At 41.3% G+C, this 72,089-nt stretch overlaps 2 protein-coding genes across 3 annotated transcripts; both read left to right on the top strand.

The window, feature by feature from the left end:
• The first annotated feature begins 973 nt into the window (after window positions 1–973).
• Window positions 974–9,069, top strand: LOC141801667 (uncharacterized). Of its 2 annotated transcripts, none has more exons than XM_074684805.1 (2): window positions 974–1,281; window positions 3,834–9,068. In XM_074684805.1, exons 1-2 carry the CDS (start codon window positions 1,113–1,115, stop codon window positions 7,139–7,141), a joined length of 3,477 nt encoding a protein of 1,158 aa, XP_074540906.1. In that variant the 5' UTR covers window positions 974–1,112; the 3' UTR covers window positions 7,142–9,068. The 2 variants fall into 2 exon arrangements, with proteins under 2 accessions (XP_074540906.1, XP_074540907.1); XM_074684806.1 differs by lacking the exon at window positions 974–1,281 and adding an exon at window positions 3,589–3,651 and having other exon boundaries at window positions 3,834–9,069.
• Window positions 9,070–23,411: 14,342 nt separating this feature from the next.
• On the top strand, window positions 23,412–61,261 carry LOC141801673 (potassium channel subfamily K member 10-like). The gene is made up of 7 exons (XM_074684811.1): window positions 23,412–23,831; window positions 28,629–29,014; window positions 47,214–47,331; window positions 50,219–50,379; window positions 54,902–55,094; window positions 55,421–55,563; window positions 58,758–61,261. Exons 1-7 carry the CDS (start codon window positions 23,777–23,779, stop codon window positions 59,418–59,420), a joined length of 1,719 nt encoding a protein of 572 aa, XP_074540912.1. The 5' UTR covers window positions 23,412–23,776; the 3' UTR covers window positions 59,421–61,261.
• The last annotated feature ends 10,828 nt before the right edge of the window (window positions 61,262–72,089 follow it).

The raw sequence follows: 72,089 nt of genomic DNA, 5'->3' as shown, positions 1-72,089 counted from the left end.
TACTCACTGTGCAGGGTCTAACCCGCTTGTCATTATATTTACCTGGTTCACCGGGGAATGCTAAGGCCCCGGTAACTGTTAGCCCAATGAGCTTTAGCATTTGAGATAGCTGTTAGCTCAACTAGCATTAGCATAGCCCAGTGTTTCTCAATCCTGGTCCTGGGGACCCCCTGCCCTGCATGTTTTAGATGTTACCTCACTCCAGCACACCTGATTCAAATGAATGGCTCGTTATCAGGCTCGAGCAGAGCTTGATGACGAGCTGATCATTTGAATCAGGTGTGTTGGAGTTGATAACATCTAAAACATGCAGGGCAGGGGGTCCCCAGGACCAGATTTGAGAAACACTGGCATAGCCTATGATTCACAGAACAAAACAAACAAAAACAAGTTACACCACATACACAACGTCAACAGCTGATGGTGCTTGGTGGAAACAACACGTGTAAAAAACAACATCAATAAGTTACATTTATACATTGCTGCCAGAGGATGAAATGAGTGCGTTAAGTGTCCACAGCTGCATACTCAAAATCCGGGCCGATTTGAGTACATCATCCTGGTACTTTTGCATACTCATTTCTCGCATACTATGCATACTGTTTTTCATTTTGACGCAGTATACTCAAAATTTTGAGTATTTGAGTATGGAAGTATGCGATTTGGGACGCACTAATCGTTCAGGACATTGTGAGTGTTCTGCTGATAGTAGCAAGTATAGTGTTGAGAGGAGAGAAATGTTTAAAACAGCTTCAGATTTGGGACTAAATTCATTCTCTGTTCAATTTTATTCGGCCTCCATGACAAGCACCAGCAGATCATGGCAGCAACTTAACAGTTCCTGCGAAACACATGACTGTATATGAGAATTTGAGATCAGAATGTGACACCTAGTCCGTCCGGTGGGTGGCAGTAATACGCCTAGTAGCGTGGAAACTGCCGTAAATCTGAGAAGAAGAAGAAGGAAGGAAGGAAGAGGAGGCGGAGAAGGGGTAGGAGGAAGCGGCATATGCACAGCTTGCCTGTCCCGTCCTCGTCAGCTTACACAAGAATTTCTGACACGACACCAGCGTTAAGCTATCTCTTTTTCGTTGGCTATTGGATTTGAGGAGATGTCCAGGTTTCAGGATCTTAAAGATTTGTTCGAGCGTCGGCTGCTCGCTGCGGTTAGCAGAGACATGGATGGACAAAGAACACCGTCTGGATACGAAGAGGAGCTGCAGCTCCAGAGAGAACTACTGGATGTGATTTTAATACCTGAGATAAAGCTGCACAGAGCAGGTTGGTGTCTGAAAGTCAGAAAATAAGAGATGGATTATTGACAGGCACGATTTTCATATAATCAGGTCACAGTACCTGGAAGCTACTGAGCTAAAATGCTAAAATTTACAGGACTAAAATGATGCAATACACGTGGAGTCAATCACTCATCTTGCCTGTTCTAAAAACCGGATACTGTTACTCATACCCCGTTGCCTTTTTTTACCTTTAAGTGTGACAAAGGGGCACATTTGAAATGCAATCATATACACTGTATACACTGGTATGAAGACGCATTCTTTAGACCTCAAACATGAATACGGCTGAATATAATCCTTTTGTGTTTACTGTTGAAGGAAAATTACTATCCCTTATTTTATCTCATATTGCCTGTATCAATCATATACTGATACCCCCTCTTGGTAGCAGTACTTTTAATGTTACTATAGATCAGGGACCGTTTTTGCTATGGGGAAATGTGGCACTGCTAAGTAGGGCTGAACAATTTATCAAATTTAGACTGTCATCGCAATGCAATAGATACAATTTTTAAATTGCAAAGGCTGCAATTAAAAAAATCTTTTAAAGTGCATTTTAAAAGTGCAATCTAAAAGTTTACATATTTCAGTAGTTGCCATTGATGATGGCTTTTTATGGTGCACACGCTTAACTCCAGGTGAAACTACTCTTAGTTTTCTATCTCAAAGTAGATTAACTCATGGTGCAGAATTACACTCAGAGTTTATTAAAACTGCTTTGTGAAACGGACCCCAGGACAATCACCGCGTGTCACCTTGTCTTGATAGAAACTCTTCATTTCAATTTAATGTTTTATTACAGTTTTCTTGAGAAAATCAGTGACTTTATTACAACTACAACTTTTGTTCTGTACTTTACAAACATTTGACCTCCAGTAGAGTAGATAAGTCACAGACTAAATGTCCTCAGCATCTTCTAAACTGAGCTGACAGCACAGACAGCAACAGACACGTTTCAGCTCTAGGGAAGACTTCTCGCCAACACACGTCTGCTGCTTGGCTGTATGCATGTGCATGAAACTGTGCCCACATAAAAAATTAGGGGTGTAATGATCCATCAATATAGATCGATACATCGATTGGTTAAGCAATGATCCAATCACATCGATGGAAAGTCGAAACATCGATCAACAATGTGATCTTTAATCTACGCTTTTATTCTGAAATCCCGACCAGACACTCATGTCGCACTCAGCGTATGAGACACACATTTGAACCTTTTCACTCTCTGACACGCCACGCCTGATATTTCTCCTGCTGTAAAATGTGCTGTTTAGCGCCCACAGAGTCACACCGCTGTAGGTGAACGTGTAGCAAGACGCTGTTAGCATCACAAAGCTTAAAGGAGCCAGACATATCGGCCAATCATAAAATAGCTCTCCTGTATCCGGGTAAGATACGGTTGACCTGACTGCAGAGGATGCATGCTGCACACACGACAGGAGTGCATCATCACACGACTGCAGTGAGCTATCTCATAATTTGATTATGTAGCCACTGATTCATGAAAATTTATAAAATTAAAAAGTAAAACGGCAAGAGCTTAGTGTCATTTCTCCTCGACATCAACTATTACACAGTGAAACAAAGTCTAATCACACTGACATACAAACTGTGGTTATCAGGCATCACAGTAAAAAAAAAAAAAAAAGTTAAGTTAGTTAAGTTGATAGTTCTAATTTTGAACAATAGAAATGTTTGGGTTTAATTAAAATCAAAGCTTCACATTTTTGTTTTGATAGAAAATGGTCAAATGTTGGAGGTCAATAATAAAGTTTGTGTAATCAGTAATTTTTAATTATAGTGTTGCATCATTACTTGATATTATAATCAAACATTACAGTATAACAGTGAGACCCATAAGGTAATTGTGGGGGCAAAAAAGCACCTTACCTGAATTTAACTAGTTTTAATTTTAAAACATAATTAGATCATACAGATGGCTATAGTCCTCTACAAACTATCATACCCAAAGGTCAGCACATCGTTCCACATTTCAGTAATAAAACTATCAAAATTGTTTTGTTTTTCTTTCTTGCCTCAGGTGAAATGTTGCTGATTGTGTTCAGTGAGGACATAATATCGTCTTAAATCGATCGAAGGCACCTGAATCATACCGTATCGTGACAGACTTTGTGATATCGGCAAACATCATATCGTTGTCCAAAGAATCGATATCGTATCATATCGTCATGAAACTGGTGATTTACATCCCATTAAAATTTTAAGAGACATTTTCGTAACGACTTTTCTACTTTCCTGTAACTCTTTAGGTGGTCAAACATCCGAATAGAGTCAAGTTTTCCTGTGGGCTCCTTTGTTTCACCCTTAAAACATCAAAACACAGACAGAGGTATTCAAAATGTGCTTCCAGCGCCATTTTAGTTTCTCAAATTCAGTTGTGACATCTAAGGGTCAAACTTGAACTTGGGCAACTAAAAGTAATAATATCTTGTTTAACTATTTCAAAAGAATGTTTTGCATTATTTTGCTGCTGCTCTTGATATATCTTCGTGTTTGTCGTTGTCCCCGCAGATGTCCAGCAACTGTGGGTTTATAAAGAAGAGATTTCCCCTGAGCAGCAGAAGAAGAGCCTCAGAATGGACCAGGAGGACACAGAGTACCCACACATTGAAGAGAAACTGTGGAATGGTAAGGGACCTGGGGAAGCTAACACCACAAAGCTCCTGTTCACTTCTCTCCCTGTAAAGAGTGATGATGATGAAGAGAAACCACAGTCATCACAGAGTTGTAAAGGACAAACTGAACAGATAAAAACAGAAAATGATGAAGAGAACTGTACAGGGCCAGAACCACACAGGGGATTAGATGCTGAGAAGACTATGCAACCAGACAGTAAAGCAACATCCCGAGACTGCTCTGAACCCGACACTGATGACAGTGAAGACTGGAAGGAGACCGGAGGACATCATTCAGGTTCAATATCTGAGATAAACGTTACAGATGATAAACCATACGGCTGTTCTGATTGTGGTAAATCATTTAAATTCAGAAGAAATCTGAAGGGGCACATGAGAATTCACACTGGAGAGAAACCGTACAGATGTCGAACATGTGGGAAAACATTTTCATGGCATAATCAGTTAAATAGACACAAATGTGATGATGTTGACCCTTTGATACTCCTTCACTACCAACCTGCAGAAAAAATAGAGACAGAATCCAGGACCAATGAAGAAGACTGTGGAGGAGTAGAATTAGTCAAGACTATAGGTCTAGAAAGACATTCACTACAAATGACTGGGGTCAAGACTGAAGACCCTGATTTAGAGAAGACAACTGAAAATCAGTCCGATTTAAACTCTATAGAAAACTGCAAGAATAAGAGTTCAAATAGATTACATAAATGCACTTTTTGTGGTAAGACTTTTGAATTCAAAAGGTATCTTACCCAGCATATGAAAGGTCACATCAGAGGGAGGCCCTTCCTCTGCTCAGTGTGTGGTAAATCGTTTGGACAAAAAAGTTATCTGATCAAGCACATGAGCGAGCACTCTGGAGAGAAACCCTTTAGTTGCTCTGAGTGTGGTAAAAGATTCACAAGAAACTCTGGCTTAATCTGTCACATGGCGCTTCACAGAGGGGAGAAACCATACAGCTGCTCTGTGTGTGGGAAAAGATTTACCCAGAAAGGTCATGTTATCTCACACATGTTGATTCATTCAGGAAAGAAACCCTTTGGCTGCTCTGAGTGTAGTAAAAGTTTCACCCATAAGTACTACTTGAACCTTCATATGGCACGACACAAAGGAGAGAAACCTCTCATCTGCTGTGTTTGTGACCAGAGGTTCTCTTGGCATTCACAGATACAAGGTCACAAGTGTTCAGGTGGTGAGACTTTAGAGTTTAATCAGAACCAAAATATGAAGACAAAAAAGGCAGAGGGCCAGGACTGCTCCAAACCTGACAGGGAAGACTGGAAAAAGACTAAAGAACATAATTCAGGTACAAATTATGGGATTAATATTACAGATCAGAAACCAGAAACAGATCTGAAACCATACAGCTGTTTTGATTGTGGTAAATTATTTAAATTCAAAAGAAATCTGAAGGGGCACATGAGAATTCACACTGGAGAGAAACCGTACAGATGTCTAACATGTGGTAAAACATTTTCATGGCATAATCAGTTAAATAGACACAAATGTGATGATGTTGACCCTTTGGCACTCCTTCACTACCAACCTGCAGAAAAAATAGAGACAGAATCCAGGACCGATGTAGAAGACTGTGGAGGAGTAGAATTAGTCAAGACTATTGGTCTAGAAAGACATTCACTACCAAAGACTGGGGTCAAGACTGAAGACCCTGATTTAGAGAAGACAACTGAAAATCAGTCAGACTTAAACTTTAAAGAAAACTGTGAAAGGAGTTCAAATAGATTACATGAATGCACTTTTTGTGGTAAGACTTTTGAATTCAAACAGTATCTTACCCAGCATATGAAAAATCACACGGGAGAGAAGCCCTTCATCTGCTCAGAGTGTGGTAAATCATTTAGACAAAAACATCATCTGATCCAGCACATGAGCGTTCACACTGGAGAGAAACTCTTTAGTTGTTTTGAGTGTGGTCAAAGATTCACAAGAAAATCAGGTTTGACATGTCACATGTTGATTCACAAAGGGGAGAAACCACACAGCTGCTCTGTGTGTGGGAAAAGATTTTCTCAAAGGAGTCATTTAGTCTCACATATGTTGGTTCATTCAGGGAAAAGACCATTTGGCTGCTCTGAGTGTAGTCAAAGATTTACCACTGAGCACAATCTGACACTCCACATGGCATGGCACAAAACAGAGAAACCCCTCAGCTGCCCTGTATGTGACCGTAGATTCTCTTGGCATTTGGAGTTACAAAGTCACAGGTGTTTAAGTGATAAGTCTTTAGAGTTAAATCAAAATCAAACCAAGGAGACAAGAGGGGCAAAGAGCCAAGACTCTTCTGAACCTGAGTGTGATGAAGAGAACCCACTGTTATCACAGAGTTCTGAAAAACAAATAAAACAGATAAAGACAGAAGATGATGAAGAGAACTGTGAAGGGCCAGAACCAGACAGGAGATCAGATGCTCGGGAAACTATACCACACACTAAAGCAACGACCAAAGACTGCTCCGAACCCGACACTGATGACAGTGAAGACTGGAATAGAGAAATAGAATTAGTCAAGACTATAGGTCCAGAAAGACATTCACTACAAAAGACTGGGGTCAAGACTGAAGACCCTGATTTAGAGAAGACAACTGAAAATCAGTCAGACTTAAACTCTATAGAAAACTGCAAGAATAAGAGTTCAAATAGATTACATAAATGCACTTTTTGTGGTAAGACTTTTGAATTCAAAAGGTATCTTACCCAGCATATGAAAGGTCACATCAGAGGGAGGCCCTTCCTCTGCTCAGTGTGTGGTAAATCGTTTGGACAAAAAAGTTATCTGATCAAGCACATGAGCGAGCACTCTGGAGAGAAACCCTTTAGTTGCTCTGAGTGTGGTAAAAGATTCACAAGAAACTCTGGCTTAATCTGTCACATGGCGCTTCACAGAGGGGAGAAACCATACAGCTGCTCTGTGTGTGGGAAAAGATTTACCCAGAAAGGTCATGTTATCTCACACATGTTGATTCATTCAGGAAAGAAACCCTTTGGCTGCTCTGAGTGTAGTAAAAGTTTCACCCATAAGTACTACTTGAACCTTCATATGGCACGACACAAAGGAGAGAAACCTCTCATCTGCTGTGTTTGTGACCAGAGATTCTCTTGGCATTCACAGATGCAAGGTCACAAGTGTTCAGGTGGTGACACTTTAAAGTTTAATCAGATCTAAACCAAGGAGACAAGAATGCCTTCATCTGCTCTGAGTGTGGTAAAACATTGAGACAAGAACATCATCTGATCCAGCACAGGAGAGAAACTTCAGCTATCCTGGGTGTGGTCAAAGATTTACAAGACCAGGGAGTAGACTCATCTTTGAAAAGTCTTCAAAAGTCTGAAATTTATGTATCCAAAATCAAGGCCTCAAAATGTCTTAAATTCATTAAAAATGTCATATGTTGATCTTAAAAACAGTTGTCAGAGGTATTAGATTTTTTGGAAAAGGACAAGTTAATATTTAAAAAAAAAAATCTATGTAGGCTGTAGTCGGACCTGTCATCTGTTATGTGAAGTCCTGTCTGTGTTCGGGGGACCAGAAAATAACAACAACATCCACAACATGACAGAATTTACAAAGCACTGCACCATGCAACAGCTAGTTAACAACACAATTCTTACATGGCACATTAGCTTAACAAGCTAGCGCTAGTTTTCCTATTTACTTTTAATGACTGAGGAGGCCAAAGCTATAAACACAGAACTGCACAACTAACGTCTAAATGTTAAAAAAGCCTTGATCGAAATATACCTCTGTACAATGAATACATTATTTGTCATAAGATCTTTAATGTATGCCCTGGGAATTCACAAGGAATCCAGCTACAGTTCAGTAAAAAGGGTTAGCTTCAACTGTAGCAATAACAAAATAAGGAACACAATAATGTCATTTAAATATGTTTAAAGTTAATAGTCTGGAAAAGGTGTGTCTGTATTGTATCTACGTCAGGCTGCTTAAGATCAAGAACAGAGGAGGCTTCCACTTTATTCATTAGTATAAAAAACAGTTCCTCATTTATCATAATCTCAAAATGCCTTTTTACGTTTTATCATTTATTGTTTTCAAAGAAAAAATCAGCCAACTGTTTTATTTTATTATCTGTTCTGTTATTTTATGTTATGTTATTGATTATGTCACCATCTGCGTTACTGTCTATTGGGTGTGGGAAGAGTTGGTGTTACTTTGGGGTTTTCGCTATACGCTGTATAATATCCCCCAGGTTGCCCTTATATTGTTTTTTTTTTATTTAACAGATCACTGTTATATTCTTTTTTAAAGTATTTTTATTATGGTTACTGGTTTATTGTTGTATTTGTATCTGTTTTCTGCTTATTGGGTTCTTAGTTTTCAGAAACATCTATATAAATATTTTTTCTTCTTACATGCGTTTTGAAGTCCTTTTGTTATCCCTGGTTTGTCAATGGTATTCTTCTTTGTCAAAGTCTTTGCATAACAGTTTTTTTTTTTCATAAAATCTTCTCAATAACTTTGTAAAAGAATCATATGCGATGTTGACATCACTTGTTAACACTTAATTCCAGTTTTGTTGTTTCAGGTCTGTCTTCAGCTCCTCCAAGGCCTTTTGTGATTTATCTCTAAAGTATTTCTGTTGCGATTTGCATTTTATTACTTTGAAGATTTTTATAAACTGTAAAGACTGGTGAATATTCAGTAGTATAAGTCGTCATGCTCCCTCTGACTTCAATTCCCTCTGATACATTTGTGAAGCAATTGTCAATACCTGTTGGGCTCCATGCTATGATTCTTGTTGGTTTAGTTATCATGGAAACCATACTTAAACTATACACCGATTAAGGAATTCATTTAATGTCTTGTTTCGCAGATCAATATTGAAGTCTCCACATATGAACGTGCTCTAATTATTGATTTTATCAAACAACTCTGGAATTTTGTGGGTGAATGACCCCACACACAAACCTGGTGTTCCACACACACAGCTGATTACAATGTTTTTGACATTTTCACACATTATTTCAACTGTAATGATTTCTGGAATGTCATTTACATCAGTTTACATTAGCAACAATATTACATTTCCTCCACCTTTCTTGTTCTTTTTTTCTGCTTAAAGGGGCTGTGAGGAGTTTAAAAGTGATCTTAAAACACTCTCCCTTCTAGATATATGCCTGATTGTAATCCACACTTTAAAATAAGATTATCAGCGCCAATAAAGCTTTGCTTTTTGCCACAGACTGAGCGTGAGACACAGGACCACATGGTGGCAAGGCAGTCCAATCAAAACAGATACTCCTCATGGCATCTTTAAGAGACACAAAAGTTTTTTTCTTATGTGTTTCAAATAATCTTTTATTTTACCTAAATTGCAGTTCTACAACCAGACTGAGAGTTTAACCCGTCAGGTCTTAATGCAACTGAGTTAACCTTTGTATCCCACTAACGCCTCTTGATTCATATTCTGCATGTACGACGGATCGTATCAAATGCACTATGGCTCAATATATTGGTCAGAGGGAGAACCTCTTATATCTTTATATATCATATAACTTAGTTATAACTATTGTGTATAGGGGAGACTGGGTATGGTTGCAACACTTTTTGCTTCAACACCCCCAACTTATTTTTTGAGTCAGAGTTCTCAAAATTTAAGGCAGAGATCCCGCATTTGTTCTCTACAAATGGCACCAACTCAAACCTCTGTAAGAGTATCACAGAGCTCACCAGGTGATGTCAAATACATGGTGGTCCTTTGTTACAAGCATCCTCGCTACAGGGGGTAGGCTGTAACACATGCTGGGGTAAGTTGTAACACTTAGACAAAAAAAGCAATAACAGAGATGACGCCTCTCAAGAAGAGGTTTATTGAATTAGAACAATCCAGAACAATGTTTCTCTCTGTGACTGACCATGACTCACTTCCTGTTTGACTTAAGAGTTCATCCTTAACAGTATGTATGCTCAAAAAAAACACATATGTCTCACAAACAGTGTGTGTGCTTGTATTTTTCTTTTTTTAGAGAATAGAATAGAAAATATTTTATTTATCCCCGAGGGGAAATTCAGGAGTCACAGCAGCATTTAAGAAAACAAAAGTAAGAAAGTGTATAGAAAGTGCAAAAAGGTCCACCAGAAAATAGATGACGGAAGCCTGTCCACCACTCTCCAGCCCAGCCAGTCTCCACCTCCACAGGGTCCAGGACGGAGCCTCCCCAGCAGTCTGTTCAGTCTCTGTCTCCTGGATCCTGTCTGCTCACAGCAGGCGAAGCTCCTCCAATGTGGCGCCGGCGTCCTATGTCAGCTCCGTTGGCCACGTCCATGAACAGCACAATGCAACTCTGCCCTCCGGCAGCCCCTCTGCAGCTGGGCTAGTATGGCTAGCTCGTCCATCCCACCGGAGATAGATCCCACGTTCCCAACAACAATGGATGGAAGGACAGGTCCACGTCATCACCTCCCAGCTCACAACTGAGAACCAGCACGTCGTCCTCACCTCCTCATCCTCACCTCGAGGGAAATCATCAAGCCCTACACTAGTTAGCATAGGCTGCTAACAGCTAATTTCACATGTAAGCAATGCAGCCATGGTTACATGTAGGATCTCCAGACAAACACAGGAGAAATGTAGTAAAAATATCACTGAAGCCACAAAAAGTTTGGTGTCCATGACCAACAATGAACCATACAAAGTGATGATCCACTCCAAATACAAAGATGATGAAAAAAGAGACAAAAAAAATTACAAGAAATGGACAAAGAAGAGAGAGCTGCTGCAACAGGCAGCTACTTGGGCAGCGCCTAGCAACAAAAGGGGGTGCAACACTTCCTCCTGGCCCCCAGAGAAAACCCTGCTGCTCCTGTACCCTACACTGGGATACCACTGGACCTTTAGCTTCTTCAGTGATTTGTCGTAACATGGCAGAACCCATGTGCTTTTGTGACTGATCTGACTGACTTACCATACTTTGTGACTTCATCAGATGCTTTTTTTAAAAACATCTGCAGGCACACCTCTGTTAGTCTTCCTTTTCCACTGCCTAGGCGCTATGTAACATTATTAAAATCAAGGAAATGTTCTTAGTTGTACATAAGGGGATGATTTTAACACTTTATAAAGGTGTGTTACAACCCTCCCCATCCCTGTCAGCCAAAGTTTAGATAGCTGTATTAGCATTGTGGATTGAAATTAGCACAGGAAAAATGCATATATATTATTATTCTGATATAAGTGAAATGGTTTTATCTGAAATAGTATAAGTACTGAATAATATAGTCGTAGTCAAAAATAAGGACAAAATAAGCTTCTTTTTTTTCTCTCCATGGAATCTGCATGCACCTGTTTCCAGCCCTGACAGTCACCATGTGTGGTCAGAATGGAAATGGGTAAATAATGAAATGATCATGTGACTCCTATCTTGTCTCTGATTGGTGGAATTGTTGGTGTTACAACTCTCCCCATGTTACAACCATACCAGGTTTCCCCATACTATGTTCAAATTTACATTCTTCACTCAATTTAGTATCTGTCAGAATGCAAAAACACACTTTTTTTTTCTTTTTTTACACATTTGTAAATTAAATCAGGCAGTGAGGAGTCAAGACCGGAAACGTTTCTGAACCCAGGGTGGTGATGGATGGTGATGAAATGAAGGAAACCAGAAACCATCTGCCAGATTTTAACTTTGTGACTAACTCTGATGTCTCCTATAGCAGAGCAACTTTCACCACTGACAGGAAACCAATGTTGTGCTCAGACTCTGATAAACCCACTTACATTAATCACCTTCTGAATATCTACACAGTAACATAAGTTGGAGAATCTCAGTAAATCTGTTTATGCATCTTAGTTTACACAGAACAAACAACTGAACAATTCAGGAAGCAGAATAAGACGGTCGTGTGTTAAAGAGAAGCAGGAGAGAGACTGGACAAGTCTGTCACTTCATCAATTTCCCACTTGCTTGTGTCTCATTGAAGAGAGAAAACAATGAAGAGAAAATCCTCACAGCTTCATCTGGGATGATGTGAACGGATGAGAACAGGAGCTGGTGGAGAAAACTGTGAAAGATCAGAAGCCAGAACTGGAGACTGAAGTCAAGGTCAAGTCTGAAATACAAACTAAAGCATGACACGCATCACACAGTAGCTCTGCACGTGACAAAACAAAGGGACACAAAAACTGACCCAGTAGAAGGGTAGAGAAACCCTCCAGATGCTCTTTTAGAAATAAAAGACTGAACCATAAGTCCAGTCTGACGCATCAGAACAGAATAATCCTTCAGGAAAACCTGGCCTGAAAGTTAGCTTGTTGCCACGTTTCAAACAACAGCATAACTGTTGTTACATAACTGTAATGAAAAATATCTTACCTCGTCACGTGTCCAGTAAAAAGTTGGACAAACATAATTTGTTCTGATCTGATCTTCATTTAATACCAAAAAAAAAACACAAGCATGATCAAGTCACATCCTCTTCCCAATGGTGTGTGTGTGAGGCTTGTGCATGAAAAACCTCAAAAAAGGTAAAAAAAAAAAAAAAAAAAAAAGAAAAGAAAAGAAAGAAAAACACTGTCCACTTGAATTTTGTACACAATGTTGGTCAAAACACATTGTTCTGAAATAGAGAGCACAAGAAGGACTTTGAACAGGTCCAAAAAAAAACTACACTCACTGGTTCTGGTCTCTCAGATCTGTTTGAAGTCTGATGTCACAGTCCTCTGAAGCACAAACTGACCTGTGGAGGAGGAACTACCATGAAAAGGCCCCAAAAAAAACCCACTTACTTTTTCTTCTCATGCTCCTCTAGGTTCCTCTTTTTCACTTTCTCTCTGATCTCCTGGAAGCCCGTTCTCCTACTGCACACCTTAACAATTTATGCATCAGCTGGCGCCCTACCAAACCCCATTCTTCTTCTTCCAAAAACAAGCCAAACCTAACCAGGAAGTGAGGTTAATGTCTTTCTGTCTGGCGTAATAAAATCTATTTGGTTCTTTAGTCAAACAACTCCCAAAGAACACAAGAAGAGGATCCATTTCTCAGGTACAGGTTTACAGCACTGGTCCCAAAAGAATGAGCCCCGATATCCAGTAGCAATACAATTATTTTTTAACAATCATTGCTATGCCTACCAGAGGTTGAGTTTAACTGACCGCGCGAGAGAAGTTGGCCAAAAAAATGACTGACACCACTGTTTCAACCCACAGATGGTGTAAATTTTCAGTGAGATGTGCTATCAGAGTGTGCGACTGTTGAATCAGAGCATGGAGCTAGCAGACTGGGTGAAAGTTTACTCAAGGTCAAAGAGACCTCACATACTGGAGACAGGAGCTATCCTTCTATCTGCCACAGAAATAAACGTCAACTGTACAAGTACAAAAGACTAGATAAATGCTGAGCTACATCAGTCGTTATGAAAATATATAACACAGGCGTCATCACTCTAAAGCCACTCAGGGAGACGGATGAACAGTAATTTGTGTTTCTTTGTGGAAAAACTCTTCCATTCTGAGGGGAACAGCGGGGAAGTTATGGACCACTTTGTCACCCTGATAAAGACACCTCTGAGAGGGAAATGGACCACTCCAGAAAACATCCTGATGTCAAAACATAAAAAGAGTGCATTATTGTTTCCAAAAGGGCCAAAAGGTACAGTTCTACTGTTTACATTAAACACTGCTGTCGAGAAAGAGATTCTTTAGGCTTTAGATTGACTGTTGAAATTTGGACATGGTTAGCCAAATTTCCCATTTTTTTTTAAATTATTGTTTTAAAGGGTGATTGCAACAAATCCTGTGTCTTGGGCCTTATTCTTGGGATTAAAAGCCTTTTTTTGGGGAGGGGGGCTTAGCTACATGTCTTGATGTAGGGTCTTTTCTTATAAATATAACACAGATTTTGAGCTGGACCAGCTCTTGTTAAATCATCTTGAGATGTCACTGGTGAATTGGTTTTAAAGACTGATTTAAAGGTTTAAGATATTATGTCATTGCTCCTTTAATTCTGCATGTTAAGTTTATCTGCAATTTCTCTTAATCCTTTTTATGCTTACCCCTACTTTTACACTTTTTTATTATTACTCTATTTTATACTATTATTATTAATTTTATTTTGTTTATTTGTTTATTAGCTTAGTTTATCCTGTTCTATTATGTTGTTTTATTTCAATGTTGTTTGATGTTTATGTTAGGATAAAGATTTATTGTATTTAACATGATCTATTTAATCTCTACCGTTTTATTCCTTCAGTTTTAGCTTCTAGACCTTTTCTCTCGTTCTACTATTTTAGTCCCTCGGTTTTCCAGTGTTTCCTCCTGGGGGCCTGCCACACTGGGAGTAGATTCTGGCCCACTGATTGGGGTGCTGTCCCATGGATGGCTCCGGCCCTGGTGGCTAGAGAGCTCTACACCTTGGTGTGGAGCCTCCTGTCTGCCTGGGCTGGGGTGGTCCCTGTGGTGGCGCCCCCTTCAGCCATGGGCCATGGCTCCTCCCGGTCTGCGCAGCCCCCAAAGGTAGCTTTTTCTTCACCTCAGATCTCGGTGCCCAGCCATGTCTCCTCATGTCTCCTAATCAACAGCCTGTCTTTGTGTGTGTGTGTGTGTGTGTGTGTGTGTGTGTGTGTGTGTGTGTGTGTGTGTGTGTGCCCGCGTGCGTGTATGTTTGTGTGTGCCGGTATGTATGTCTATGTATGTGCGTGGGTGTGTATGTTACTGTGTTGCAATGGGTATATTTGTGGGGGTGGGAGGTTTGGGGTTTTAATGGTAATCCTTTGTTTCTTTTTTTCTCTTGTCTGGCTTTGCTTTTTGTTTTATCCTCTGTGAGGCACTTTGTGTTGCTCAAGTGCATGAAAAGTGCCATATAAATAAAATAAAGTTGAAGGTGGGATGAGATTCAGAGCCAAGAGAAATAGAGATTTAACAAAAAGTAAAGGTGCAATGTTTTCTGTACTTTGACCACTAGATGGCGTTCATGGTCTTGGCTTTTACAAAACAAGGACATCAACTTGATGATAGTGACAGGGGATGCAGGTTGATGTGGTAGGTAAACTTGTTATAGCGGGGGACTAGTCTGTATGAATCTGAAGCTGAACACAGTTTTATGGTATGTCAGTCAGAGAAAGGGGAACTACATGGAGCTGACAGTGACATTGGAGGGCTCAGTGGAGGAGGCATATGCAAGGGAAAAATGTAAGGATATGCAGATTGAGCTGCAGAAACAGAACAGCGAGGTTTGAAAGTGAGGGTTTATCCTGTAGAAGTAGGATGTTGAGGGTTTCTTTCTCACTCCAGGGGGATTTGGTTGAGGAAATGTCAGACGAGGCCGTTCGAACGAGTCAGTGGATCTGAATGAGGATGCTAGTTCTTAGCTTTCAGGGCGGGTCAAACAGGATCAGACTGATTTAGTTCTCTATAGCTGCGTTTCCACCAAGCAGTCTGGTCCGGTTTAGTACGGTTTGGCACGGTTTGGTACAATTAAGCCTGATCCCGTTTCCAAACTGTGCCCTCTAGTGGTAGGCGGCATGTAAGCTGGATGCTGAAAGCCGCAGCTGTTAAATAATAGTGTGACACTGTAGCAACACAACACAGTTTACCCCGCTGATAAATCCAACAAAGAAGAAAAACGTGAGACAGTAAACAAAGAGCATAGATGAAGACATCCAGCATTTCGTCCTCTCTGTGATTGTCATGTAGCTCTTTGATACAAAGTGCAATCAAGCTTTGTTTCAGAGAAGTCTGTGTGCCGCCAGGAGAAATGCAGCCGCTGTCGTATGGTAAGTGACGATTCTTTCGACCAATCAAAGGTCTGCAGTGTGTAGCTCCACCTACCGAGATCCGATTGGTTCAGTCTGGCACCCATGTGAAAGGGTCCCAAAAAGTGGGACAGCTCGTCTCAGTTATTTAGGGATCTGTCCCGGGATAAGTCAGTGGAAATGCCACAAAATGCGCGCCGTACCGAGATGAACTGAACCGGTCTGCTTGGTGGAAACTCGGCTTATGACAACACCATGCCAACTGACGAAGTTCAGTAGTGAGGAGAGAGTGTTTTTCTCTACTGAAAATGATTTCTGTGATTCATTTTGTAGTGATGGTGGACACTGGAGCCTAATTGTCAGACAGATAAAGGACAGAAGAGCAGAAGAAAGATAAACAGGAGAGTGATACAGCCCGAGCTCAAGGCTCAAACACAAGCAAAACTGTTTGTGATAATGTTCACTCCAACCCACAGTCAGCAGTTATTCTGCAGTGGTCTGTTCAAACTTGAGAGTCTATCAGTAAAATGAACAGTGAGGTTACATTAGCTCTGCTTGGTAGATGACTGACAGGATTCACTAACGTTACACATTACAGACATGTCTCAGAGCACTGGACAGCTGTGCTAAATATACTAAACAACAAACAATTTGACAGTGTTTATTTCTCATGTTAGCCTAGCGATATGTCTGAGCACCCGCTGAGGGTGTTGCTACATATGCTGCTACATTTGACTGCTAGGTTTGCTTGAAGTTACGTATTAAAATGTATCATAACTGCACTGATAAATACCTTACCTTGGCGCGTTGTAACTGGTAAAAAGATGTCTTGAACAGATAAAAAAAAAAGAAAATATGTCCCAGTCTGATCTTAATTTAATCCCAAAAACAAACACAGACCTCACTAAAAATGATATACAACAGTGTGAGTGAGACTTTGTGCCAGAAGGTGGCGAGGGAGTCCAATAAGAACAGGTTCTCCTCGTAGCATCTTTAATGTTCAAAGTTACTTAATTTATACCTGTAGGTAGATTTGGTTTGCAGAATATGAGCCAACCTTCTTTTAACAACAACCAATAATAGGAAGCAAGGCAAGAGACAGAGTAGGTAATACAAAAGCTAGATAGGTTAAACAAAAGCTAAACAAAATTGTATCGATACAAATAAGATACAGTGAGGGAAGAGGATAATTACCATACATCAGTGGGAACTTTTTCTAAGTAATTTTACATTTTTGTGCTTTTATTTTTTTCATTATTTTCAACAATGTAAGGTATATTTTGAATTTATTAAAAAAAAAAGTGGAGATTAGAAGGTCTCATTTTTATTAATACAAAATTTGGAGAGGAATAGAATTATTTTCTAGAAAAATTCATCATTTTTGTTTGAAAGTTATCTGGCTTAATGAAAATAAATCTGGAATGGATTGACTTATTTGTACAGTTTATGGAAAATACACTTTCATATAATCCATGGATGATTTGTAGAAAAACGTCATAAGTGGTTTATATAGACTTCAATGATTTTTTGTTTTTTAGAAGTTAACACCTCTACTCAACAAGAAGTGTCAAGATTCACCAGTGCTTCTTTTTGCATCAGTACACTTTTATCTCACAGATTGTCTAACGTTAGTGTTGTTGTATTGTAGTTGTAATGCTGACTCATTCGGCATTCATTGTGGGAAACAGTATGAAAGGTAGAAAGAGCTGTTGTATACTGAGAAAATATCCTGGATCACTAGATCATTTTTTTGTTTGTTTGTTTGTTTGTTTGTTTGTTTGTTTCTTTCTTTCTTTCTTTCTTTCTTTCTTTCTTTCTTTCTTTCTTTCTTTCTTTCTCCAGATACTGCAGATACTAAATTTACACTACATCAGTGGGCACTGCTGGGTAGTTTGGAAAGTGGCCACCGAACACAATGAGGGTGGGGACAACAATCACAGAGGGAAAAAAATATCAGGACAGGAAGAAAAGAGTCTTGAAAAAAGTAGAGAGACATTACTACAAAATAAAACAGGAAGTAAAAATGTGAACTTTGCACAAGTTCAACCAACATAAATGACACAACGTGACAAAAATCAACCATCAGTCAGCAAAAATAAAGTGAACAAAAAAGAATAGAATGTTCCATTGGTAAAAATTAGATAAAAACGATCCACGAATAGATAAAGAGAAAAAGGGAATTTGTTTCTACAGCATCAGACAGAAAGATGAAGCTGTGACTCTCTCACCAGCCTGCTGGACCATTTAACAATCTGATGTAGCTTTTTTTTTTTTTTTTTTTTTTACGGACAAGTATCTAAACCATGATGTTGAGCAAAAAAAGTAACAGATGCAATAAAATTGTCATCACAATGATCACAACTTCCTTCAAGTTTACCCAGTCTGTCTTCACCAAGACATCACTTTCCCTCAACAGGGATGCAGTCCCACTCAGAGCTCTGCTGATGCAGGGACACAGATCTGTTTGGACCTCAACTTAAGCCCTGACCTCTGTCATCCTCTGGGTGAGGGAGATAACGCTCATTTGACCTTTGACCGTCTGATTTCACTGCTCCTCTCTCTTTCTGAAGGCACACAGTTATTCCTCCAGATGGTTCATTTTAACTCACTACGAGATATTTAGAGTTTACACAGAACTCTGGAAACATTCTGTTTTAATCAGACGACTCGTATCCACTGCCCTGCCTCACCTGGAAAAATAAAGCACCTGCATGTGGAGGTGTTATTTATAAACCTCATCTCCACTTTCAGAGCTGTTACCCCTCCCACTGCCTCCTCCAAACAACGACAGAGAGGCCTCAGCTCAGCACCCTGTAACTGGACCCTGAACTTCCTCTCAGAGCGTCCACAGGGGTGAGACTGGACCCTGATCTGTCCTCCACTGTAACCCTGAGGCTGTGTGAGTGGAGTCACGTCTTCCTCTGTTCTGTCACACACGACTGTGCCTGCGTTCACTCACAACACCACACTTTAGTCTGCAGGTGATACAGCTGTTGTTAGGCTGAGATCTGGACACAATGGGACAGGCTAAACCACGTGGTGAGCTGATACTCAGACGGTGGCCCTGCTTCTGATTAGCACAAAGACCAGACATCTTCAAATCAGGTTTATGCCCCTCTGAGATTAACAACCTGGCAGGGATCAACTTAAGGAGCATTCTGTAACAGGCGGCTGTGTGTTCTTCTGCACCACAAATAAACTAAGAAAACAAAAACAAAACAAAGCTGCATTCAAAGTTGGTAAAAACAATCCCCCAAAATCCCTGAGTTGAGCAGAAGAAATCTGAGGGTGTGCGAGATCTGGCAGGAGTACAAGTTTAGTCACATGAGGGATCCAAATTCAAACGTTAATACATCTGAAGCAAGGGGCAACATTTGGCTTAGCAAAATCAAATCTATACAGAAGTGCTACAAATTGCAGTTCATCGAGTAGCTGCTTGAGACAGGCTACAGGGAGACTGGAATCCCCATATACACCAAGGAAATAGATGTTTACAGCATTAAAAGACAAACCTGGTTCAAAAACGTCTTGGATCTGAATCGCTAATTTCTCTATCATCACACACTGTCGGTGGTCCTTTTTTAACTCAGGGGTTAAGAAGATATTAAGATTATGAGTTTGTCCAAGAGAGGCCCAGCTCATGTGACTGACAGGCCGCCTGGCATCCTATAGCTGTTAATAAGGAGGCCCAAAGCCCGCCTCTTGAGTCAGAATTTCCAATATGGCCCCCGTCGACATTCGTCTTCACTACTCCCTATCAGGAACAGATGGATGACATAGCGGAGACTGTGCCTCTTTTTTGTACAGTCTATGGTCTGAAGTCACCTCTGTAACTTTAGCATAAGATTGTCCAAACACAGTTTTTTCCCCCATTGGTTAAAATCAAAAAGTGTAAGAAAAACAAATGGCATGCTCTTTGAAGTTGCTTTGTGAAAATCACTGTGTGACAAATCTCATTGTGAGTAATAATCATCATCAGCTTCATTGAATTCATTAACATGCTCTTTAATAAGTGTTATTTTATCATATCCGTAGAAAATGGGATTTTGTCTCTTATTGTCCTAGTCTGTAAAAGGGATTTTGTCCTCACCCACAACTATGACGCAGTGTTGACTGTTTCTATAGACCGTATAAAAAATGGATGCAGTCTTTGTGATGTCACCTTCTTGTTTCTGATGCAGAGTTTTGAAGCCTATCCACTGCAGGTGCCATACTGGAATTGCTGATTCAACCTATCTTCAGGTGGATTAGGATGAGGTAAGGAGGTGGGCCACTGGCCTTTTTGAGGACAGCTACAGGGTGTCCATCAGGGTGTTCCTACAAGTTATTTTTTCATGTTTTTAATGCCGTTTATTAGAGAGGATAGGACTGTGGATAGAGCAGGAAACAGAGCCAGAGTGGAGAACAACATGGGGAGAGTCACCATAGGCTGGAGTCAAACCCGGGCTACCCACTTAAAGTGATACTCCGGGATGGAACAAGTTGGGTCCTACCACAAGGTTTAGGGCAGAAATGACCCCTACAACAGTGTTTTTGTGCAGCAGAAGCCCAGGGCGCACGCACCAAACACCCCCTCCCTGCTCCTCTGCCGGTTTCCTCTGCACTCAGACGGGGCCAAATTTTACTTGACCAAAAACACAAATAAACAGACTCCCACCGAAAAAATCTGATATGGGTCTGCATTCACGCTTTATTTAGAGAATTTTCAGAGCATTACTTTCACACAAAACACCGCTAAATAAGGCTCTAGTTCTCATTGTGTAGTAATACCTCCACTGCAGAGTCACAGCTGGCTACGAGGCACTCGCCACGGATATAAACAAATGCAGGTAGTCTGCCAGGATGAAGACACACGATGAGAACTAGAGCCTTATTTAGCGGTGTTTTTGTGTGAAAGTAACGCGCTGAAAATTCTCTTAATAAAGCGTGAATGCAGACCGATATAAGAGTTTTTCAGCGGGAGTCCATTTATTTGTGTTTTTGGTCAAGTAAAATATGGCCCCGTCTGAGTGCAGAGGAAACCGGCAGAGGAGCAGGGAGGGGGTGTTTGGTGCGTGCGCTCTGGGCTCCTGCTGCACAAAAACACTGCTGTAGGGGTAATTTCTGCTCTAAACCTTGTGATAGGACCCAACTTGTTCCATCGCGGAGTATCACTTTAAGGGCTTTGCCTCATGGTGTGCGCAACTTAGACCACTAAAGCTGCGTTTCCACCGAGCAGTCCGGGTCGGTTCAGTACAGTTTGGCACAGTTTGGTACAGTTAAGCCTGGTCCTGTTTGCGTTTCCACAGCAAACTGTGCCCTCTTGTGATGGGCGGGGTGTAAGCTGGATGCTGAAAGCCGCAGCTGTTAAAAAACAGAGTGACGCCATTGCAGCGTGGCACAGTGTACCCCACTAATAAATCCAACAAAGAAGAAAAACTTGACACAGTAAACAAAGAGCTGGATGGAAGACATGCAGCATTTTGTCCTCTCTGTGATTGGCATGTAGCTCTTTGATACAAAGAACAATCAAGTTTTGTTTCAGAGAAGTCTGTGTGCCTCCAGGAGAAATGCAGCCAACGTCACGGGGTTAGTGATGATTTTTTTGACCAATCAATGGTCTGCAGTATTGTTGCTCCACCTTCCGAGAGCGGATACGTTCAGTCTGGCACCCATAAGTAAGGGTCCCAAAAAGTGGGACAGCTTGTCTCAGTTATTTGGGGGTCTGTCTTGGGATCAGTCAGTGGAAATGCCGTAAGATGTGTGCCGTACTGAGACAAGCCGAATTGGTAGAAACGAGGCTTAAACACCAGCAAACACGTATGGGAGGCCCTGATCCAACCTTTAAAGTTCCCGTACCAACACCTTAGGTATCGGATCTGGTCAGGTGGAGAAGGATGGTTTGACAACTTTGGGCTCTTCTAACTTGAGTTAAACAGATGAGCTCTGTGGATCAGTCCATCAGTCTTTTACTGATATCTCATGTAGTTTCTGAAGTCTTTATCTGACTGATACCTGATAACAGGATTTGTGCAACCACCTTACCGCTGTGCCATTGGTTTGTGTAGCAGCTCCTCTCACACAGTCTTGACTGTCTGATGTTGTAATCAGAACACATCTTTTCTCAAGGTGAAGAAACTTTTAGTTGTAAGACAAGTTATGGAGTGAAAATCAACATTGCAGAGTTGGTTGAGTATGAACTTTAACTCCTTGAATCACCAATAACTCCCTGAAAAACAACCCAGTGTTAATTGAGAGGAATGAAAAGACATGCTGGCAATCAAAAACCAAAAAGTAAAGAAAAAAAAACAACACTAAAAACTGAAACCCAAATGAAAATAAATAAAGCTATCACATCATACAGATGAGGAGAGATCAAGGGGAAATAACATTATCATGTGATTGGTTGACAGGTCTCAAAAAAAGAAGAAGCTAAGTAGCACAAACTCAATCTACTCTGCCTGAGAAAGAGGAATATTAACTCATGGAGGAAAACAAAACAGCACAACCAGGATGTTTTTAAACACATGTTGTTTTGAAGGGTATTGAACAGGAAGTTTTCTTCTCCAATATGGATGACTCAAACTTTGTTTTTTGTGCCAGTATTTTCTCTTTAGATGCTCTGACTCATCAAATGAGAGCTGCCTGGGCAACGTCTCTACTTGCCTCTGCCATGGTGGAGCAGAAACCGCTCTGCCCAGACATGATGGGAGAGACTGGACACCCGACAGCACAGGAGTGGGTTTATAAAGAATTCACTTAAATACAGGAAACAATGTGAATTAACTGAGTAGACTTGTTCAGTTTGAATGTGATGTAAAGTTTTATATAATGATGTAGGATATACAGCCTAAAGTGTAAAGTAATGAAGTCTATTAATATGTTTTATAAGACTGATACTGGATTTATCATTCATGGTATTTTTTAATGTGAATAGTAGTTTTCTGTGGTTGGTTATTAGCTAATAGAGCGTTAGTGCAGCTGATCTTAAGATTTAATGTTATGTTGATGAAGTCATTCTGACACTGATGGTGAAACACTGTGGTAACAGCCCCATGTGACTCAGTCTGATGGCCCTTTATATTTTAGCCCAGGCCACCAGACTGTTGGAGCTGGAGAAGTCTTTCAGAGGAAACATCCTTGAGAGCTCAGAGTCCAACTGCATTTGGATAAATCTGGAGTTACCATGACCTGGATGACTGAGAACCTTCACAGACATGGTGAAACACTGTTTTACAGTTAATTTAACCTTGTTTCAAGAGCTGTGCTGCAATACAGGACTATTTTTTTCCTTGCAACAATAGGTTAATATTTAAACAAATTAAAGTAAAGGATCTCAGTGATTCTATTTAAAGGTGTGCGACAGAAAGATTTCTCTGAGCTTTTTAGGAAAAATACGTTTTGATTCAAGGTTTTTCTTTTCTTGGAACAATTTTGCTCTTTGGGCTTTATTGGTGTTGTGGAAATCATTTAGTTCCTCCCTGAAGTGATCCTGAAAAAACCTCCTTTCCGAACACACGCTTCGCCTCTCCTCTCCTCTCCTCTCCTCTCCTCTCCTCTCCTCTCCTCTCCTCTCCTCTCCTCTCCTCTCCTCTCCTCTCCTCTCCTCTCCTCTCCTCTCCTCTCCTCTCCTCTCCTCTCCTCTCCTCTCCTCTCCTCCTTGCTGTCATCTCTCCTCTGTTCTTCTCTCAGTTAACTGACGTCGTGTGTCGTAGTGCGCAGCCGCATACGCGCCGGTGCGACGCGGCGTGGAGACAGAAGTAACGCACAGCAGAAGCGGTGGTGCGTCGGGTGGATCCTGCAGAGGGTTTGCTGCATCCTGACGTGGATCCATGAGAGAGAAAACATCCGTCACGATGTAAACGTTACATTCTTCAATGGAGCTTCGTCTCCCGCTGCGCGTCCCCGCGCTGTTTCCCCGCACACGATGAGACGGAGCTGCTGCGGGCGGTAGGTGTGAGTCCTGACCGGAGAAGAGCCTCCCGCAGCGGATGATGTGTTCTTGCTGCCCGCTGTCCTCCCTCCTCTCCCGGTTGACGTCGTGCTGAAGAAGCCCGACACATGCTTCCCTCCTTTTTCCTCTTCAAACGGAAACAGACCTGATCCAAGATGAAATTTCCAACCGAGAATCCGAGAAAACCAGGGACCATGAACCCCCCGCCAGGTTAGACCTTCAATGAGTCTTTACATGAGTTAACTGCTGCAGTGAGTCCGCAGCTCTGCTGTCTAACAATAACACCAGGCTGGATCAGGATCCGCTGTCAGACCCGCACAGAAACACACTGACACCTGATCTGGATCTGGACCTGAATCTGGTTTAGGTTGACTTATCAAAATGTTTTAACTGAGAGGTTTGAGTCTGTCAAAGTGTTTAGATACAAAGATTCGAAAACTGTACTTGGTCTGTAATGGGGACAGGACATCATTAAGTAAAATAATAATAATAATAATAATAATAATAATAATAATAATAATAATAATAATAATAATAATAATAATAATGCTCAGCGTGAGGCGCTGCTGCAGAGTGTAAACAGGAGCTGTAAACAAAAGAGTGATGCAGAGTGACGTTACCTCGCCTGTTCTCGAACAGCACCTGCAGCACATGCTCACCACCTGATTCCCATGTGTTTTTCCATATTACTACATCAGGGGTCTGTCTCCTCTGTGTGTCATTCACATGTTAAACACATGAGAGTTTGATCGTGAGCAGAGACCTTTCTCATGTGTCTGCTAAGATCAGCTCTGAGGGTGAACCAGGGCCTAAATATGTACCAAACATGTGAAACAGTGTGATGTTTAACATATACTGAGCATGAGAATCCCATGGAGACCATTTGACAGTCTATGTTACATAAATCTGGTGTCAATAAGATTCTGTTATGTAACACGTTTAGTGATGATGATGATGATGATGATGATGATGAGCAGATGATCAACACCAAGGAAGGGGAGGAGCTACATTTCACCTTTGTGAACGCAGAACATGTGACACACCTGAGCACGGTGGGGAAATGTGAGTTCATCGGAGTGTTTTGGTAACGCTTCCTTACTGACACACTCCTGAAATACATCAGAAGTGGATGTAGTTTGATTTTGGCACAGAGAACCAGAGCAGAAGCAGGCTGCTGCAGAACAAGTGGACTCTACCACATAATTTAGCGCAGTTTGACAAACTCTGGCCAAAGCACTGTTCTCAGAGTCAGTATATGCTCTCTTAATCTTAACTTTGCTGTCAGAAAGCCTGTTTGAGTTTGTACTATTCTTGCAGTATGCGCGTTCCTCTGCCTGTAGTGCACTGATCAGCTGTTTGGATCTGTTGGCTCTCCACAAGAGGAAACTTTACTAAATCTCATTTTAAAGAAAAAGGAAGAGACTTACTGGGTTACAGGGAGGTATTTTTTGACAATAAAGCTCTCCTTTGTGTGTTGGTCAAGTGGCAACCTACAGCTGTGAGAAATAAAGCCCATAATGAAGTGCTAAAAACCACAGTTCATCAAGTGTCCACTTCAGGCTAGCTCCAGAAGTACTGTAAACCACACCAAGCCAAAAAGTCGTTTTTTGTTTTGTTTTGTTTTTTTTTTTTACAGCAGAAATAAACCTGTTTACAGCCTGGTTAAAATAAATGAACTCTGTCTGAACAACTTATTTCTCTAACGCTTCACACAGGCCGTGATTTTTTTATATAACTCGGCAGTTTAGAAGATATTAAGATGATGAGTTTCCCCAATCAGAGGCACAGCTCAGCTGACTGAGGTGGGCATCCTGTAGCTGTTTGTGAGGAGACTTAAGAGCTGAGCTCTTGAGTTTAGCATTTTTATAGTCTTCAAAGCAGAGCTACCCTAACCAATGTGGTGTCCCAGGCAAGATTTCATCTGGTGCCCCTTGTATTCCAGCATTTTTACATACTTAAATAAACCTATCATACAGCTTGACGTTTTAGTGACTTTAGTCTCATAAAAGAAAAACCTGCAAAATCAAATTTAAATAAATACAAAATAATATAAAAAAGAAATATCTGGAACTGAATTACAAAGATCTAGGAATACAAATTGAAGATTTGAATATATGTATATCACAGGAACCTATAACAAAATACAGTAAAAAACAAATCAAGTTAGTCACATATAACAGTCAAGTTAGTAGTAGTAGTGAATATTTATTGATAATAATCAAACGTTTGAAAAGGTTAATTCCAGAGGTTCCTTGGTTTTTTCCTCCTCATCAGAGCAGCAGGGCAAGTGTGCGTCAAACTAATTATTACAATATTTGTATTTGAAATCAGCTGAATGTTAAATTACGAAGTGCACAATGATGTTAATAAGAAGCAGGACTCTAACGAAACCTGCCTCACAAAAGAAAAACTGTAATTCTATACCTGGTTATTTCATCTACATGTATAAAAATGTTTGTTTACCTGATTAAAAAGTAGTGGAAATCACTGACATGAACTTTATTAGAAGTTAGGACTTAGACAGTCAAACGTGACTACCAACCGCTAACAAGCTAGCATAACTTCGAGTAAAACTTCTAAATAACACCACGCACATACCTCTGTCTGTTTAGCGTTTCTTCTCCTCCTCTCTTCTTCTCTTTCACCCCTGGGCTCCTGAAGGCTTTGGCTTCTTTGACATGATGCCTGTTATTTAGCGTACTGTCGGTCAGTATCATTTAAGCAGCATAAGCTGCCTGTCCATCTCGTCCACAAATGAGCAGGTGAGGAGGAGCGGTGTTAATGTTGTGATCATGCGCCCTTCAGGGTCAATCTGAGTGCAGGAAAATACAGCCTTTTTTAGGTTATTGTCATGTTTTGCAGGATTTTTTGTAACATTACTGAATATAAGTCTGGAAATTCTTTTATACAAAAAAGATAGCCACGCTGGCGGCCCCATGATTGCCGGCGCCCCTAGCAATAGCCTATACAGCCTGTGCCACGCGCCGGCAACAATAAGGTTTGTTGTTACATTTTGGGTGCTAATAACCCCATACACAGTTTCAACAGTGCTGTTTACAGTTGCTGCCAGCTCAATTAGATGCTCAATTCGCATTTATTTAACATTCCAACATGTTAGCTAACATGACAGCCTCAATACACATCATCAATTTCTGACAGTTTCTGTAACTCTGTGGGGAAAGGAAGGGGAAAGGATTTCTTTTACAATAAAGGAGGATAATCTCAGTTTTCAAATATTCCCTCCTGTGAATGAGGCAGAAGAATCTCTACTTATCTGGTGGTGACTTCTGCTGTTTCACTCACTTTCTTTCTTTAGATGTTAAATCAGAAAACCTGAATAGAATGTCTAAAGTCAGGGTTCAGCTGTTCAAGGCTGTGAGTAAAGGCATGGTCACACAGGCCATTTGTACGGTGGTGTACTCAAGTGCAATCGACCCTGTTAAGTTCCAGACTTAAGGCACATTCATGGCCACCACGTCATCGTGAAGCGTCAGCTTACAAGAAGCATGGCCTCATCTGAGACAGCATGATGAGACACAGAGAGCACTGCTACAACTTTAGAGACTTTTAGACCTAAGTTAAGTGTTTTAGTACAACACAGCTCTCCAACACCCAGGTTTTTTTGGTTTAAAGGATTATCGAGAGCAATGGCCACAGCAATTAAACGTCATGGATGATGTCATGTCCTCGTTGCGTACGTATGCTTGTGCTTGTGTATGGAGTGAACCGTGCTGAATCACACCTCTCCGAAGTGTGCCAAAACAGAGAAGTGAACTGTGCCAGAGTGGTCCCACTAGCCAAACTGGACTTTGGGGTTGAAGCGTGCTTGGGCACCCTTGTGACATCACCCTAACACCCAAACCTCGTCTTGAACAAAGAGAAATAGTGTTAAAAGCAGTGAAGATCTGCTCTTCATTCATTGGCCTCAAAACAAGATTCACGTCTTTTTGACAGTGGGTGCTCATGGGAAATGGAGTCGTCATCCCAGAAAGACACTACAGAAGGCAGTCCTTAAACATTTCAGTTTATAACAAACTGTTATACCTGAATTATTTTAAGTTGAAAGCTGACTTTAAATTGTGAAACTTTTTTATGCTTTGAAGTTGTTTAAAATTTCGAGAAATGATTCATTTTGATAATTGGTTGATCCATCATGTAATAAAGTTTTCACTATCTGAGACAGAATTAAATATATCTGGAGCTCTGACTGTAGGATAAACTATATGAGTTATTGTTTAATTCATAATATTTGTTAAATGTTACTATTTACTAACAATACATTTATACCATTTGTCAATATTAAAGAAATACTACGAGAAAAGATTATCTAATATCACAATCTAATGTGATTTTTCTTATGAGGGTAAAAAGAGTAAAAGTGAAAGAAAAGCATCTGAAACAAAATATTAAAATCATAGAACAAACATGAAATCAAAGCATGTGAAACAATAGAATAGGAATATTTGTTTTTCAGACAGTTTTAAGAGAGGAGTGTCAAAAGAAAGTCAAAAAACAAGGATGAGAGAGTAAAGATTAAAAGAAAGAAAGACACAAGACAAGGACGAAAGGACAGACACGCAGTAAAGATAAGTCAGACAGCATCAGGACGAGCAGTCGGTGTTTTCATGTTCTTTGTGTCCAGCTGTGAAACATCTGCGACCGCAGAGTGACGGAGCAGCAGGTGGAGACTCTGCTGTCACTGACAGACGGTCTCCAAACTTCAAATCTACTAAAAATACGACTGCTGTCCTTCTGTCCACCTGTCCTGCTGACAGACAGACATCTCTGCTGTCTGTCAAATTCAGGACATCTGTACTTTTCTTTCTTTCTTTCATTCCTTCTTTCTTTCTTTCTTTCTTTCTTTGAGCAGGCATCGTTAAAGAGATGGGTTGTCATCTTGTTGAAGCTGTAGTTGCGTCCTCAGTCTGAGACAGTTCTCGTGTAGTGTTCCTCACTCACACATTTCTGCGTCGTCCTGCAGTTGAGTGTCTGTCTCTCCTCTTTCAGTGGCTGTCCAGACCAACCTGGTCCCCCCTAAGAAGGTCCAGCCAGGCATGCTCCAGTCAAGTCTGGTTCAGGCCAGCGTGGCCACCATGCAGAACCCGATGGGCTGTGCCGTGCCGCGGCTCTCGGTCTCCTCGCGCCCCCCCAGTATGGTGACCAGCATGGAGGCGGTGGCGGACGGCTCAGCGCCCTTCACCATGATGAAGCTGAAGACGGTGCTGGCGGTGTTTGTCGTGGTGGTGGTCTACCTGATGGGGGGAGGGCTGGTGTTTCGGGCGTTAGAGCAGCCCTTTGAAGACAACCAGAAGATCACCATCACAGCAGAGAAGGCCGCCTTCCTCAACAAACACCCGTGTGTGTCCCCCGAAGAGCTGGAGGCTATTATCAAGGTAAGACCCGGTCGATTCTTGGTCCTAGACCAGGTCCCCAGCGGGGAATCAGGTCTACTGAAACTTGAGCTTCATATTGATCCAACACTATTCACTCCCGCACACACACACACTCCACAGTCTGCCAAACCGGACCTGATACTCAGTGTCTAGTACACACACTCACATGGATGAGCCTCTGTTTTTTCTACAAAGTCCTTGAAGAACCTGAAAGTAACGTTTCTCTGTGTGACTCTGAATGTCATCAAAGAAAAAATCAACACCATTACATGCAGAGTTAGTCTGTGTTAAAGTCTGTGTTTGTTAGTCTAAACAGCTTTTCCGATGTGCACACTGAGGGATTATGTAAAACTGAGTGTTATACTGTTCATCCAGACGAGCTCTCCTGCTGTTTTTGGACATGCACTCAAAAACTTGTGGAAAAATTTCAGGAGCTCTTCTGAGTCGAGTGTTCATACGTGTCCCGCTTGAGCAGAAGGTCTTCCCTGTCTGATGGGGTGCACGTGTTTCTGTGTGTGTGTGTGTGTGTGTGTGTGTGTGTGTGTGGGTCATCTCAGGAGGCGAGACATGACGTCACAGGCGCTGTGGTAGTCACGTTAATATTTCATAAAGTCATCCAAGAAAAGAACCGCTGAGTTTTGATTGTACTCCTCCTCATGTTTTAGTTCTTTTTGTTCCTTATTCTCTTTTTTAAACTTCTCCCTAAATTTCTTGCACATGTGTTTGTGAAACTACAGCTGTTTTTGTCAATGACAGCAATAAACTGTGGTGGATTGTGAAAAATATTCTACGTGGGGCTGTGCTGCGTCATACCCAGTTTTTAACAACCATACCACTATGATTTGACACGAACTGCAGGACACCAGTGCTTTCTGAAAAAGTGTTATTATTTATTACAAACAGAAACAAAAAAAAGACAAGACTGTAGATGGACAACTTGACCCCTCGAACAGTTTTGGATTATCATTAAATACTTTTCTGATGAGATTATTTTCTTAAATTTGAAAAAAAAAAAAAAAAAAAAAAAACTAAACTAGGTTGCATTCCTGAGTAGGGATGGGTACCTTTCACGTTTGAAACGATGCCCGATACCTGGAAATCGGCCTCGGTACTCAACGGTATCAATTTTCGGTACTTTTTTGTGTTTATGTGGAAAAAAATATGAATGTGTTTATAATAAAATATTTCATTTTTCAATTTAATATAATTATTCGACAATATATAACCCTGCAATGCTGTGTTCATGTCCAGCATGGAAAAGCACCTACTCCTCCACTCCCTCACAGTCACAAAGATAAATTCATGTACCTAAATGTGGTACCTTATGGTTTTAGGTGAATCGGTACCCGGTACTTATGACAGAATTCGGTCGGTACCTATAAAAGTACCTAATTCGGTACCCATCCCTATTCCTGAGGACTTCTCCTGTGTTTGAACAGCTGTTGTAAACTGGATATTCACTGACACGTTCAGCTGAAGGTCTCCAGTTTACAGGGTCACTTTTTAAACTGGAACACCAGGAGCTGATAGACACACTTGCACACTTTCAGGCTCAAAGAAGATCATTGTTTAGGGGGTACAAAACCAAGTCCATCACAGCTGGAGGTCATCTCATCGTGGATGGAGGGAGAAATAAAAACACAGTGGGTGCTCCGCCAATCAGATAGGGGTCTGTGAGGAGCACTTTGGGTAAATCCGGGATAGAAAATCTAGCTGTTTGTATTTCCACTCACAGCTCCTTCGGGTGATTCTGGGAAGTTTTCAGGAACTTCATGTTACGTGTGAAGGCAGAAAAGAGACTGCTGGATGCTGATTTTCAGCTGCAGCTCATCTCACAGAGAGAAGGAACAGATTTTCCTGCATAAATCGTGTTTGTGAGAAATCTGACCTCATGGAGTGAAGCTGTTGCTTTGAATGTGAACGAAGAGTGAATCAGGCTTTTTCACATCGATGTCATCGTTTCCTGCACGGACCTTCATTGCGAGGCCAAAGGAAATAGTTACTGAGTAGACAGACAGATCCTGTGGGGGGACTCTCACAGTTTGTTTTTGGTCTCCCTGTTGATGAACAGTTCCAAGAAATAGAAATTGAGAAAAAGTAAATAGTGTTCGAAAAGTTGATGCGTGATTGTCAATGCGTCTGATTCTGTTCAAGGTTTCTGTTGAAGGAGGATTTTCCTTCATTATGGATTAAGGGTTGGTCTCAATTTTTTATCCGATGTTTGGGGACATTTTCAGCATGGGAAGGGGAAAAAAGTAACAATTTGAATAAATTATTAGAACTTAAACAACTTGTGCACACTGTCTAAAGTGCAGTATCAACTGTTTAGGCTGCCGCTCTGCCCTGTTTTCTTTTATTTTTAAAAATGTAGAATGAAAGATAATAGAATAATAGAAGAAAGTAATGAAATAGATTTATAATAAAAGATTTAAAATAAAATAACGCAGGATCCAACTAACCCCACCAAGCTGAGGGCAGATTTTCCCTTTAGTGAGTAAATTCCAGAGGGTTTTCTGCTACATGATATTTGTACCAGAATAGACACTTCATTAATAAATAAAGCTGCTGAATTCCTACTCTGTTTTTGGTGCAGCTGCAGTCTCCTTCTCTCTTGCTGCTCTGCGGGTGCTCCGTCAGGTCGAGCTGAAACACTGACATTCAGTATGGGCATGTAACTTGAATGTTTCACATCTTTAACTAATAATATTACACAAAATTGACCTATTAGTTGTTAATATGTGGTTCGTAGAACCTCTGTACCCTGTCACAGTCTTAGTGTTATTATGTGCAGCCTTTCCTTCCTGAGAATCTTTGGGTTTTTAGGGATTAAGATGTTGTGACGGGGCTGCTAGCTGAGGGTTCAGCTTCTGATGTGTATTTTTCTCTGGGATGATGCAACCTGCCCTGCACTAAGTGCTTTTTGCCTCGTCCGCTTGTAGCAGACGTACACACTCATGAGCACAGGTAGAAAGGATTTCAACTGTGTTTCGAAGGGATTTGTTGAGAAAGTGTCTGTTTTGGGTAGCATTCTCTTTGAGTCTGCACCACATGGTTCAGCACACCAGTGCTCCAAACCAAAAGTTCTGTATTTATCTGTGTCGTCACAGTCCTGCGAAGTTGTACACCAGTGTGGTGAAACATTATGACCACATACCCAACATTGTGCCATTGGTCCCCCTTTGCTGCCAAAACAGCCCTGACCCATCAAGGCATGGACTCCATTGAACCCCTGAAGGTGAGCTTTGGTATCTGCCACCAAAATGTCAGCAGTAGATTCTTCAAGTCCAACAGGTGCTTCAGTGAGATTTAGGGAATTTGGAGAGCAAATAAACACCTAAATCTTGATGTTGTGCTCCTAAAACGTTATCTAAGCTGTTTTTGCTTTGTGGCAGGGCACATCATCCTGCCAAAAGAGGCCACCAGGGAAAACCATTTCCATCAAAACGGTTGCTAGGCGCTACCCAAGTAGCTGCCTGTTGCAGCAGCTCTCTCGTCTTTGTCCGTTTCTTGTAATTTTTTCGTCTCTTTTTCGTCATCTTTGTATTTGGAGTGGATCATCACTTTGTATGGTTCATTGTCGGTCACGGACACCAAACTTTTTGTGGCTTCGGCGATATTTTTTTACTACTTTTCTCCTGTGTTTGTCTGGAGATCCTACATGTAACCATGGCTGCATTGTTTACATGCGAAATTAGCTGTTAGCAGCCTGTAGCATGTCAATGCTAACTAGTGTAGGGCTTGATGATTTCCCTAGAGCTGAGGAGGAGGCGGTGAGGACGACGTGCTGGTTCTCGGATGTGAGCTGGGAGGTGACGACGTGGACCTGTCCTTCCATCCATCGTTGTTGGGAACGTGGGATCTAGCTCCGGGGGATGGACGAGCTAGCTATGCTAGCCCAGCGGCATCGTGCTGTTCACAGACGTGGCTGACGGAGCTGACATCGGACGCCGCGACACATCGGAGGAGCTTCGCCTGCTGTGAGCAGACAGGATCCAGGAGACAGAGACTGAACAGACTTCTGGGGAGGCTCAGTCCTGGACCCTGTGGAGGTGGAGACTGGCTGGACTGGAGAGTGGTGGACGAGTGGTGGACGGGATGTCGTCATCTAATTTCTTATGGACATTTTTGCACTTTCTATACTCTTTCTTACTTTTGTTTTCTTAAATGCTGCGGTGACTCCTGAATTTCCCCTCGGGGATAAATAAAGTATTTTCTATTCTATTCTATTCTATTCTATTCTATCAAAGATACACCATTTCCGATATCGATATTTTGGAAAAAAAAAAAAAAAAAAAAAGCCATTACCGATTAATTGGCCCATTAATTTAAAAAAAATGTAATATTAATGTAAAAAATAAACTTTGGACCCTTAATGCTTACAAAAATGAATGTATAAATAACAGGCGGAAAAATTTACTGTTTTGAAACACTTTTTCCTTTAGTACTTGTTTAGTACTTGTGCTTCCACATGCAGCTGATAGTGATGAACGCTCGCTCTCTACACTCTCAGATATTTGTGCACTTGCGTTATATCTGCGGATACTGGCTGCCTTTTAAGCTTTTAGCTAATTCCATTCTAGGTTGGCATAACTGCAGCAATGTCAGTGTTAACATATACAGATAGAGCATGCTATGCCAGGTTAGCATAACTTCACCAATGTAACGTTGTTGAAAAGCATGACTGACACAACAAAGTGCACGTCACTTGTCATGACTCATGGCAAAGACAGTTGAACTGAAACAGGAGACAGTTTGAATCAGTGTTTGTGTTTATTTCACAGTGTCATTATACTCATACCTGCCAGCAGCTCCATTCAGCCCACTCCTGTGTTGTTGCTCTGCCTCACTCCTGTAGGTGACTAATTAGTCAGCGGTGCGGAGAGGACTGAGGATCAGATTGCGTGAGAGCTCCTTCTGTTGGACTAATGGCACAACGAGATAATACTGTGCAACTTAAACACTGAACACTGCATCACTTGCATGAAAATTTAAGTTTATATCGGCGTTATATCGGCAAAACTACATTGAATGATGTCGAATATTTCAGAAAGGGCTATAATCGGCCCATATAATCAGTCGGCCGATGGATCGGTCGGTACATGGAAATGCCGAGGAACAGAAAACGCTGTAGTAAGCATACCAGGCCTGTAGTGGGTGGTATAACTGTAGAGACACAGCCCTCCACAGACCAGATGAGTCTAACTGGCTGCTAATAAAAAAAACAGAAGAAATGCATAAGTGGTGCAACAGATTAACATTTTGTTCAAAGACAGTTAACAGATACAGCAGCACAAACACAACACGGTAGTCTGCCATTGTTATTGTTGTTTACCTATCAGTGCATGGCAATTTATGTTGCCACAATGAAAGGGCAAAGCGCAGGCTTGCTGTTTACACAGCAATGGTGGCAGCAGCGGCATTTCTGGAAAATTTACACTCGAGGCTGTTTTCAAAATTTTACAGTGTAGGTTGGCTAGAATGCTGTAGCCATGTAAAAGAGAGGCCAAAATGTAACAATACTTTTACATTCATCGTAAAACTGTCATCATGGTTTCTTAAGCTGCATGTTAACATACTGACTGCCCCCGCTGGCTGGCTGTCTTCCCATGGTGCATCCTGGTGCCATGTGTCCCCTGGGAAAGTGACACTCATGAAATCAGCCATCCACATGACCTTAAATGACTCATCAGACAAAGTCATCTTTCCATCCCTCTGTTCATTCCCTTCGAAGTTCTGATGCTCACATGCTCGATGTTGGACACACCGACTGTGGCTGTGTAGCCCTAAACGCAACAAACTGTGATCACTCTGTTCTAGGGCTGCAACCAACGATTCTTTTAGTAATTGATTACTCTGGCGATTATGTTTATTATTAATCGATGAATCTGAAAAAAAAAAGTATGAGAACGCATAATAGTAAATTTTGCAAAACCAAACATGCGTTGTTATTTTAGTACATGAATATTGTTTGCTTAAAGATATGTACAAAAAAAGAACATATTTGAACATAATTAAAATGAGCAGATGCTGCATTTATCAAGTATAACAAATAACATGAAAGTATTGTCACTTGAAGAATCAACGGTTTGGGCAAAATGATAGAAAATATGTTGTTATATCATCAGATTAAGAACTAAGTGGGCCAAAAAGGCAAATAAATAAAAACATGTCCTCAATCTTTTCACCTGCAGGTCAAACAATACACGCCCTCTGCCCTAACACTATCTGTAGCAGCTAACGCTAATGCTAATGCTAGTTTCGTGAACTCCTCGTGGTTGTCAAACGGGGTGATGATTTAATTAAAAGACGAAAGAGTCCTTAAAGACAAACCATGCATTTCACAACATATAAAAAGAGTGTATGTGGGATTTTGTAGCTCCTCACCTTGCTGTTGAGCTCCCCGACTCATTGATGAGCACATGTTTGTATTAAGTACTGGATCATTCATGCAGTCGTACTGCTGTGACATGTGAGATTATTTATGTCAATTAACACGCGTGCCTTTAGTCAGCGTGAAATACTCCTAAACTCAGGAAGTTTTTGGATGAACAGCTTCTCCAGCCCTGCCATTATTCGCGTGTTTACTTGTTTCCCTCACCTGCCGGCTCGGCTTCTCCTCCACCATGCTGATCTGTTTACACGTGACCAGGGCTCAAGATGAACTTTTTTGCTCACCAGCCACTGTGGCTAGTGGTTTCCCAGAGTTACTAGCCACTCTGCATTTTCACTAGCCACAACTTTGTTGTTGGATAATTATGTTTAATATGATTACAGTGGGAGATGAAATGGTAAAGTTTACTTGAAATAGATTTACAACCTTTTTAGATGTAAATGGCCCCTGTGCACACTCAAATAAAGACTACATTAATCAGTTATTCAGCTCTGAAACGGTCGTGTGCTCCTTAAATACGAAAATATGCAGACTATTGAAACAAAGTAAAAAAAGGGGGAGTTTATTATTGCATTAAGTAAAAGACATGAAAGGTGAAGATTAGTTGAAAAGATAAAAACTAAACTGAAAAATCTAGCTAGAAACACTGTCTGCTTGAATATTTACTAACATCAGTAATTTTTCAGTAATAAACTAAGTTCCATTCTTTCTGGACTATAAGTCACTGTGGAGCATAATCATAAATTTTTTTTTAGTGGTATCAGTCAAAAAACGCGTCTTGAGGACGAAAACAACAGATATAAGCCACGCTGGACCATAAGTTTAATTTATTTAGAACAATTTGGTTTGTTTACAGTATTTCCAGAGTGAACTTTTTACATATAACTTTGATAAATGTTTGTAGGAGGAGGTTTAAATATTTTTCCTGCAGCACCTCATATCTGTGACCAGTTTGCCTTCTCTACGTGCGCTCCTCTCCTCTCTTCCTCCCCTGCTCTTGGTGAGTGTTGCTGGTGAGATCGGTGCAGCGTGAACTTAAATGAGCTCCATCAGATAAATATCCTCACTTTTAAAAGTTAGAGGAGTTTTGGCGCTAGTTTGTGATTCAAACCCTGGAGTCTGTTTACAATAGAGAGCAAAAAAGACGCGAGTGAACTTTTAAATCGCGTTATCAGACTGGCTGTTTTCGAATTCGCATACTATACTAGCAGTGCCTACTGATTTGACCAAAATGTAGTATACAGTATGCAGTATGCGAACAAATGTCAGAGATGTAGTATGAGAAAAACACCCGGGTGACGTACTGAATCGGGAAAAATCCACAGTATGCACCGGACCAGTCTGCTTCGCATACTGTTACCCACAATGCAACGCGCCTGGCCCCATATCAGAAGTGAAAATGGCAGAGGGGGGAGCAACAACAACCGGAGTAGCAGAGGAATATAAATGTAAGAGCCATTTCTTTTTAATCTTTAAATCCTCATCATCTCCACCACTGAAAGTTAATATAAAATGCTCTCTCTGATTATATATTTGCAGATAAGTTACTCGTGGTTCGTTTATTTTCTACATTTTCAATAAAGTTTTTTGGGGAAAAAAAGTCAGCCGTAGCCAACTTCCGTTTTCTTCGAACAGAAGACCAGCGTAACATACTACAAAAATTAACCCAACTGAACAGTCATACTACATACTGCTGATGAAAGTAGTATGTAGTAGGCAGTGCCTACTTCATACTACTTTAACAAGCAGTATGTAGTAGGGGAATTCGAAAACAGCCACTGGGAGCTGTCACTATGTCCAAGATGGAGGCTGGAGACCAGCACGTCTGGGCGCCTATCAGCAGCTACATCAGCAGAAGACTTCGCAAATGGACCAATGAGCAAACACTGTGTGCAGGCAGTGCTCATGGGAGTTGTAGTGTCATAGTCTCATACTGCAATGGGTTTAGTATTTCAGATGCGGCTTCAGAAAACTACAATTAAATAATTCAACCCCCCAAAGTGGTAAGTAGGAGACAGTGTTACCCGCCACAGCTGAAATTCACCCGCATTTGGGGGGTGTTAATGTCAAGCCCTGCATGCGATGCATACAGCCCCACAGCCCAGGTAATCTACACTCCAGTCCAGTAGGTGGCGATAATGGACCTTCAGGAGTTGCCAACCGCTAAAAAATCCGTCAAAAAGGAAGAAGACAAACAAATTGAAGAGAAACTAATAGTTATGACGCAGCACAGTGCATCATTTATGGAAAAATGTTGTTGACCCTTTTATGAATCCATTTTATCAATTTTTTCAATTTGTCGTTGCAGCTCTGCTGTGTTCAGACGCCTTTCTATCAGAACCAGCTTTTACTTCTTCAGCATTCTGAGCGACAGTCGCTCGTCTGTTGGATTCGACCTTCACTCCCCACACGCATCAGTGAGCCTTGACCGCCCATGACCCTGTCGCTGGTTCACGGCTGTTCCCGTACTCGCCCTTTCGTCACTTTTTGCCAATTATATCCAGGTGCCGTGATGAAAACATAATCAAATTCCCTTCACCTGTCAGTGGTCGTTACCTTATGCCTGATTGGTGAACAACAAAGAGTATGCCCCACATCTGCTCTTCATGAAAAATGACCTTTAGGTGTGATGTAGTCACATTTGAAACTAGATTCATTCATCTTTACATTATAACACTTTTACCTTCTGGATTGAACAGACCAATCTCATGAACACATCTTTATCAGGCTCATGCTGCAGCACTTAAACCTTAAGTGTGAAAGCAGCTGTGTGTGTGTGTGCTGGACTTTATTGACTGGCTCTGAAACTCTGGATGATAATGGACAACATAATGCAGAGAGAAAGCTGCTGTGGTTCAGAGCCAGCTCACATTTAAAGCCTGACACCTTCACAGAAACCAGAGCCGCTGAGAGAACGCTGTAAGTAACGGCTCTGTAATGTGAGGCTGTAAAACAGAACTCATTTTGGATTCATCTGGCTGAAAGGATCGGGGAGAAATAGAGACGGGATGAAGATCATGAAAAAAGTCTTTCCTGAAAAACCTGTGAACAGGTCGCTAAAAATACAGTGGTTGGAGTTTATCGCTTAACTGAGGCCATAACTTAAAGAATTATAGGATCTGACTTTTAGGGTTGCTCAGCCGCTCAAGAGAGGTTGTTATGTGAGCTCCACCTATCAATGCTGAACAGCATGCTGCATTTATGCAAGTCTTTTACTAGCAAGGACCACACATCAACAATGCATTTAAACGGTTTATTTGAATAGATAGATTAATGAAGACGTTGTGGGGAAAACTCCGAAAGGAAGTCCGCCGTAGCTCCCGGGCACGACGGACCCCCCTTTTAAGGCCCTATGAATGAAGAAGAAGATGATTAAGAGAGAAGGGGAGGGAGGAAGGGTGTATGAAGCGAGAACAAACAGGACATGAAAGGTTAGGAGGGTTTAAATACCGGAAGGGGTGAGGTTGAGGTGTGGTCCTGCTCCTGAAATTCAGCTATGAGCTCCACTAACTTAAGTTAGCTCGGGATGCCAGAACCACCTCTATAAGGAAATCCTTTAATAATTTTTACAATTTAGTTGCTTGGTGCCTCTCTGAACGAGCCTGTTTACTCTTGTATCTGTCTGTGCCATAAACTGTCCTTGCCTGTTAGAGGGGAGGGTTGTCTTTTCATTATATTGATCAATTTGAGAAAATTGCTTGTTTGAAGATATAATTGAACAACTACTCTTTCATCAAATCATCACAGAGAATATAAGATTGACACAGGGCTGGGTACCAAACTTTGGTTCTCTTATACCACCGAGTATCAAAATGTGCCTCGTCTTTCAGTGCCAAGTTTTGTGACCAAAGTTTTATTAATCACACAAAGCTCTGATAACACCACTGGTGATTGGCTGTAGGGTTGTGCCATATCATGTCATCTATGATAATACTTGTATATATTTTTTTGATGATATAAAATTGTCATTTCGCAATATTTACAGTGCAGAGATGCAATAATATGACACTCCCTGCTGTGTACAAAACAACTTTGTCCTCCCATGAGGATTTAGAACCTAAAAGAGGAGCTACCTCAGTGATGTGGAGGTGGTTTGGCTGAACAAAGATCAGACACGTAGCAAAACACATTAAATGAAAAATGTGCAGAAGAACTATTACCATGAAGGGTGGCAACACTACAAGCATGTTCCACCACCTAAAGCTGAAACACATGGTCAAATACAACAAGACTATGGAGACACGTGAGGAGGACATGAAAGTTCGATAACATTGGTGGATTTTTTGCCTCTGGGAGCCTTCTCCTTTCTGTTGGTGTCCTTATAGAAAGAATGTGGTGTGTCGTATAGAATTATCAAGTTTTTCTCCTGCAAGATTAACTTTTCCTCCTCCAAAACTTCAGATTTCCTCTGGATCTGACCTATTTCTATGTTTACATTTCAAGCTTGTGTAGTAGTAGTAAATGATTGGAAAAGTATAGGTATAAGGTAAAAGTATAGGCTAGGCGCTACCCAAGTAGCTGCCTGTTGCAGCAGCTCTCTCGTCTTTGTCCGTTTCTTGTAATTTTTTTGTCTCTTTTTCGTAATCTTTGTATTTGGAGTGGATCATCACTTTGTATGGTTCATTGTCGGTCACGGACACCAAACTTTTTGTGGCTTCGGCGATATTTTTGACTACTTTTCTCTTGTGTTTGTCTGGAGATCCCACATGTAACCATGGCTGCATTGTTTACATGCAAAATTAGCTGTTAGCAGCCTGTAGCATGTCAATGCTAACTAGTGTAGGGCTTGATGATTTCCCTCGAGCTGAGGAGGAGGAGGTGAGGACGACGTGCCGGTTCTCGGGTGTGAGCTGGGAGATGACGACGTGGACCTGTCCTTCCATCCATCGTTGTTGGGAACGTGGGATCCAGCTCCGGGGGATGGACGAGCTAGCCGTGCTAACCCAGCGGCATCGTGCTGTTCACGGACGTGGCCGACAGAGCTGACATCGGACGCCGGCGACACATCGGAGCTTCGCCTGCTGTGAGCAGACAGGATCCAGGAGACAGAGACTGAACAGACTGCTGGGGAGGCTCAGTCCTGGACCCTGTGGAGGTGGAGACTGGCTGGGCTGGAGAGTGGTGGACGAGTGGCGGACGGGATGTCGTCATCTAATTTCTCATGGACTTTTTTGCACTTTCTATACTCTTTCTTACTTTTGTTTTCTTAAATGCTGCTGTGACTCCTGAATTTCCCCTCGGGGATAAATAAAGTATTTTCTATTCTATTCTATTCTATTCTATTCTAAGTAGCTTCCATACTGTGGGTGCAATAAAAATACTGTTATTCAGAAGCCACTAATAACAATTTTTTTTTCGTTTTTTTTCCCTGTATTGTAATTAGGGTCCAAGGCCTGAGCCAAGGGCACTATTGTTCCTCGTTGACATTGTTATCGCAAATTTCCTTAAAATATCATGATATCATTTTGAGGCTATATCGCCCACCCTTAATTGTCTGTAACGTTACACGTGGTTACATGAAGACAGTGTTGCCAACATATGCTGGGCATACATTAGGTGAAAACACCTTTCACAGTTGAAACAATACAGTACCGATACCCAGTCTCTAGCAATCGGTACTGGTACTCAGTGGTACCAATTTTTCTGTACTTTTTTCTGTTTATCAGGTAAAAAATATCAATTTGTTTAATAGTAGACTATAAAAAAATTTCAATTTAACATATTGTTTATGTCCAGCATGGAAAATCTCCTACTGTTCCTCTCCTTCACAGTCACAAAGATGCGTTTAGGTACCTAAACATGGTACCTTTTGGGTTCACCTGAATTGGTACCCAGTACTTTTGCCAGAGTTCGGTCAGTACCTATAAAAGAACCTAATTCAGTACCCATCCCTAGCATACACTGTGCGGTTGTCAGCTCAATTTGAGCCGATTTGCCACTTGTGCAACTATTTTTTGGATCGGCAGAATTTCAGCTCAATCGTGAGTCGTGTCTTGTTTAGTACACGGGGGGTAAAGAGGAGAGATTGGCACCTCACAGCGTATCGGTGTATCAGTGTCCCTCAAAGCTGGATCAGTCTTGGTGGGAAGGGGCTGATCCATGGTGCCGGTCTGGGCAAACAGCTTTCTGCATACCTTTTACTGGCACTCTTGGTGTCGTGTGTTGGTCAGACCCAAAGCCCAGGTGTTGGCTATGGAACCAGAAAAAGTGGATCGGCGCATCCCCACTGTTAATGTGTAATAAATTCATCACCACTATTCTGTTAAGCTGCAGTGACTTTGTATTGTTACAGAATATCACACTGAACAGGTAAAACAGACGTTTCTTTACAGTGGCAATAACTTCTCATTAAATACATTTATTCATGGGGTTTACTGTTTAAAGATGAGCTAAAGGTAGTTTTGATTACGGTAAAGTCATATCCACATTGGACTGAGTCCAGTTTTAAATATGTGTCTCAGTGTGTGTGTGCAACACAGTGTGTGATTGATCATAGATTCAGTCACTTGATGCGTTTGACCTTCAGACACACAGCAATTCATCACACCCACCGAGGGAATCATTACAAACCCACACACACACACACACACACACACACACACACACACACACACACACACACACACACACACACACACACGTACACCTGTGTCCTCTGTGTTTCTCCCTGTGTGTGGAAAACTGCAATCTGCATTTAATGTGTTCCGTGTGATGTATATCATTAGCCTTATAGTATTATTGTTAATATGTCATAAACATTAAATTATGATTTTGTGAGCCTCATGATTTCCAGAGTAAAAGAAATTTAAATCAAATAATTGAACTGATAGATAATATAAACAAAATATTATAAACATACATAAAAAAATGTGGGTTTTTTTAATTTTATGAAAAATTTAAAAATATGGCAGAGGCGATCGTGCTTTAAGGCTAATGACGTGTTTTCAACTACTCACTTTTACCACACACAAAAATGACACCTTGATAGCAGCGATGGACAGATAGGAAGTAGATTTACTGCAGTCTTTAAAGGCTCTGTGAGGACTGTCTGCTTGGGGCTCCAATTTCGTAGACCAGGTGCAAGCACAGGTGCACCTGCCCTGCGCCGGCCTCCGCTGCACAGAGGGGGTGTGACCGGCGCACTTTGCAAGTTTCCTGCAGTGCCAAGAGAGGCGCACTGAAGGCGCCTCTACTCACCTTTAAATGCGCTGTGGCCGAGGCGCAGCGTCTGATTGGTCTGACTGAACCCTGACACCGCGGAAAGTGTGCTGGAAAGACCAGGTAGCGGAGACGGTCAGAGCCGCTGTCCCTGCAGCAGGAGAATGGACAGCGGGGCGCATCGAAGGACACGACGCGCGTCACAGTGTGGGCCAGCTCCCAGGACAGATTTAATCTGTTCCTTTGTCATTAATAGGAGTAAAAAATGAAGAGACAGTTACACAGCTGGCTTATCCATTCAGAATACTTTTGATCCACCTGCACTCCTGGTTTGTCATCGCCAAGCAGAGCCTTTGGTGATACACTGTATACTCTCCCAGTGTCTCCACCTCATCCTCCTTACAATAATGTACTCCATCTTTTTAGATCAGGTTAAAAATAAAGACTAAAACAGAGAAATATGGGAAATCACGGGTAAATCCTGAGTGACATACATTTATTTTGTCTCTTTTTTCTTCGTCTTTTCTCTCCCTCTTTTCTTTGAATTAAATGAAATGAGAGAACCAGATATATACTCAGTATCAGATGTTAAGGCTGTTTATTGTTTAATTGTAAGATGTGCATCAAACTTTCAGCTGCCGTCAGGTTAACTTTCCATTATGACAGACGGCTTTAATCTGACATCAGATGTGACGGGACAGTTAATTTAGATATAAATGTATATGTTGGTTCAGACGGTTATATTAAATAGTGATTGCTGTGATTGTTTATTGCATTAAAATGTGCCTGACACTCTGGAAACCTGCCTCTGAGGCTTTGATGACATGTGCGCACATGTGCGCCTGTCACCAAATTACAGCTGCGTGGGGTGCGCTCCGCCTTGCGCCGAGAATAGACCAGGTTGGAGCTGGCGAGCTTCCAGCGCACTTTCTGCAGAGTTTTTGGCACGAAATTGTCACTGCGCCAACATGAATCTGCTGACACCTTCCCCTGGTGCGCCGTCAACTCCCACTGGTGCGCCGTCACACCCATCTCTGCGCAGACGGTCTACCAAATTGTCATTGAATGGTTCATTACTCCAGAGAACGTGTCTCCACTGCTCTAGAGTCCAGTGGCGGCGTGCTTTACACCACTGCATCCGATGCTTTGTATACCACTGTGGTGATGTATGGCTTGGAAGCAGCTGCTCGGCCATGAAAACCCATTCCATGAAGCCCTCTGCGTACTGTACATGGGCTAATCTGAAGGCCACATGAAGTTTGGAGCTCTGTAGCAATTAACTGTACAGAAAGTTGGTGACCTCGCACAGGGGTGCGCCGCACAAAATTAACCCTGTGCGGGGTGCGCGGGGGGGTGCGCGGGGTGCGCCAGGCTTGCGCCCCCTGTGCTGTGCCACGAAATTAGAGCCCTTGGTGTTAATTACAGTGACACCTGTGGCCAGAATATGAGAATGGGATGAAGACTCTATTTCCCATGAGCATCGTCACCCACTGCTATAAAGGCGTGACACTTGCCGAGGCGTGTGTTTGTTTTGAAGGAAATGAAAGGAGAGCTGATCTTTTTTCAATTCTACTTTTCTGCTCAGGACTTTTTTTCCCAGGATGCAAAGGGACAAGGTAATTTGCAGTTATGTAACGGCTGACTGAACTTTAAGCGGAGTTTTTTAGAAAATATTGAAACTCGTCCTCTGTTTTATAATGATAAAAAAGAAGGGAAAAAAAACAAAACAAACAAACAAAACAAACAAACAAACAAACAAAAACAGTTGCACAGTTAAAATTGGACTCATACTTTCTTGCAGTATATCAAACAGTTTGAGGAGTCTGGTAGTGTATCCTGGGGACTCAAAAGTAGGGCTGGGTGATATATCGAATATACTTGATGTATCGCAGGTTTTTGCACATGAGATGTATAAAATGACTTTATCCCAATCATCGAGTACAGACAGCAACCTAATTGTTTTCAGAATTCAGAATGTAAATCTCTTTGGTGATTCGCTTGTTTCACTCTCTGCTGAGCAGACGGTGCTCCTCTCACAGCGATTACCACCAGTTTAGTTTAGTTTCCAGAAGGTGAGCTGACTGTTAAGTCTTACTCACAGCCCCGTGCTCTGATACGTCTCAGTAAAGTGTAACGTTACTTAATCCTACCGCTGCTCATCAACTGACTTCAACCTCAACAAGCAGAGCTATCATAACCTGGCTCTTCATCTTCAGATTCAAGGTTGAGATTTTGTGTTATTTACACTTTATGCAGCATTTCAACATTATCAGAAGTGGAGCTGTAAACTTCATGCGCAACAGTCACACTGCGACTCAAGGTGAAACAGCGAGGAAAGTCGTTGGTGCGTTTTCACTCTGCTTCACTTATTTTGTGACAGAGTTGAAAAAGAGAGGCTCCTCTGGGTGAGGCAGGTGAGGCTGGTGATGAAGGTGAGAAGTGTGAGGGAGGTGGTGGAGGTGAGGTGTGTGATAGAGGGAATTGAGGTGAGACAGGAGACAGGAAACAGGAGAGGTGTGATGCAGGGATTCAGGTAATTGAAGCTGTTGGCTGCTGAGCTACAGTTAAGGTGTGTGAGCATGATAAATATTAGAATCACTCTCAAAAGGTGTATGTTCTAACTTCCTTCAGTAAAAACTGGTTTAACACTTATTCATTATTCATTCCCCCTCAGGTAACTCAGCTGCTGTTTTCTCCACACCACCTGCTGAATTCATACACATGCATGAAATGTGTCAGGTGGCACAGAAACACCTCGCTAGGAAGAAATTGTGAAAGAGTTGGTGGTTTAACCCCTGAAGTGTCACATAGTGGAAATAAATGCATGGTTAGGCTTTGCTGCATGAGTTAGTGCTGCAAAATGTTCAAAAGAGCTGAAATCACAACCAGAGAAACTTGTTAAAGCCAACAACATGATCACAGCTTTGTCCTTTCTGGGGACATGAATGATAAATGGAGCTTCATGCTGCTTCATCCTGAGGTTTAGTGTCTCTACTGCTAACCGTGACCTGTGACTGTGAGGGCTGGGATTGAGCTGCAAACTTTCAACAACAGAACAAAAAACAGACATCATTTTCTCACTATAGGGTGAGCTGCAGTCTACAATCTGGATGTCATCAAAACATCCTGCAAGCTGCACAATCCACAGTGCCCTCTGTTGACAGTATTGACTTCAGTGAGCCCTGTCAAAGCTAAAATCTAAACAAGTGTTTAGTCGTTTTTTAAGTTAAAATTGTTTCAACATGATACACATTAGCCTGACAAATCCAGAAAAATATATGAATTTTAAAATATAAAAAGACAGTTTTGTTTCCTGTATCAATTATTACCATTTCAAAAAACATTTACATGAATTTGTTTCTTTCCTCATTTACAGATTTTGGTTTATTTAGATATATCTTTGTCTTTTAATATCCTGAAATAAGACATTTTTATGGACATGCCAAGTCAATGTTGCTTATATTAAGTCTAATGAGACCACTGGGCCTTATTCAGTGATATGTGTTCTTACTCTGCCCATAGAATAAGTGTGTCGGCAAAATCCCTGTTGGATTCATGACACGTGCACAACAGCCAGTTATGTTTCAACCCCTTGCGTATGTTAGTTAACTAGAAGTTCTAAATTGACAAGCATGTTTTAAATTGTATACTAAGTATTTAATGTAATGAGGCAGTGAGGAGTTTCTAAGTGATCTTGCAAAAGTCTCCCTTCTAGATACTGTATATGCCTACACCAATATTACAGGTTATTTCGAAATGCTTGGCTTGAGCAGGACTGGACTGATCTACGATATTTCAAAGTGTCTATGACAACAGCACGCTTGCTAACAAAAGAGAGATCCGTGTTTTTCTCTGCTGAAAATGATTTCTGTGATTATTTTTGTAGTGATGGTGGACACTGGAGCCTAACTGTGACAGAGAACAGGCTAAAACACAGGCTAAACTGTATGTGCTAGTGTTTATTCCAACCCACAGTCAGCAGTTATTCTGCAGTGGTCTGTTCAAACTTGAGAGTCTATCAATAAAATGAAGAGTGAGGTTACGTTAGCTGTGCTAACGTAACCTCTTGAATAAATTCAAGCAAGAAAATAAATCCCAGATTTGTGCCTTAAACATATTTGTGCACACTCACTGTTAGTGAATGTGGTCCGTTGTCACTAAAAATGAGACATAAACACTTGCTTAGATTTCAGTTTTTGAAGTGTGAAAAAAAAATACAATGAAAATATTTAATAGTTTTACCCTGGATAGGTGTCAGCCCTTCATTTCAGTGGTGTTCTTTTGGGCTTAAAGATAACTTGTAATCAAGTCATCCCTCAGGTTGAAAGAAGTGCTCAGTGTCCATTCCTCAGGTCTTCGAGTAAATTCATGAGTTAAGACTTTTAAAGTAGACCTACTGACATGCAGCTTTACTTTGGTAAAAGTGTTGCTCATGTGTTTCACTCTCCAGTAGTTCAGTTCTGTCGATCAGGAATGTCCAGTCGTTCTTTAACACTCTTACCAGGAGAGGACCTTTGTGCCAAATCTGCCTGACAGGGTGTAAGATCCACAGCCAGACACATCCTGTTATCAGGTGTTTTCTTCTCTGCTTGTTTTGGATTACCCTAACAGTTTTTTTTCTTTCTGGTGGTGTGTTTTCTTGTCTTTCAGCACTCTGTGGATGCTGTGAACGCTGGCGTGAGTCCCATTGGTGACACATCCTATAACTCAAGTCACTGGGACCTTGGCAGCTCATTCTTCTTCGCCGGGACGGTCATAACAACAATAGGTAGTGACATTATGTGTGTTCGTTTGGTTTAATGCTGTTCCTATTCAAAACCAGTCTCCTGTTTTACACATTTAATTAATGTGTCAGTATTCTTTATGATTATACATCACTAAGTTATCACAGGACAAGCTCCATAAAGAGCAGAACTTAAGCATATCACTGCCTTGACTCACATATGAACTTAAGTGCCATCCCATTCCTAACCCATAGGTTTAATATGATGTCGGTCCACCTTTTGCAGCTATTACAGCTTCAACTCTGTAGGGGGGGGAGACTGTCCACAAAGTTGAGGAGTGTGATTATAGGAATTTTTGACCATTCTCCCAAAAGTGCATTGGTGAGGTCACACACTGATGTTGGTGGAGAAGGCCTGGCTCTCAGTCTCTTCTCTAATTCATCCCAAAGGTGTTCTTTCTGGTTCAGGTTAGGACTCTGTGCAGGCCAGTCAAGTTGATCCACACCAGACTCTGTCATCCATGTCTTTATGGACCTTGCTTTGTGCACTGGTGCACAGTCATGCTGGAAGAGGAAGGGTCCAGCTCCAAACTGTTCCCACAGGGTTGGGAGCACGGAATTGTCCAAAAATGTTTTAGTATCCTGAAGCATTCAAAGTTCCTTTCCCTGGAACTAAGGGGCCAAGCCCAGCTCCTGAGAAACAACCCCACACCTTAATTCCTCCTCCACCAAATTTCACCCTTGGCACAATGCAGTCCAAACTGTACAGTTCTCCTGGCAACCTCCAAACCCAGACTCGTCCATCAGATTGCCAGATGGAAAAGCGTGGTTCATCACTCCAGAGAACGCGTCTCCACTGCTCTAGAGTCCAGTGGCGGCGTGCTTTACACCACTGCATCCGATGCTTTGCATTGCACTTGGTGATGTATGGCTTGGATGCAGCTGCTCGGCCATGGAAACCCATTCCATCAAGCCCTCTGGGTACTGTACTTGGGCTAATCTGAAGGCCACATGAAGTTTGGAGCTCTGTAGCAATTAACTGTACAGAAAGTCAGCGACCTCTTAACTTAAACTTAACGACTGGATTTGTTGCACAGGTGGCATCCTATGATAGTTCCACGATGGAATTCACTGAGCTCCTGAGGGTGACCCATTCTTTCACAAATGTTTGTAAAACAGTCTGCTAGCCGGGCGCTTGATTTTATACACCTGTGGCCAGGCCAAGTGATTAGGACACCTGATTCTGATCATTTGGACGGGTGAGCAAATACTTTTGGTAATATAGTGTATGTTAAATACAGAGAGCCCACATTAATCCATCATGAATAAGCACTTAACATATGACAAGTAACCAGCAAGGCAAGACAAACTTCAACGAACAGACAGAAACAGACTCGTGTGGATCAGACATCTGCTGGGACCGTGTGGGCTGAGAAAGAGAGAGTGATGGACAGAGGGAGAGATAAACACATTAACACTGACACAACAGATGAAACAGACCTCAGTCTGAAAAACAAATAGGAACAGTAAAAATATGTGTATGTCAGCAGCATGGCAATGATACAAGTATGACCAATAAGAAAACTAGCTACTGTTTTGGTCAACTGATCAGGTACTAACATTAAAAACAAGTATTATTACAGCAAGACTGGTTTTAATAGGCACAGCAGCTGGAGTTCGGCAGGTCCACAGCAGCAGGCTGTCTACAGTAAAGATCCTGGGGAACTTATGAGACAAGAAGAGCTCAGGAAAGATCTGTGATCAGGGACATCAACGGGACAAATGTGTCTAAAGCTGCGTTTCCACCAAGCAGTCCGGGTCGGTTCAGTACGGTTTGAGACGGTTTGGGACAGTTAAGTCTGATCCCGTTTGCGTTTCCACAGCAAACTGTGCCCTTTCGTGGTGGGCGGTGTGTAAGCCGGATGCAGAAAGCCGCAGCTGGTAAACAATAGCGCGATGCCGTAGCAGCTTACCCCGCTATTAAATCCAACAAAGAAGAAAACGCGACACAGTAAACAAAGAGCAACGATGTAAGACAGGTAGCATTTCGTCCTCTCTGTGATTTTCATGTAACTCTCTGTTACAAAGTGCAATCAAGCTTCGTTTCAGAGAAGTCTGTGTGCCGCCAGGAGAAATGCAGCCGCTGTCAGGGTAAGTGACGATTCTTTTGACCAATCAACGGTCTGCAGTGTGTTGCTCCACCTCCCGAGAGCGGATCGGTTCAGTCTGGCACCCATACAAAGTCTCAAAAAAGTGGGACGGCTCGTCTCAGTTTTTAGGGATCTGTCCCAGGATGAGTCAGTGGAAACACCGCTAAAAGCGCACCGTACCGAGACGAACCGACCCGGACTGCTTGGTGGAAACGCGGCTTAAGTTTTCTGATATTGTGAAGGTGAAAACAGTCTGTCCTTTAACTCTGTTGGATGTTGGAGCTTTAAGGCAAATCTTGATCCAACAAAGCTCACAGAATCTTGACAGCAGAGCTGGATGCCCAGCTGATGCTTTTTCCTCTTTGAGGTGCTCTCCTAGTTCAGTTAAATTATTATTTTTTTGTTTGCTTTATTAATAGATACAACCTGGCATCGTCTGCATAACAATGAATATTTATTGAGTCTTTCCTCATGTTGTCACATAAAAAAAGCATATAAAAAATGGAAAGAAAAAAAAAGATCCAAGCACTGGACCTTGTGGAACGCCATCACTAACACTGGTGTGCACAGAGGATTTATTAATGTCACCAAACTGATTGATCTGACAGGTAGGATTCGAACCAAGCTAAAGCAGTCGCTTTTCCAACTCTTATCTCTAAACTCTGCGGGAGGATTGGGAACAGAATATATCATCAGGGCATACACAGCGTTATGTGTCCCTTTCTTCTTACCTCCCCTTTTAACCTTTTTTCTCTCTTCCTCCTTCTCATCCACCTCTTCAGGTTATGGAAACATAGCACCCAGCACACAGGGGGGTAAGATCTTCTGCATTCTGTACGCCATATTTGGAATTCCTCTGTTTGGCTTCCTGTTGGCCGGCGTTGGAGATCAGCTGGGAACCATTTTTGTGAAGAGCATCGCTAAAGTTGAGAAAATGTTTAGGGTGAGGATGATTTCACACGTTTTAAAGTTGTATATTTGCTATGTACCGATTGTGCTGAGAGCCATTAGGATTACGACATTTTTAACACATTTTTTAGATAAAGAGGAATTTCATAATGTATAATTAATACGAACCTGATGATAGAAAGGGTTAAGTGGTGAATAAGCAGTGATCCCTATTGATATTCTGTTCTAATTATTTGAAACCAATTTCATTATCAGCAAAAAGGTCATTACTTTTTAAATCTTCAGTTATTTTAGTTCAGTCAGGACCACTTTTTTAAAATAATCTTTATTAACTTGCACAGTTTCATTTGGCGGTATGGTTCTGTTCTGGTACTCCCTGCTCTTCCACATGCTTGCGTGGAAAGTCTGAGGCAGGAAGAGCACACCTTCCTGCCCATTATGAGCCATTGTGAATGGCATAAGCAGGGAGCACAGCAACAAAAATAAAAACCCAGAGCAGAGCAATCAACATGAATACATTGACAGGAGGAGGTGGGTTGCAAAATGCCGACAGAGGAAGCAGAAAGGAGTTTAAACCGACCGATTTTACTTTTTTAAAGTACACAGAACTTTTTTCAGTTAGTCACAATACATCAAAATACTTACCACCAAAATGTGTTGTGTTGGAGCATAATGTCTGGGAATTTGTACTGATTTCTTTGACAAACTGTCATGTCAGTCATGTCAGCATACGACAGAAGAACTCAAACGCCGTCACACATCAAATCTGACACTTCAACAATGAAAAAAAAGACTTTCTGAACAACAAACTGCATCCTTTTCTCATGCTCATTAGGCTGATACAGACAGGTTAGGGTTCAATGTGTGTGTGAATCAGTTAAGAACTACAACTTAACAAAAACACATTATAACCTATTGAATGGCTCCAACCTAAATAAAAATATGTATAAATAATGGGGAAAAGACACCATGTGGGCCAACAACCCCATTTTAAGTGCAATAAATTACAAAACAATATATTTTTTGGTACAAATACATTTGCTTTAAAAAGGAAAAAAACAAACATTTTAGTTAAGCTACTCTAATGCTGAGTTGTTTTTTTTACTTGAATCAGTGGTATTTTTTTGTCCCTAGTGTGTGCTAAAGGAAAAAAAAGAAAAAAGAAACTTCAGAAAAGATGAAATAGAATTGTTTATTTCACTTATTGTGCCTCATGAAGTTTGTTTTCAAGTATTTAAATAAAAAAAATAGCACGTTTGCCTTTTTTAACACTGAAATTCTTCTTCAGGCCTACTTATATCCAAATTTAAAAATCGTATCCCAAAATTCTTGTCAAGTGAAATTAACTTGCTGTACAGACAGTTTATTTTACTAGGTCAGTATTTGATCATCAGATTTTGTGTTTTCTGACAGACTGCAGTCCTGTTATTTTCCTCTTAAACAGTGAAAAACATCCTCTCTGCTCTTCACTAAAATCTTAGAATACATCAGTGTTGTGTGTCAATACCAAACTTGTTTTTGCTTCTCCTCTGCAAGTAATGGAAGATCCCATACTGCCATCTACTGTTTCTGTGTGTAATGGCTCAGACTTAAAAACAGGGTTTTCTTATTGGTAGTATTCATGAAAAGAACTGTTTTATTATGCAGAGTAAGAGGTAAAGTCTTTTTTCTCAGTGGGGGGGGGGGGGGGGGGGGGGGGGTGACACTTACAAGGGATGCAAAATGCCTTCCAAAATAATAATGATGATTATAAAAAGTTGCATATTTCATCCTTCATTGTAAAAAAAAAAGGATTCTGTTTACATCACGCAGACAGCAAATGTTTCTTCTGTTTTCCACATTTCTTTGTTGGAGACCCCACAAACCAGGATATCAAAAATATCAGGGGAGGCAGATAAATTTAGGAAACAACAACAATTTTAGGAAATTAAGAGAGGTAGTCTGGTTTTCTACAGAACAGATAAAATAAGTGCCTTCTTAAATTTATGTCCTTTTTTTCGGATTGGACTGAACTTGATTTCTCATGGCCGGGGGTTACCAGCCTCCAGTTTCACAGGCTGCAAAGTTTGGAAACTCTCTGATATAGAGGACCGAAGTCTATACATTCCTGATAATAAACCATTGTTGAACTGGGCCCATCTTGCGAGACTTAAACAACAACAAAAGTAAAATCTATAACATTAGAGCTAGGTTGATAAGCAGCTGTGACGTCATTGTCCTGAGCTCAACTTGAATATTTTCACTGAAAAAATGCAGCCATATTAACGGTGGGTAGTGGTGAAAGGCGGCCATGTTCAAAGTGCTATGACTCAGTGGCAGAGTGTCTCATTGGGAAGGTTGGCAGTTTGATCCCAGCTGAAGTCACATGCTGAAGTGACCTTGATCAAGACACTGAACCTCAGATTGCTCCAGCTCTTCTTCAATGGTGTGTGAATGTGAATGAACGAGATTAGCGTACACTGAGGGTCCCTCACTGTAGCAGCCTCTGACATCAGTGTGTGAATGGGTGAATGTGACAAACAGTGTTCGCAACTTAAGGGTCAAAGATGTTGCATACAGTGTGGAAAATAAGTATTAATCAACTTTTTTCTCATCACATGTATTTCCAAAGATGCAATTAAAAAAAAAATTCTACCAGACATTGGTATTAACACAAATAATCCACACATGAAAAGAAATCACAACGTTCAGGTCCATAAATAATGATTATGTGGAAGTAAGTACAATAACACAGGAAAAAAGTATTGAACACGCTAACTGAGACTCATCTAATACTTAGGGGGGAAGCCTTTGTTTGCAATGACAGCTTCCAGACGCTTCTTGTATGTTTGAACAAATGGCCCACACTGCTCAGGTGTGATTTTGGCCCATTCCTCTTCACAGATTGTCTTTAAATCTGGAATATTCTTTGGCGCCCTCTGGTGAACCCTTTTCTTTAGTTCTTTCCACAAATGTTCAATTGGATTTAGGTCAGGTGATTGACTAGACCATTCAACAGATTGATTTTCTTTTTTTGAAACCATTTGAGAGTCAACTTTGCGGTGTGCTTTGGATCGTTGTCCTGCTGGAAGGTCCAGCCACGTCTCATCTTCATCATCCTGGTGGATGGCAGCAGATTCATATCAAGAATTTCCTCATACATGGCTCCATTCATTGCTCCGTCAATCATATGAAGTTTGCCAACACCATGAGATAAGAACCAACCCCATGCCATGATGCTTCCACCTCCAAACTTCACTGTTGGTTCAGTGTTTTTTGGGTGATGTCCAGTGCCATTTCTCCTCCTAACATTGTATGTAGTATGACAGCCCAAAAGTTGAGTTTTGGTCTCATCTGACCAGACAACATTCTCCCAGTATTCTACAGACTTGTCAAGATGCTGTTTAGCAAACTTTAAACCAGCTTCAACATGCCTTTTCCTGAGGAATGGAGTCTTGCGGGCTGAGCATCCATAGAGGCCATGGTGGTGGAGTACACTGCCTATTGTTTTCTCTGTAACAATTGTACCTGCTGCCTCCAAGTCTTTCTGGAGCACTTTCAGGGTGGTCTTTGGCTCGTCGAGTACTCTTCTGACTATCTTTCTGACTCCCTGGTCAGAAATCTTGCAAGGAGCTCCTGTGCGTGGCCTGTTGATGGTAAGGTGCTGCTTCTTCCACTTGTGAATAATGGCCCCAACGGTGCTGACTGGAATATTCAGGTGCTTTGATATAAGTCTGTAACCAGTTCCATTCTGATGCTGAGCAACAATCAGGTTGTGAATGTTTTCAGAGAGCTCTTTGCCTTTACCCATCATGAGGTGTGTTGTATTTAACTGCTTGGTGAAAAAACAACCTTTTTTATAGGACCATTAATTTACTCTAGCCCAGCTGATGTTGGTTTACACTAATTGGAAGTTCAAGTAATAATTACTGACAGATTTCAGGTGGTTTGGTGCATTTCCTTGCTAAAATATACAGCCTTTCCATGGTGCGTTCAATACTTTTTTCCTGTGTTATTGTACTTAATTCCACATAATCATTATTTATGGACCTGAACGTTGTGATTTCTTTTCATGTGTGGTTTATTTGAGTTAATACCAATGTCTGGTAGAAATTTCGTTTGAATTGCAGTTTTGGAAAGAAATTTAATGAAAAAAAAGTTGAGGCGTTCAATACTTATTTTCCCACTGTACGTGAAAACTGATTTAAAATTTACAGTGGGTCATTTTGGGACTGAGAGCTGAATAGTGTACAGGATGTGATGAGAGATGATGCTGATGTGATCACAGCATCAAAAACTTGGCAGCTTGTTTCTTCAGCGCCATCTTGTGGTGGCCAGAGTAACAACAGGACCATGCAGTGTGTAAAGTTTCCCACTTTTGTATTTAGTGTCACTTTCTTACACTGTGTCCCAAAGTTTTTATGCTTATGTACCAGAGTGTTTTCCAGAGTCAGCGGTCATGCTGGTGTGATAATTAACTCAGTTCATCAGAGTCGCCCTAGACTCTGCGGGTCCCTGCAAACAGTCCAAAGCACTGAGAACCCCATCGCGTGGGCGTGTATGTGTTTGTTTTCCAGAATAAACACCACCAGATCAGCCAGACAAAGATTCGCGTGGCCTCCACCCTCCTCTTCATCCTGGCAGGCTGCATCCTCTTCGTCACCATCCCAGCAGTGATCTTCAAACACATCGAGGGCTGGTCAGCGCTTGAGTCCACATACTTTGTTGTGATCACCCTGACAACTGTTGGAATCGGAGACTACGTGGCAGGTGACAGCTGCTTGTAATAAGTTATTATCTGGACGGCATGGCTAACAGCCTAACAGACATTAAATGACAAAAGTTACCAGCTGATGTGATTGGTACGATGACTGTTGTGTGTCAGATGTTTTAAATTTCAGTTTGCGTTTCCATATTTAATTTGAATGTGTCATTATGTAGGACAGGTGCACGTTACAGGTAGAGTGAAGAGAGCTGTGGTTGATGATGAGAGTGTTTATCAGAGTTACAGTGGTTGAAGTTTTCCACAGACAATTTGATGAACTATCTACTCTTCTTCTTTCTCCTCCTTTTTCCTTCTCTTTCTGTGTCTTCAGGGGGTGACCGTCGGATTGAGTACAGACAGTGGTACCGTCCTCTGGTCTGGTTCTGGATCCTGGGGGGTTTGGCCTACTTTGCTGCAGTGCTCAACATGATTGGAGACTGGCTGAGAGTTTTGTCCAAGAAGACCAAGGAGGAGGTAAGTGATGGGGGGGAGGGGCACTGACACTATTCTAACTCTAGGATCATGTGATGCACTGACAGGGTGGGGCAAAACTGGTTAATGATCCTAAAGAACTAAAAGTTCCTGGAACTTCTATCTGAAAGAAATCGTACAGACCTCTTCTCATCATAAATATGCGTTCAGAGTTTGCCAATGGAAGCAGCATTTCACTCCATTCAGTCCTTAAACTCTGAATTAAGCATAGGCACTAGCTGCATAAAAAACGTGTGGTTGTTCTGTGGTCAGTTGTCAAAAATTGTATGATACCACAGAATTAACTTTTATTGAGCCCTGACCAAGCAGCAACATCAGGTCAGTAAAAATGAAGCCTATGCAGAAGTGCTAAAGGTCGCTGTTTGTCGAGAACCTTGAGAGTAATAAAAGCACTTGTCACACCTGTCACTCTTAAGTGGTTTCTCTCCAGTGTGAACTCACAGGTGGACTTTCAGAGGAGGCTGGCTGCAGAAAGACAGGAAGTCATGTACACCCCCAGCCATAAAAACAGACTTTTACAGCATTAAAAACACATTTACAGACTAGTTCAAAAAACACCTTGGGCTTAAAACGCTGATTTCACTATCGGGAAACACTGTGAGTGAATTTTTTTTCTATCTCTGCAGTTAAGAAGTTATTAGGATCGTTTGATTTTCCAATCAGAGGCACAGTTCAGGTCACATGATTGCTGGGCGCCCTGTAGCTGCTCGAAGAAAAACTCACAGCCGGCGTCATAGCGAATGTGGCCGTGTCCATGGATTGGCTTCATTTCACAGTTTCAGGAACAGATGGGTGACGTCGCGGAGGCTACGTCCATGCTTTACACATGTCCTGACAGGATTACAACCACAACTACTTACTGCCTGAATTCATAAACAATAATAAAACATAGATTGTTTTGTGTGTTTTTGCATTCTTACAGATCTCAAGTTAAGTGGAGATTGTTAATTTGAGTATAGCACACACAATAGTTACAACTAAGTTATAACATATATATATATATATATATATATATATATATATATATATATATATATATATATATATATATATATATATATATATATATGTATATATATATATATATATATATATATCCCCTGACCAATATATTGTGACATAATGGATCTGGTACCATCTTTAGTTTGTGTAGAATATGAATCAATAGGTAATAATGAGATACAAAGGTCATTTCAGCTGCATCAAGACCTGACAGGGTATGTAGCAAATTTGCAACAAGCCATCGCTTATCAAGGTCACACTTTACACTGAAACACCAGCAACGTCTCTGGCTGTAAGACATGTGTTTCTGTATCCAACCTCAGGAAAGCAGGTTTGACTGTAAATGAGTTTGATATTAACTGAAACCCTGAATCAAACAGAAAAACAGATTTCTTCTTCACAGTAAAACTACAGTAAATGATCAAACTATTAACTATAATAATTATCAGTTCTTCAATAGAAAATCATTATTATTAAGAGATATTTGGATATTTGGAGCAGTTCCCTGTCTGGACGTAGTTTGTTGGACCCCGTTACTCTGATCCAGGTCTCATACTCAGCCATCTGTGCTCGTCTTTGATGTCGGAGAGTTTCTAGTTTATTGACACAAGTTTATGTGTTGATATTTCATAGTCTGTGTAAGTCCATGGAAAATTCAGAACAAGCATGGAGCAACTTGTGTGTTTGGCAGTAGATTTGAAACCTGATAAGACGGATTGATTATTTCTTTTAATAAAAATCTGAACAGTTTTTGAGGGATACAGCCATGACATTTCTGGACTTATAAAAATATGTGTACAATTTTTTTTTTTTTTCTGTTCTTTTTTTTCACTTTTAGACAAAAGTCTTGACATTTTATTAAAGTTTGGGTTATTAGGTTTGTATTGATGTATAGAAAAGTTTTATGCAAAAAAAATGACACTACAGCATGTAAAAAAATGTAGAGATATGCTCTGGCAGACTTTGCATAGTAGGTCATAAAGGATTACCCCCTTTCTGGTGACAATGCCGTGTTTTTCAACTAAAGACATCCATCCACTCAACATCTAGTCTCAGATCAACTGTCCACTTAGTGAGGTACGGTGGCCGGTGGGTGTCAGACGATTTGCAAAAGCTACAACACAAAGAGCAAAACACACAAATGCAAAAGCCACTACACAACAGGGGTTAAAAGAGGTTACTTACCCAAACGGACACAAAAAAAGTTGTAAAAGTAAGTAACTGATTAACTTCATCTATGACAAATAAAGCTCCGTAGAGGTGTCACCTAGTGATATCCTTCATAGTACTTATATTTATTTATTTACATTAGCATCAACTATATTTATCACAGCAGCTGAAACAGTTAAATGGTAAAGGGATCAATAAATTGTGATCTGTCTAAAGCTTGTACTCTGATGCACGTGAAACTGACTAGTTGTAGTTCAAACCCTGACCCAGCAGGTGGCATCAAGCTCCCATTTTCAAGCTCCCTCATTTTTCTTAACACATTTGTATCTTTTTTTTTTATCAGAAAACATTTCTTGACTTATTTTGTTTTTAAATTTGAAGCTTTCTATATAGAAACAAAGCAAATATCCCCTGTGACAGTCACTTAAAGGATAAGTTCGGTTCATACAGCTTCTACATTGTTTATAGAATGATGTAGAACAAAATACTCACCCAGAAGGCTTTCCTGATCCAAGCAGTGCTTCGGGAGATATTTAGATCCAAAATCGTGCAGCGGACGTCCGTATAATGGGATCCATCGGGACATAGACAGCGCTGCTCCTAAAACTGCATTAATCGTCCAAAAACTCATGTTTTTCACCAATATTCCATCATAGTCCACTCCGGGGTTAGTCCTCTGCTGCAGTCTGTGTCACTCCTGACAGCGCTGTGTGGCTGTACTGACCTCTGAACTGAGAAAAGACTTTGTTTACGTTTGCTCCTCCGCGCATGTGCAGTACTCTCTGGAGAGCTGTCTCCACTTTCTCCTTTCTTTGAGGGGCAAACGTAAACAAAGTCTTCGTCAGTTCAGAGGTCAGTACAGCCACACAGCGCTGTCTGCAGTGACACAGACTGCAGCAGAGGACTGACCTGGACTAATAGCTCACTAACTTTCATCAGATATTTGTGGTAGTTCAGCCACAGTTTGACCTCTACTCAGTGATCTTTGTGATTGTTTTTGTCAGGTCGGAGAGATCAAAGCTCATGCTGCAGAGTGGAAAGCTAACGTGCGAGCAGAGTTCAGGGAGACGCGGCGACGAATGAGTGTGGAGGTCCACGACAAGCTACAGCGTGCCGCCACCATCCGAAGCATGGAGAGACGGCAGCTGGGCCTCGACCAGCGCGCCGTCTCGCTGGACATGCTATCCCCAGAGCGCCGTGCCATTTTCAACAGCCTGGACACCAACAGCTACAAGACCTCCTCCCAGGAGAGCATCGACACTAAGCTCAACAACCTCCGCCTACGAGGGGCAGAGCACTGTGACCGCCACTCAGACCACCAGACCACATCTGAGGACAACATCTTCAATCGGCTGGGCTCTGTCACCAAACTCGCCAAACGCAGCCGGAACCGAGAGCTGAAGAAGAACATCCCCAATGAGGCCCGCCGGCCGCACAGTGAGGCCTTTGGCTGCGGCACGCCCACCTTCGACTGCAGCATGCCAACCGCTGAAGAGGAGGGCAAGAGGAAAGAGGAAGGAGATGAGGAGACAGAAGACAAGGAGTGCAACACAAGCTTGTCAGATTTCCCGCTGTTCGTGGAGGCTTGTAAAGCTCAGCACGGGTTCAACATCGAGACCAAAGAGCCTGAGAGTGAGAAAACACTGCACATTGAGATGGACCCATAGACGGAGAGTGAGAGCAAAGAGAGGTTTAAACTCACCCAGCAGTGCCTTATCTTACTTTTTCATTAGTGATGAACAGGGACAACACGTGTCCTCTTGTGCTGTAAACTGTAACATCACACATCCACTGTGCTTTATGAATGAACACATGATGTTCTCACAGATGATCAGCCAGATTCAAAAAAAGATAACGGTTTCAACAAGTGACAACTTGGGTCTCAGTTTTTGTGCTCCGTCATTGTTTCTCCTGCAGAGTCATTTTCTGATATTCAGGTAAAAGTTTATGAATGTGTTTTTCTCTCATGCTCTCATGCTCTGGGTTTCACGGGTTCATAATTACTGTTACAGTCAGTGAATCAGCTGATGTTGTTGACCTCTGACCCTGACTCTGTTGGCATAAATTGTAGAAGTCGTGCTGAATTCAGTGTGTTTAATGAATGCTGGAAAAGGAGTTAACATATCTGCTGGTTTTTATATGTATAGAGGGATTATCAGTCTGCGTCATCATAAAGCTACACGCGCATCTTCACCGCAGAAGCAGCGTTTAGCTCCATTCATTCAGACGAGTTGGCGTTTTTTAAACACTAAATTCAACCTGTTAGCAGCATCAAAATGTACGGTTATTCCGTGGTCAGTTGTCAGAAACAATACTATACAATAGAGGCAATTTCTGTCAAGTTTCGACCGTCACAGAGCAACCAGTGTTTCGGAGTTAATAGTGGCCATGCTAACTGGTGACTCTGAGACGAATGTAACGGTGATTAACGGCCGAGAGTCACCAGTTAACAGGGTCACACTTTACACTGAAACACCAGTGACGTCTGCATGTGTGTAATTAAATGTGTCTTCTTTATCCAACCTCAGTTAACCAGGTTTGATTGCGAACAAGCAATAATAACTGCTGATACTCAAAATACAGGTTTGATTTTGCTTATTTAATGAAAAAGTTGGTTTGGGCCTGAGGTTCTGACCAAACATGGACTCAATATAGACATTAAATAATAACTGAAGCTCTAAATTATGATTAACAGAAACATATTTTATGACCAAAATAAACTTACGTAATACTATGAAATGATGAACTAGTCTATTAACCCTGAAATACTCAACCATTTTTAGTCTGATCTGGTGCAGTTCTCTTGACGTAATTTTCTGGTTCTTTTATTATGAACCAGGTCTCAGACTCAGCAGTCCCTGTGCTTTTTCTGGTTTGAGAGGGTACCTGATTTATTGACGCATGTTTACCTCCTGGTCAGTCACAGTCTGATAAGTGTCCATGGATAAAGCAGTAATGAGCATCGAGTGACAGTTGTGTGTCTAAATTGCTCTCTGGGTACACGCTAGGTTTCTCTGCTAACAACGTCTGTCCACCTAATATCTGTCCACATGCTGATCTCTTCTGTCCACTCATTGCTACTTCACTAACCTGGGAGCTGTTAACCATCCGTCAAAGTGATGACATTAAGTTTATAGATGTGTTTTTTGGTGGTTAACTCCTCCACATCAGTTGAGAAACTGTTATACTCGGCAGTGCTTCTGCACCCAAGATGTGCACGCATCCGCCGCTGTTGATAAACAAATAATCCCTCTACAATGACATCAAACAGGAAGCTGTTACAGTTTCTCTCTGATTTCTTAGAAAGAGAAGCTAAAAAGAAGAAGTAAAACTTTCCGAGAAGTCGATTGTTTCCTCACAGATGGGGTCAGAGGTCATGACCATCAGTTTTGACATGTGCTAACATAGAAACTATCTCTGCTGGTGAACCCCCTAACATTTGGAGGGCTTAAAGGGATACTTCAGTTTTTTTGAGGTGGGGTTGTATGAGCTCTATGTGACCACTAAGGACATTAGATACAGTAGAAAGTTGTCTCCTCTCCCTCAGTAAGACGCAGACTGTAATCGTTGGTGATGAGGAAATAGGCGCTAACAGGGAAAGACCGTACCAGATTCAAAGGCTATTTTCTCTGCCTTCAAGAACTAAAATCAAAAAGTAATACCACAGTTTAAGAGAACGATACATAAAATATTTTTTAAGTGCATTAAGTCTTCAGAAATATAAACATTTATCTGGACCTAACTAACTGGTCATGTGTCCTTCCGCGCAGCGCTAGTGCGCTCCGTCCCCCCTCCTTTCAGCTGTAGGGAATGTAAACAAGCTATACTTCGGGCGCCGGTTGTAGCCTCGTGTAAGTTTGATCAAGTATCGTAATTCTTTTGTTTGTACTCTAAGGATTGTGAGGCAGCTTTGGAAATTCAAAATGAGTGACTATGACAGCGACGATGAAGTTTCATTCACTTTGGAACCAAAAGGATACCTGTATGAACCGGAGCACACAGAAGAAGAGCTGCTACAGATGGCGACTGAAAGGAATACAGAGGAAACATCCACGGACACTGGACATCGAGATGCTGAGTGTTACTGCTGCCACGACTGTTGTTGTTGTTGTTGTTGCTGTTACAGGACACTCCAGAATTCAGAAGAGCAGGGAAATCTGTGTGATGAGTTATACAGACGGCTTGAGAGCCAGCAGTGTCCTCAGACAAATCCTGAAGAGTGTCTGTGACCAAGTTCCACTCGTGGCAGCAGTAACACTCAGCATCCGTGGGCATTGAGTCACAGCTCAGACATTTACACCACTGAGTATTTCTGACTCTATCTTGATGTCCAGTGTCCGTGGATGTTTCCTCTGTATTCCTTTCAGTCGCCATCTGTAGCAGCTCTTCTTCTGTGTACTCCGGTTCATACAGGTATCCACTAGCGCTGCGCGGAAGGATACATGACCAGTTAGTTAGGTCCGGATAAATGTTTATATTTCCGAAGACTTAATGCAATTAAAAAATATTTTATGTTGCGTACTCTTAAACTGTGGTATTACTTTTTGATTTTAGTTCTTGTAGGCAGAGAAAATAGCCTTTGAATTTGGTACGGTCTTTCCCTGTTAGCGTCTATTTCCTCGTCACCATCGATTACAGTCTGTGTCATACTGAGGGAGAGGAGACAACTTTCTACTGTATCTAATGTCCTTAGTGGTCACATAGAGCTCATACAACCCCACCTCAAAAAAACTGAACTATCCCTTTAAACTTTAGCCTAATTCAGAAATTACGTTCCAACAAGGCCAGATTTGAGTTTACACACAGCTGGTGCAATCCGGTGCAGTACTTTTTAATCTGTTTTTATATTTGTGTATTTTTTTTTCACCGATAAATGGAACAATCTGTGTGTGAGTCCCACATCATCATTACTGATAAAAGAATGTTGACAGTGCTTTTGTAAAAACTGGACCCAAGTTGGCAACGATTAGGACTAGAAGTCAGTCAGGAAAGCTTAAACCTGAGCAGAGTGGGTTTTAAGGACACACACACACAAACACACAAACATACACACACATAAATAAATTAAAAGAAAACACACACAAAAAGCAGAACATTACTAACACTTGATGTTTCACTTTCAAAGGATGCCAAAGAGTTGATCGGTAAGGGTTGGATGAGTTCTGACTCTGAGGCTCTATTTTGGCTCACCACTAAAAAAGAAGAGCAGAAAAGAAACGTAAAATGTAAACACTTTATGTTTGTGTCTGTCGTCATGCCTCATAATGAAACTTTAAATGTGAATGTTATAAAACATGCCTCATGTTCTCTGTGCATGGTCCCTGTCATACCTGCATCATGTGGCCTCATCAAACTCTATCTCAGGGCTCGTTGTCCTCGTGTTCGTCATCTGTCTGTACCGCGTTCACACTCCCAGAGGATGATGATGCTGATGTGCTCAGAAATCAGATGACAAGATGAAGTAAAGCCATAAGAGGGGGGGACGTGTCTGAGAGATTATTCAACGTGATGGATGAGGTTGTTAATCTGTCTGCTGTCACTGTGAAAGTTTATTCTGCCTCTGCTCATACTTGACCCCAGCATCACCACAGACTCACAAACACACACACACACACACACACAGAGGTTTGGTCTCCTGGAGGAACATTCTGGAAAATACAAACTAGAACCAAATCACAGGTCAGCAGACTTGAATGATCCTGGATTGACACCTGATTGGCTGACACACCTGTCAGTCAAACTACCTTTAATCCCACTGATGGACGTCTTGTCCCTGCACTCCAAGAAGAAGAGAAACCGAACTTGCTACAAAAAGTTTGGACCTTTTCACTGAATCGATGTGAATGTGAAGACTTTTCACAGTTACACTCTGTTGTGGTCGGTGAAACTTTCAGCCATGTTGGCTGCCTGAGTGACAGATACAAACATTTCACCCTGACAGACGTGACAGTACATGAATCTATGAATTGTGCCCCTGATTGTACTGAGTGATACTACTCTGTGTTTCTCACACACATGAATGTCATGCTGTCTGTGCAAAAACACACTCAATGTCTGTGTATAAACACACACATACACTGTGTATACACACTTACTGTCTGCCAGATCACAAAGTGAAGCTTCAGCAGGACTACATGTGTTTTAAAAACACTGCTAAGAACTAAAAACATGTCAGCGCTTAAAGAAACCGACGTGTGATTAAAAAAAGGCATGCTCTACTGCTTAAATATTAAACATGTTTATGGTGTTGAATGTAAACAAACACACGCTGCAGGGGAGGATGATGATCATAATAACTTAATATCAATGTTGAAGATGCTCACCATGTTTTCCTACCTGCCTGTGTTCACATACACACACTGCACATGCTCAGTATGCTGCTCACAGTGTCATTACATTAGATGTAGTGATTGCCTTTTAAAATAAAGATCACTGAATACAAATCTCTTCCTCTCTGTTTCTGTGTGTGTGTGTGTGTGTGTGTGTGTGTGTGTGTGTGTGTGTGTGTGTGTGTGTGTGTGTGTGTGTGTGTGTGTGTGTGTGTGTGTGTGTGTCTGTGTGTGCATCTCTCAGGGTGGTCATTCTTTTAATTTGCTTTACCTTTTTATTCTTCTTTGGCATTCTGGGAGTACAGGTAACAAAAAATCTCACACATGGTCTTGTGGCTATCTTTATAATGACCTTGGCCACAAGTGACATCATTTTTTTAACACATTGGTTAGAATCTTTTTTTTTTTTTGCCGAATAAAGTTTTACTCGAAAAGCAGTGAGAGAGCGCAGACCTCCACCAAGCATATTGTGATTGTCACCAACACTTTAGTCCTACTTTAATGTTATACTCCCTTTCAACAGACTGTCTGCTACAGTTTGGTGTTAGTTGCAGGTTTGTACGATAATTTGTTTCCTGACAGTGTTGAAAATTATGAGCCAGTACATATTTCAGATTCTGGATCTTAGAATCCAGATTATTGCCAGGATCTGGATCGTACTTTTACATGTCAGAAATTTTGGTGACCTTGTCTTGTATTGTTTTGCAAAGCAATCTGACCATTTATTGTGGAGTTATATACACATATGGTGAAAACAGCCCTATCTCATAATGATAAAGAATCCTTAAAAAAATCCCGGATCCAGACGGTGATCAGGATCACCTCCAAAATCTTATCACTTCCTCCTTATCCCATTTTTGAAGATTTCCAAAACGGCTTGACAGTGGGTCAGTGAAGGTGTGGGGTGGCATTTCTTTGGGGGGCCGCACAGCCCTCCATGTGCTCTCCAGAGGTAGCCTGACTGCCATTAGGTACCGAGATGAGCTCCTCAGACCCCTTGTGAGACCATACAGGCCAGCTGACAGACTTGGCTGAGCCTGGGACAAGATCATCTGAGAGCCCCCCCACCAAAAGCACAATTTCATTTTGAGGCCCCCCTCCTGATCAAGTCAATGGAAACCTTCCTATAAAGCTGACCCCACATATCGCCAACTGCTAAATTATTAACCTCGCCTTTTTCAGCAGAGATGAATATATTATATATGCAGTTAACTAGACAAAAAAAAAAAAAAAAGGAAACAGGGCTGCAGGGAAATTTAATCTCCAGTCCACATCCAGACACAATTATCCTCTCTTCTGTCTCATGATTGCAAGCTAGCAGATGTAGTGTTTATGCCACAAGGTTTTTCTTTTTTAGTTCAACACACATACCTTCCTGTGGGTAAACTCTGATACAGTCTTGGGGAAGTTTGCCCTCTTTGGGCCTCCATACACTGAGACATATTTGCCACATTTTTACCTGATTTATACACCATCCACTGCAAACAGCTCTGAGACCCACCTATGGGCCTCAACCCACAGACTGAAAACCGCTGCACTAGTAGATTGTATTTGGGGCTTGATCCTTCCAAGATCGTTTTTATATCATGGACAATGCGTGATGCAGGAGACCTCAGGATGAATTTATCATTCAGAAAACCGTTAGTGAGTGAAACAGTGACCAAGAGCTGGACTGATGAAGAACAAGTGACTAATGAGTCGTCACTGTTCCTGCGATGTGCGTCTGTCTGCGTCTTTGTGGTCACCCGCACACGAAAGAGCGCATTCAAAGACACTGATTCGGGAGGTATGTAGATAAAGTGTTATGTGAACATCAGCTGCACTGCAAACTGACAGACAACAAAGATAACAGCCATATTTTGAATGAAAATGATCAGGCCTGTAGTCCACAGAGCAGATCCCTGCTGCTTTAGATAGTGGAGGATGCGCCCTCTTGCGCAAAAAATGGGTCTCCCCATGAATCATGGAGCCCTATGCACATCCCGTGCAAAATGCAGGATCTTATTAGGGCCCCCTCTCGCTTCACCTTGATGGTCTCTCTCTTCGCTCTCAGTAGCCTGACTCTGAGTCTGACCCTACGCTCTGGGGCAGCGGGCACCTTGTGCATCACTGCCCCGCTGTGCCCAGCCCCTGCCCAGGGCCTGGGACAACATACCCCCCCCCCCCCCCCCCCCCCCCCCCCCCGTCGGCGGGCGTGAGACCGTATGCTGGTGCTGTTGGCCCTGGGTTCCTCCTAATGCAAGACAATGCACTGATTTTGATGCTTTATCATTTTTAGAGACAAGCAGGTCTATTTAAAAAACTCACACTTAGTACCCTAAGAACCCTCAGGGATCCCTGCAGAAAAAATGGGCTATGAAAATCAGATAAATTATTTTTCTTCCATTTCAAAACCTAATCCTCTTAACTAGCTTCAGATCTATTCAGAACAAATACGTTTTTATTCACTTTTGAAATATATTTAACATTACTGGAATTTTTTTTCTTATTGGCACCTGCTATTTTACCAAGAAAACCAGATAATATAATATATTTTTCTAAATTTGAAGTGCAGAGTGGATTGTTTGGGTTGAAATTATTAGAGCCTTATATATTTTGATAAATTATAATAACACTGATTTTGATGCATTATTATTTTTTAAGCAGCACATATTTGGAGCATCTATGCCCTACGCTCTTGTGCAATTCTTCACCTTGATGTGCCCAGAGTCCGAACTGAACTGGAGAAACAGGTTTTTAACTATGCAGCCCCCACAGCCTGGAATACTATACAGACTGAACTGAAAATGTCAGAACTGGTGTCACTTACAACTTAGAGCTTTGAACTGTGCATAAGGGCAACCCCTTCTCCTCCATTTCTGCAGCAGACCCAAGTTTCTGTAGGTTTGGTAGGCAGGAGTCAGGTTACCCTGCATACTAATTATCCTGGCCCCCTCCTCCACCAATCAGCAACCTTGGACACCACCTGTCAATCATGCCCCTGCTTCCTGAAGAGACCGGTCTGGGCAGTTTCTGTGTCACTCTCAGCCAACCTCAGCAACTTCTTCACCATTTAAGAACTTATTCTCTTATCATTTCATTGCCTGTGCGTCCATAAGACTGTAAGTGGTCCCTTCATCACTCATGTCTTAATTCATCAAGTTTGTTTACTGCAGCTAATGCAAATTTACAGTTGTTTACCTGGGTTTCTGTTGGTTTTGTAAATTGTAATATCATCAAACAAGTTATGTGTCATCATGTCCACAGAGTTCATGAAATGCTCCATATAAAAATGTTAGTACAAACTGCTGATTACATTTTAGATTATTTCTTGTCAGTTTCAGTTCAAGGTAAACTCCCTGTTTACTCCCTGTTAGAAGGTAAACAGGGAGCATGCAGGCAGGGCCACTTAGGGACCATCACCATTTTCTCAGGCTCTGTCTGCGTGTAGGTGATGCTTGGCAGAGGCACTGGCTAGCAGGGCAGGAACTTGTTGTCCCTCCCTGAGTGCTGGAGAGTGTTTTGGAGCTTTTTTCTAGTATGCTGTGCTGTATTTATTCATTCTTATAGTTTCCTTGTGGTTCATCAGCGTTTACATTCATGTTTACTTTTTTATTTGTATTTCATTTTTTTCTTCTTTTACAAGCCCCCCCCCCCCCACACACACACACACACACACACACACACACACACACACAAACACACACACACACACACACTCACACACACACACACTCACACACACACACACACACACACACACACACACACACACACACACACACACATATACACACACACCACAAACTGTTACAAAGGAATAAAGAGTGGAATTCGGAGTGGGACTCATTTTTCATTTTTCAGCCCTGGAATTTCATACCTCAGACCAGCCCACTTTATATCATGATCTATTGTATTAAAATAATGTAATTATAACTTTACATTTTAAGAGCGCTGATTAGAAAAAAAATGTATATCCTGAGACTGGGCGTGCAAAGTAGTCAAAACTATCAACAGACTCATCTTCATCTATCTCATCCCTAACTTGTGGTTCAGGGTTCTCCTGCTGCTGCTGAGCTGCTGTTTCTGAAATCAGTCTCGGAGTAGACTCTGCTCTCCCTTTCACACTTTCTCCAGGTTCCATAAACTCACCTAAACCTGAGCAATAAGAATCAATGATAATAAACGATAATATGTTGTTCAGTGGCAAAATATGCAGGTCTATTGCATCTAACATTCATCTTATTCATTTTCAATTGTGTGCTTTGTTTACCATCTTATTTTAGATGATAAAAAGGGCCACTACTAATATTTGGGCACAGAAAGTGATTATATTAAAACTAGTGGTGGGACTTGATTAAAAAAATTAATAGAATTAATTATGCCATTTGTAATTAATAAATCGTAATTGATCACATTTAAATCACATCATTATTCAACATCAGAAGCAACACTTGTCAAGCTAAACAGATTTTGGTAGAAGACTAAATCATTGAATATTCTCATATGCAAGTTTAAACAACAAAATCCTGTTTATTTTGTTCAGAAGATGTTTTTCTGTGGATACTACTTTCAAGTACATTCATCAGCCATAATGTGATAAAAAGTGTTGTCAGGAGATTAAAAAATATTTTAATTATTTACAGGATTTGTTATTTATTGATCTAATTAATCACATTTTAATCTTATATCTGCTCAAGGCCCTCACAAAAAAATTGAATTCTAGGGCATTACAAAATTATAGTGCACGACTAATCAAATGAATACACGAAAAAGAGAAGATTTGTAAATCCTTTTTTTTTTCAACTGGACAATACATTAATTAAAATGTCTGTGTTCCCTGCCATTGACATTCGATTACTGTTTACTGCGTTTTTAGAAGTAAATTATATTTTTCAGCAGAGGGAGGCGGAGTCTGGTGGAGCTTGTCAATCAAAATCCTGCTCGTAAACTACTGTGGGTGACAGCCGTGCGCTCTTTGGATGAGAGCTCAGCATGGATATGAGGAGAAATGTGAGATGACAGAGACACAGAGAGACGCTGCAAGTCAGAAAAGTTCAGGCAGCTCATGCTGACACTAAGATGTGTCGCGGTAGTTCAGAGAGAAAGAGCGGCGCCATCGTGAGAAAAGACGACGGAGATCATCGAGAGGATCAAAGGATGGATTGCCCGAGATGAACACGATCAAAAATGTTTGATATTTCTATTTTTTGGACCAAAAAACAGGAAGAGAGACATAAAAGAAGAGAGTCCACTCTTGTTAGGTAACTTTGGTGTGTACATGGTCAGAGAAAACAAGATTATTTGGGTCTTAAAAGATCATTCAAGATGCTCTGAAAATGTCTGGCAGCCAATGAGTTAATCTTGCATTAATTTTTATAATGCGTTAATGTGTGGTGTAATTAATTAATCTAATTAACGCATTAAAGTCCCAGCCCTAATTAAAACTGATGCTTGCTTGTTCACACACTCTGTTACAACAGCTCACCTGTTTCTCCAAAACTGACAGCAGCAACAGCAGCATCCCCTTCCTCATCACTGTCCCCTGTGTCTTCCTCTGACATTAAATCACATTTCAAAAAATAGTCATAGTCAGCCTTCTGGTCAATTCAAGTCAATTTCATTATTGTAGCGCTGAATCATCAAGCATCAATTATCTCAGTTTTTCATATGGAGTAGGTCTACACTATACTCTGATATTAATTCTAATATTTACTCAGTGAACAATCCTACCTGCCCACTCTGCACCTGTGGTGGGCTGTTAGCTGGTTGATGCTGCTGCGTCTCACTTCTGAGGGGCTACAAGACAAAGTTTCCCCAGTTATGTGGTGCCGTCTCATCACATGGTGCAAGCTGCAGTTTATCCAACATCTTGCCTTACCAGTTTCATCACCGTCCTCTGCTGTTTCAAACCACGAGCTCGTTGGCATTTTATTTTGAAAAAAGATGCTATTTTTGCGCATTTTGCAGTGTCATTTTCCAGCGCTTTCCTCTTTTTAATTCTAAGCTTCTCCGTGCCACCCATGCTCTTTTGATCCATCTGGCCGGCAGTAGCTACAGGCTGGCTCATTGGACAGACTCCGACTGGTGGAGCTAATTGTTTTTAGCCTGCACGGATGTGCTGTTACGTCAGGATGCATCTGAGAAAAAAAAAAGCTGCCGATGGAGACGGCCCACAGGGACAGCGGTAATAGCATGTAGGTAACACTCATTCAGGGGCATGAATGAACACCGAACCAAAAAATTATAAAAAATATTAAAAAAATGTATATTACTACCGGCCCTTGCAGCCCAAACTTCAGGCCCGCCCACCGGGAGTTGTCCTGGACCTCCCAATTAGGCACTCCGGGTATGAGCTACTCTATGTAATGGGCAGAATGAATATGCTTTTCTGATTGGCTCACAGGTGTGCATGAAAACTATTTAACACAGGCAAAGTCTATCTCAAGTTTATTTTCAGTTTGAAATGATTCTTCACCAACCTACTTATTGCTTGTCCCCAATTTATTACAGCAAACATCCTATTCATATGCTGTTGCCAAAACCAAGCAAGAAAAACCATTGTTTGAAACAATTAATTAACGTTCCTCTTTAATCTCTTGACTTGATATTTATGGACCGATACTTAATATGCAGTGTTGTTAAGAATAGTTAACATGTTCAGCCACATACAATGCAGTGCTTATTTCTCTCCCCAGGAAGTTCTCCAAACATTCACAACTGGATTCATGTGACCACAACACCACACATGACAGTGGGAGGTAGAGGCCTCTCAGGATGATTATCAAAGGGAGGTCAATCACTGTGATTGGTTTCTATAACCCACTAATCTATTCAAACTCCCCCAGGCTGTTGTTGTCTCTTTCCCAGTCACATAAATACACACTTCCCTCACCAGCAACTGATAAAGCCTCTTGGATGAGTGGTGGAGCGTCTTCCTAAACTCTCAACAGTCCAGTTGCCCTGGTTTTAGCGTACAGACCAACAGGCTGCTTTGACCAGCCTGACCAGCCTGACCACGCTGTTTTTTCAGCAAGGCCCTCTTTCAGAGTCCTCTCCAGTCATCAGGGTCCAGGAGGGTGAACTGAGCTGTCTTTTCTCCTGCAGGTACGAAACTTTCATGTTGTAAATTTCTTTATTGATTCATCACAAGAAAAGAATACTAGCACATTAAAGCAGGGGTTCCCAAAATGTTTCTGCTTAAGACCCACAACAGAAATTCAGAGTCTCCCCAGGACCCAAATTCAACCTTTCATTTAGCTTTACCATTCACGAGCCTCCAATCACAACTGTTGCTCTCAAAATTCAGACAACAACAAATGTGATCACAGATTCAACGTAACAAATTTGTATTGTACTTCAGTTTTGAACCTTAACTTTTTTTTTTTTTTTTCAATTTCACTTCAGTTTTTACTGTTTTTAAACTGGGTTTTCTGGATTAGTTAAGTTTTCATTGTTATGAAAACGCTTAGTTTTAGTTTAGTTTTTATCAGTATGAGTTGTTTTCTTGGTATGGGGTAATTGTCAAGGGCGAGATTCAGATGGAAATTATGTTGGTTTCACTTAATTACATTGGTATTACACTATGTTACTTTTTTTGGTTCATATTAAAGTAAATGTGGAGTAAGTCTACAACAGCTACAGTTAAATTTTAAATTTTACTCTACATCTCTACTACTCTAAATGATCAGCTTGAATGTATCATCTAACCTTTTACCCATGATATTGTTATAGTAACAGTCAGCCTCCGTACCCATGAGATTCACGCAGCTCTTAACTCTCCTGATGAATGTTAGGGGATGCTACATTAGCTTATGGTCACTAGTAAGATCAGGGCTAATCCACAGGATGAATAAAGTCCTTACTAGTGCAAGAGTATAACTCATGACACATCATTAACACAATTTTACAGTTTTTCTCAGTTGCTTTGGTTCATTTTTCAGATCAGAATCGAAATTCTCAAAACTAGGGCTGTCATTTTAACGCGTTAATTAGAGTAATTAATTGCACCGCAAATTAACGTGTTAT

This window comes from Halichoeres trimaculatus, unplaced genomic scaffold, assembly GCF_033239565.1.
Source record: "Halichoeres trimaculatus isolate MK-OKI-2021-1 unplaced genomic scaffold, fHalTri1.1 fHalTri1_scaffold_13, whole genome shotgun sequence".
NCBI lineage: Eukaryota > Metazoa > Chordata > Actinopteri > Labriformes > Labridae > Halichoeres > Halichoeres trimaculatus.
This window is presented reverse-complemented; position numbering and strand designations above follow the sequence as displayed.

Bases quoted from the DNA above. Each gene is read 5' to 3' on its own strand.
- LOC141801667 (XM_074684805.1), top strand. From the start codon at position 1,113: ATGTCCAGGTTTCAGGATCTTAAAGATTTGTTCGAGCGTCGGCTGCTC. The intron at 1,282-3,833 runs GTTGGTGTCTGA...TTGTCCCCGCAG, and splicing joins GATAAAGCTGCACAGAGCAG to ATGTCCAGCAACTGTGGGTT.
- LOC141801673 (XM_074684811.1), top strand. From the start codon at position 23,777: ATGAAATTTCCAACCGAGAATCCGAGAAAACCAGGGACCATGAACCCC. The intron at 50,380-54,901 runs GTGAGGATGATT...TTTGTTTTCCAG, and splicing joins AAGTTGAGAAAATGTTTAGG to AATAAACACCACCAGATCAG. The intron at 55,564-58,757 runs GTAAGTGATGGG...TGTTTTTGTCAG, and splicing joins CCAAGAAGACCAAGGAGGAG to GTCGGAGAGATCAAAGCTCA.